This window comes from Hakea prostrata, chromosome 9 (genome assembly GCF_041222555.1).
Source record: "Hakea prostrata isolate BN-2017 chromosome 9, UWA_Hpros_2, whole genome shotgun sequence".
Classification (NCBI taxonomy): Eukaryota; Viridiplantae; Streptophyta; class Magnoliopsida; order Proteales; family Proteaceae; genus Hakea; species Hakea prostrata.
In genome coordinates, this window is record NC_142608.1 from 46,179,370 (window position 1) to 46,251,458 (window position 72,089).

Sequence of the window (72,089 nt, forward strand, 5' to 3'; positions counted from 1 at the left end):
AAACATTTGGGATTGCAAACGGAATTCATACACAATAATTCCTTCATCAACTTATGCATTTCCTTTCTAACCCGGCATGACATGGACAAAGACACAAAAAATTGGTTTTTTTTTTTTTACCCCATTTTTAGTATCACATGCTACTACAGTTGGATTGAAAGGAATTCTAAAGTACATAACAATAAGAACCCAAATCCCCTAAAGGTGCTAGCTAGTATCAATAAATAGATTGGTGAATTATAGATAAGCCCTCAAACCAGGATTAATAATGAAGAAGAAACACAACAAATCTCATCTTTTAAGTGCTTCAAAACATCATATAATTTTAATTACTCACCAACACTCATATGTGCAGGCTTATTTGATAGACTAGAAGGAGAAAGGTGGAGCATGGGAGTGCTATGGGAAGGAAAGATTCAAGAAATCATAAAAGAGACAGCACTCAAAGGACAACTACTGAAAGATCAACTACAAGCAATTTGGAAAGCAACACAATTAGCAAAACTGAAACAAATCCAAATACAACAGCTCTGGTGTTATGACGACATGATGGAACATATGTTACAAGGAAACATAGATCCAAATCTATCCCCCACTTTATTCCATATGTTGGCAAAAATTTTACCTATAACCACTAAACTAAAGGCATGTAATTTAAGTAGAAACTCTGCCAAACTATGGCTTCTCAGCTTAACTAGGCAACACATAGGACTATCTTATGTGGCAACTATGGACCATGATGGATGTAACTGCAACACCCTTAATGATAGTTTTCTTTTTGCACAAAAAAAAAAAAAAAAAAAAACTATGCACAATGAAAGGAGCAGAAACAATATGTACAAATGAAACGTGCTCAAGCACGCCGTTTACTTAAACGCCAAGAGTTGGGTTCATGATATCTATCGTAAAGTGGTTCAATACGCTCCTGTCGCTTGCGCTTGCTCATTTTTGTCGGATCTGCAACCTTGAAGAATCTTGGGGCCAATTCAACAAGCCATTTGGGATCAATGACGGTGATCTCTCGCATGTACTCCTTCGTTGTCATCACCAACTCATGGTAGATCACCCAGTCTGGTTGTCTCTGGAAGAGGGCACTGCTTGGGTGAATATAGACAGGCTGGTTTTCAACTAAGGTTCTATAACCTTCCTGAGGGTCCTTTCTAGCAGCATGGAAGAAAAATCCTGCTGCAATTGCCTTCCGTATCCTTGTGAAATTCTTCCCACCACTCACAACATCCAATTTGTACCTGAAAATACCATAAAATGATTTTGAGATCTTGCACCAATGCGTCACATTTAACTACTCACAAACTTTACCGCAACATACAGAATATGAAGTCTGCTAAGAATGTAAAAAGGCAAACAGAAAATCAACCTGAAAACACCTTATGTCATAACTTTGCCCACATAACCGTATCTCAAAAACCACAGAGAATACAAAGGATAAAGGGATATCTTAGCTATGTCAGAATAAGAGTACAAAAGGCAAGAGAAAGAAGTCAATACTCTTGGGATTAGCACTGAGAGGAGTGGGTCTGGGTTTTTTGGTCATTTTGTTTCTTGGTTGGTCTCTATATGGTGCGAAGTAGCTTTCCTATATATATATACTTGGCACTGAGAGGAGTGGGTCTCGGTTTTTTGGTCATTTTGTTTCTTGGCTGGTCTCCACATGGTGCGAAGTATCTTTCCTCTATATATATATATATATGTGTGTGTGTGTGGTGGGGGGGTTTGTGTGTATGATTGCTCTGATGAGACCTTCACAATCTAAACATGAAGCTTCTCTAATTCACAGAACTTTCTTCTATACTCCTCTTTTCTCCTCTTTTCTTTGTCTTTGCTTGCTATATGCAATAACTATTAGAAAGAAAATGTCGGAATAAAAGAAAGACTTCCAAACCTTTACCACTGGATGTCGATATAAAGTAATCACCATTTACTACCACCATCTAGTAAACAACAAAGATACATAGCTCGCCCTAAAACCTTCAATCAGAATTATTATTCACAAATCTAACAAAAATATGTCATTATCCCAGAAAGTACTTAATAATAGAACAACCTAGAATGAACAATTATTATAACCATGGAAGAAAATTCGATCGAAATGGTCGAAATTTCGACCGAAATGCCTGCAAAAATCTAAATCAAAACGAAATGTAGTAGTAGGCACGAAATGTATCCATATCGTTTTGTATCGACCGAAATTTCGGCCCGATACCATATCGGGCCGAAACGACACGTCCACAGGTTATAAAATACCCAAAATCGAGTCATTTTCGACATTTCGACGCTGTTTCGACATTTCGAGCGATATCGCCCTCGAGATTTAGACCTCCTTTTGAAGATTTTGCTGATTTCTCTTGCTTTCATCCTATTCTACACCTAATTTCTAGTATTCCATTTCTTTCAAACACTTGATTTGCTCCTCCATTTGTGCATTTTCTCAAATCTTGCAAGGTGAGTAACCAACTTCCTCATTTTTTTATTTTTGTTTCATTTATGCCTTAAATCATATTAGATTGCTTCCAAATTTATATATGTTTACTTTAGAGTGTTGATCTATGAATTTGTAGTGTCAAAATTATTTTTTGATTCTTCCTACAATTTTTTTATTTTTCTGTTATTAAAAATTATTTACTAAATTATGTATATTGCTAAAAATGTATATGTAGTACATGTATAAGCTTCAAATGAATGTATGTGAGAGTTGAGACACCATATTGCTGTGATGGTGTTGAATTAATTTTTTTTCTGTTAATTATGTAATTTTACTGTATTTAATATATATTTAAATAATTTTAAAAAATATTTAAATATTAAAAAAAACCAATTAATTTCTGTTTTTAATTTTAAAATAGTGGAGTATTAGTGGAAGCATGTATGCAATTTTTGGAGCATGTTGTGGATATTTTTAAGATAGTTTGTGTGTATTTTATATATTTTAAAATTATTTATATATTAAAAAATATTTATATAGTTATACATATATTTTTTTTATATTTAAAAATAGAAGGTTATTATTAGAAGCATGTATGTCATTTTTTAAGCATATTGTGGAGCTTTTCAAGATACTTAGTGTGTGTTTCTTGTATCAGGCACTCTATTTTAAAAATGTCAGACATAGCTTGGGATCATGGGAGGCCACTAACAACTGATAGGAGGAAGAGCGAGTGTAATTACTGCAAGAAACAAATAGGAGGAGGTGGGGCCACTAGATTGAAGGTGCATCTAGCTGGCGGCAACAGGGATGTAACAGGGTGCCCAAAGGTGCTTGTAGAGGTCAAGAGGGCAATGGCCTCATATATTAGTGGTGGAAAGCAAAAGAGGAAAGAGAAGAGAACACAGAGGGATGAGTTCGAGGATGCCTGCTTAGATGACCTTCCAGATCCTGAGGGTTATGGTAGGAATGAGCCAAGAGACAGTGACCCTGATCGAGAGGCCGATCAGCTGAGGAGGGCGATGATGATGAGTAGGGAGCAACAGAGGATTGATGACATGAGGAGGCAACAGAGGGGTCTGGGTTGTGGGTCCTCTAGAGAGCCAGTAGGTATGGGAGGCACAGGTGGCTCCCAAGTCCCTATGAGGAGGTCTCAGAGTATGAGGCAGGAGGCTCCTATCCCACGGGCCCCTACAAGGGGTCGAGCTTCCTCAGCACATCCTACAGATCCGGATCTTGAGATTCTTCGCAATGATCCGGCTCTATTTGCGAGGCCTGAGCATAAACAGAGAAAGTTGAAGCACTTATGGGGGAGTGTGAAAGAGAAAGTGGGGATGGCTTTCTCCAAATGGGCACATTACCATAGTGTTCTAGCACATACAACCCAGGGGCCCTATTACAGAGATATGATTGAGTAGATAGGCAGGGCTGGGAGTGGTGTACAGAGCCCCACTCCATATGAGATATATAATGTGTATTTGCCTAAGCATAAAGAGGACATAAATGAGTACATTAAGGGATTAAAGCCCATATGGAATCATTATGGAGTGACTCTGATGGCTGATGGTTGGACTGGTCCCACTAGACAGTCCATCATCAATTTCATGTTGAATTGTGATGGGAGGACAGTGTTCCTCAAGTCAGTAGATGCATCCGGTGAGAAGAAGGATGCAAAATACATTTACAAATTCATGAAGCAAGTGGTGAAGGAGGTTGGAGTGGAAAATGTAGTTCAAATTGTGACTGATAATGGCTCCAACTACAAGAAAGCTGGGTTGAAGATGCAGGAGAACTCTAGGTATCTAAAGTCTAAACATATAGAATTAATTTTCATTTGTAAATACATATATTTACATTACACATATACATGTACACTTTATAACTTTGTATTGATGGCTTGATGCCTTAATGGATGGACAGATATAGGCTCTTTTGGACTCTTGTGCTGCTCACTGCATTGACTTAATGTTGAAGGAGATTGGAAAGGTCAAGCTTGTGAAGAATACCGGGGACCAAGCTCGACATGTTAGCACCTTCATATATAACCACACCTATGCATTAAGGATGATGAGGGACAAGTGTCAGGGTGAGTTAGTGAGGCCAGGCATAACCAGATTTGCTACTAATTGGATAGCACTGCAGAGCTTTGAGAGTAGGAAGACTGGCCTTAGGAGTATGTTTGCATCAGAGGAGTGGTTTAACTGGGAGGGTTCTTCATCAGTGGGAGGAAGGAGAGCTCAGTTGACTATCCTTGATGAGACTTTCTGGCACAATGTGAGGATAGTGGTGAAGATGCTTGAACCTGTGGTGAATGTGTTGAGGATGGTAGATCAGCAAAGAAAACCTACTCTACCACACATATTTTCTGGCAGAGATAGGATGAAGCGAGCAAGTTGCTCAGGTCCACCCACGCGGCAACAAGAAAGTCCTTCAAATCATCAACAGTAGATGGGAGTCTATGTTGCAGCATCCACTACATAAGGCTGGTGAGTTGTTAAGTATAGTATTTAATTTAATTTTCATTATGTTATCACACTATTAAGCATTAACTATTCCCTTTTATGACATACTTTTTCTTACACAACATACTATTTAAATCCCAAGTACCATTACAAGGACAATCTTGGGATGAGGCAAGATTTGATGGATGCTGTCCAAACTGTAGTGGAGAAGTTCGAACTGGAAACAGCTAAACAAGCAATCATCCTTATGGAGGTGAGATAGTGATTTGAATCATTTGATATTCACAATTCGTAGTTTTATACTAAGTCATTAACCTAGTAACTAGTTATTGTTTTTTCTCTTTATATATTAGATAAAAGCTTTTAGGGATGCCACTGGGAGCTTCGGTCGTGCTATGGCCGTATCGGGACGGGAAACCGCCCCTTCGGGTAAGTTCATTAATTTATTTCATTATACATTTAATTATTATATTCTATCTTTAATTTAGTTATTTAAGTATTAAAATGACTTAGAGTCTATGTTTGTTGCAGCTGAGTGGTGGTTGCAATTTGGACGTGACTCACACAACTTAAGTGTGATTGCAAGCAAAGTGCTCTCCCAAACATGTTCTGCCACTGGTTGTGAGTGAAATTGGAGCACCTTCAGCCTCATTCACTTAAAGAGGCGCAACCGATTGGGTGTGAAGCGTCTAGAGGACCTTGTTTACCTACAATATAATAGACTAAGAGAGGATCATATTAGACAGGGGATGGATAGAGAGAGCACCAATAACGAGTTGGCTGACATATTTGAGATGGATGATGATAACCCAGTAGTTGACTGGATGAGGGATAGTGGAGATGGATTGCTGGATGAGGAGGGAGGTCTTCCTAATAGTCAGATTGCAGAGGAGATGAGGGCTGATGTGGGGGACTTCATGGCTCAGGAGGGGAGGCCACATGCAGAGCCCGCCCGTCCCTTCGTGCCACACCCTAGTGCATCCACCCAGAGTGAGGATTTGATTTTCTAGTCCGACACTGAGGATGAGGTGACTCGGGCCTCTGGCGACGACGACGATGGTGGTGATGATGACGGTGATGATGGAGGGGATGAGGAGGGTGTGGGACCTCGTGATCAGGATTCAGCTGATCCTAGGGACAGACCACCACCACCAGTAGTACGTGAGAGTCAAGGGGGGGGGGAGAACGACCACCGAGATTCACAGGAGAGAGTCGGTTCACCCACGCGACACAGGATTCAGACCATACTGGAGCTGCATCTCGAGGCAAAAATGTTTCTTCTACATATTCGAGGAAGGGGAAGGGGAGATAGCACGACTGGAGCACAAAGGACACGCCATCATATGGGTCCTACCATCCATCCGATGTCGAGAGCTTGGTGGGATCTATGAGATCGATGAGCATTGATGATGCTAGAGACTCCTCCACCTACAGAGGATCCGAATGGCATAGGCCTGTAGAGTCCTCATATGATACTGCTGTGGAGAGTATTGGTTCTACCGAATCGACTTATGGTTATGGTAAGGACCATATGGTGTCCCTCCTGGCTATCAGATTCAGGGTCAGGCCAGTCAGCCACGACTGGAGCCTTATGGTTATGGAGCGGCCTATGGAGCTTATGGTGTCCCTCCCACTGTTGATTATCGGAGTTAGCCACTGGGACCTTATCAGTATCCTTATCCTTCTCCTGAGAGCCAGGGGCAGGGTGCTCTTTCATTTTGATGCGTCCAAAATCTGCTCAGCCCTTAGATCTCCTCCTGATGACCTGCAAAACGAAAGCGTCAGACGTGGCCCGACCGTTGGGGTCAGGAGTCCACCTCCGAAGGCTAAGTCAATTGATGAACTTAATCACAAACGGCTCTGCTAGAAGCACAGAGCTAAGGAATGAAGAACTGGGAAAGGTGATCTAGATCGCAAGCCTCTGATAGTTTACGTCTACCAGTGTGTATGTAAATCTGAGTCCCTCACCTCGTAATCAAGTGAGGTTTATATAGAGTGTACCTTCGAATCTCCTTCGTTGGATGCACTCGAGCCTTCTTCGGGTAGTCGTTGGATCTTAACAGTTAGATCCGTTAAGCGATAGACTTCTACTAGTTTGGACTAGTAGAGGACTCCTGAGATAACCCTTAGGTTATGTGATGATTATCCCATTGATAATGATAAGCAACAGCTGTCAATTTGTGCCTGCCATCATTAGGGTAATTAACCTAATCCATAAGTTGGATTAGGGCGTGCTTGTAGCTGAATTAGTTTTCTTCCTCAAGCAAGCTATCTTCTGGATCCGGTTCGCTCGGGAGCGAGTCGATTCCCTCTGTCTCAACCGGGGTCGAGGGTCAAACCAAGTATGAACCCGGTTCGATCATATTTTCTACATATCACATTTGTTGAGCAAATCCTCCACACTATTCCACAGCCACAAAGGCCCACCACCACCAGTTCCTTTGGAGATTCACAACTTCCCACCTTTAGGGAATCTTATGCATGTGGATGAGGCCACATACAGAGGTGCTGTTCTTGACTATGTCCAAAACTATATGGGGCGGGGGCAAACATCATGGGAGTTATATTGTCATTTGTATGGGGTGCAGACGGAAGAGGGAGACTTTGAGGCTTGAATAGAATAGACTTGTAAGTAATAACATTCCAGTTTCTTCTCTGATTCATGTACTATATACTTGGAATGTTGGATGTTACATTTTCAGTAGTTTTTTAGTAAACTAGTAGTTTTATAGTGTTTATTATGCTTGAAATACCTACTATGCAAAAATCCAAATCAATTTGAGTGCATTTGAGGCTCGAAACTGAGTTTTCAAGAATCAGGAAAAAAGTATCCAGTTTCGGTAGAAATTTCGACCGAAATTTCGACCTTTTCCAAGGTCGAAATGTTCATATTGATCGAAATTTTTACCTTAACAAAACAATTTTTTGGCATTCCTTCTTTCTTATTCTGTTGAAAAACACTAACAGCTATACCAAAAGGTGGCAAGTGTGAATAGAGATTCATACCTGTCCATGATGGTAAGAAGTTGTTTTCTGACATCCTGAGCCCTCCTTAAAGATCTCGACTGAACAAAATTCTCAAAGCACCAGGGTCCAGAAAAATTCTTTGCCTTCCATGCCTCATACACCGCGAGTAAAGTTAGATGGTCCCCTTCAGGCTGAAAAAACTTGGCTCTCTTCTGATCTGCTTGTGCTTGTTTCTCCCTAGGCCTGTAAAAGATATTCCCTGTCTGAATCATGGCAATCATTGTTAAAATCTCATCACTGCATCCAAGGTCCACACTAGCAAGAAGCATTTTGGACAAGGGTGGCTCCAAGGGGAACTCCGCCATTTTTCTACCCAATTTCGTCAAAAGCCCCTCCTCATCTAGAGCCCCTAGACTGTAAAGTTGTTCCATGGCAGAGATGAGGGCTTGCGGTGAAGGAGGATCCATAAAATCAAAAGACAGAAGATCATTGATTCCCATGGATTTCATTGATAGTGTAATTGAACCAAGATTTATCCTTTGAATTTCAGGAACAGAAGTCGGTTTCATTTCATTACGATAAGCACTTTCAGTGTAGAGGCGATAACATTTCCCAGGTCCTGTCCGCCCGGCACGTCCAGCACGTTGCTTGGCTGATGCTTGTGAAATAGGTGTAATAATCAGTGAATCAAGGCCTTGCTTGGTATTATAAACATTCTGCTTAGCAAATCCAGGGTCAATGACATAAAATATTCCATCGATGGTCAAAGAAGCCTCAGCAATATTGGTTGCTACAACCACCTTCCTCTTCCCAGGAGGAGCAGGTTCAAAAATCCTTGACTGCATCTCACTAGGAAGGGCACTGTATACTGGCAATATTATCAGTTCTGGAACATTCTTACCTAGTCCCTTCATTCTCTCATAAAGAGACTGGCATGCATGATCAATCTCTTCTTGACCAGTTAAGAAGAGAAGAATGTCGCCTTCTGGTTCTGTCAAGTGAATCTGCATGACAGTGATCAGTGCTGCATCTACATAGTCGGTTTCTGGTTGTTTTGTGTACAAGATCTCAACTGGATATGTTCTTCCAGGTATTGTGAAGATATTAGAGTTAAAGAAATATCCAGAGAACTTCTCTGCATCCAAAGTGGCAGAAGTGACGATCAATCTAAGTTCAGGTCTCCGTTGAACAAGCTGCTTTAGTAGTCCAAACAGTACATCCGTATGGATTGTCCTCTCATGGGCTTCATCAAGCATGACAACAGAATACTGGGAGAGGTTTTCATCGATTAAAACCTCTCTGAGAAGCATACCATCAGTCATATACTTAATGACAGTATCTGGCCCAGTGCAATCCTCAAACCGAATAGCATAACCAACTTCCTCCCCTAGACGACAACCAAATTCTTCTGCCACCCTCTTGGCAACAGACATAGCAGCTACTCTACGGGGCTGTGTACATCCAATCTTGCCCCTCGTTGTGTAACCTGCTTCGGCAAGATACTGTGTCACCTGTGTGGTTTTGCCAGATCCAGTTTCACCAATTACAACCAGCACCTGGTTGTCATGAACAGCCTGAATAAGCTCTTTCTTCAACTTGTAGATGGGCAAGCTCTGTCTCTGTTCCTGCAAGGAGAGCTTTGATCTCTGCCCGAATGTCATGGACTTCCCATATGCATCCTTCTTCCACTCTGGCATGTCATAGGCTGATAAACCCACACCCCTCAATTCCTGTGCAAGATGTCGCTCACCGGTCTCTGGCATCGGATCCTCCCAAGGCCGGTTGAGATCCTTTGGGATAGAATCTAGCATGGTTCTCTGTTGCTGCTCACTTACCTCCCTTCGCTCCTTGATTAGAGCAGACTGAAGTGCTGCTGCACGACTCAAGGATCCTTCAGGGTTCTTGAAGATCTTCACAGGTGACATATCCATAGAGTATCGACTTTGCCCCTGCAAGAAGGCTGGCTCATCCTCATTCAGCTCAATTTCAAGCTCTTCTTCAGCTCCTTTTTCCAGGTAAAGCATCCCATCTCCTTCATCGTACATAGGATGCTCCCTAGCATCGAGAACACCAGCCGCCATAAGTTGTTTTGCTTCCCATATCTCTGGTGAGCTCATTCGCTTCAATGGTCGTCGTGATGGAATAACATCCTCCTCCACGACAATCTTAATCCCTGAAAGCCCTGTTCTAGTTCTAGGTCCCTGGCTTGAATCAGAAGGATTTGCCCTCAAGGCATCATCATCCAAACCCCTATTCAATGGCAGAAGATCTTTTCCAGTAGTCTGATCAACATCTCTCATTGACAAACTCAGTTTTTGTCCCGACATTGAAATCACTTTGACATACACCTCCTGGTCACGCTTCACAAACTCCTTAGCATTGGCAACCCTCTTACTAGAAATCTGAGAAACATGTACTAAACCTTCTTTACCTCTAAAATCATTCAGCTGGACAAAGCAACCCGTTTCCATCACTCTCGACACCCGACCAGTATAAACCTTGTACACTTCAGGCTCATCTCTTCTATGCTCTCCATCTCGACTGTCAACATTCTCATCATCCTCAGCCCTTCTATCCCTATCATGCCGGCTGTGTCTTGATCTACTCCTGGAGTCAGTTCTATTGTCCTCATCTCTGTACCTGCATCTTTCTCTTCTATCTTCCCTCTCGTCGTCATATCTACCTCTGTGTCTATCCCTTCTACTCCCTCTATCTCTATTTCCTTCTCTGTTCCTGTTCCTTTCTTCGTCCATTTGCCTCTCCCTGTCCCTATCCCTTTTCTCTATATCCTTCAGTTTAGCTTCCTCTTCAATTTCCTTCTCGATCTCCCTAGTCCTCTCCTTATCGTCTGCAATTGCAAGACTCGAAAAAATCGTAGCTTTACCACTTGAAACGTCTCTCTTATTATCTTTCTCAGATTTGGGTTTTGACGGGAGAATGGCGCGGATAATAGTGAAAAGAGTGCGAACAAAATAATCAGGCATCTCAGCTCCACTCGCCTTCAAACTGGAGTCAAATCCATCCAGACTTTCGCTTTTACTACCCATATCAGTGATGAACTCCGCCAGTACTTTGTCACCAAACCCTAGATGGGATTCGAGCTCAGTGCAGACCTTTGAGACAAGGGACAGGTACTCTAGCGCCTTCAAACCCTCATCTTGGATTTCAGTACCCATTATTGGAATTGCAGACAAGAAACGAGATGACAGCTAAAATTGAGGGAAATTAGGGTTAGAAACTGTTACTTTATTTGAACACGAAACGGAGATCGAATTGACGAATAGAAACTAGAAACCTTCCAAAATTTTCGAACCAGGCAACCGACTGATGGAGATGAGATAGAAATCAAACATATTACCAAAAAATCAGAAATCAGAAATAGAATTCGAAGGACGAAATTAAAATACAAGACCTTATCCAAAACCAGAATGATCTCACCAGATGATCCCAGGGGACATTTTGGAGAAGGGGATGTTCACGGGGATAAATTGTTTTTTTGGGTAATTTTCATCCGGACGTGAGGTGTGGTCCTGAGTGCTCTAGTTTAAATTGGGGTAAATATCACTTACCTCCCCTCTTAGATAAACAAATAGACTTACACTCTCCTCTTAGTTGGATAATATCACTTACTTCCCCTCTTCCCCTCTGTCAATTTTTTCGGTTAAATTTAACTTTTACTGTTAAATATTTTTCTAAAACTTCAAATTATCTTTGATTAAAAATATTTTTTATTTTAAACCTAAATTAGCGTAATCATCCTAATCGTTAAAATACTAAATTACCTTTATTATAAACCAAAACACCACTAAATTACTTTTATTATAAACCAAAACATCATAGTTAAAAATCAAATTATCTTTAATTATTAAAAGCCCAACATACCTTCTTCTTTTTTCTTTTCTTTTTTTTTGATGAAACAATTAAAAAAACACCTATTACTATTAAGTAAAATTAAAAATACAATTAAAAAGAAAAAGGGTAAAGGATATGTTGATAAAATTAAACAAGTACTACTATTTTGGGTTTATTTAATTGTTTGATAAAAAAAAATTTAAAAGGAAAAAGGTAAGAGGGGAGGTAAGTGACATTATCCAACTAAGAAGGGGTGTAAGTGTTATTTGTCCAGCTAAGAAGGGAGGTATTTACCCTTTAAATTTTGTTTTGCACATGGCTTCCTTGTGGTTTCAAGAAATGATTAAATAAGAATAAGGTTAACAGAAACTATTAGTTGAATAACTTTTGTGACGGAAATACTTCTTTTCTTTTTTCGATTTATTTGTGTTAGTTTTTTTTTCTCTTTTTTAATAAGTTCTTTCTTTTATTCATTCTACAAAAATAAAAATAATTAAAAAAAACCAAAAAACAAAATTTTAGCAAAATAATTCCCACTCACGGAAGTGAATATGCATGCAAGTTGAAGCTTCGAAGCCCCACCCTCGGTAACATCTCAAAACTAAGATGAAAGGCCAACAATCTACTTCATTTTTCAGTATTGACGTCTTGGTTTTCGATTCTCATAGGTTTTGAATCTCATCCTAAATCCTTTGTTCTATTTTAAAGCTTGATTTGGGAACAGTATCGCCACCCAGTGTTCCATTGCCATGAAAGAGAATCTGTTATGAGAAATGGTTAGGCTTAGATCATTATTGAAAATCTGTTCTAAGAATCTGGTCTTGAAAACCAATCTACATCGTGCGTTGGTCTGTCATGGCATTCCAATCTCTCTCACCTGGACACTCTTCTAGTCCATGCCGTTCCCAGCCTTCTTTGCGCCGCATCTCCTCCAGGTAAAAATGGCAATCTCAGTCGAGAAAAGAAGGTCGAAAATCCAAAGAAATATTTAATGTTGCCAAGGTACCAAAAGCCCTTATTTTATCTTCTTCGTTTTCTTTTGGGTTTTCCTGCTAATTAGGTTTGGTCGAGTTTTACCATCCAAATGGGAATTTTCTGTAATGATAATCCTGTAGTTCATTTCTTTGTTTTCCGAATAGTGTTATTAGAGAATTCACCAGGGAAAATGTCTTACTGACCGAGTGTTGGCGTGTTTATTCTTTTTTGAAACCTGTTTTATTATGGTAAGTTGAACTAGGATGATCTCGTTCATCCAGAAATTTTGTGCGATCACCAGAATGATAAGTAAAAGAAGATTTTGTTATTATTATTTTTCTAATTTCCAAAATCGGCATTGACCATATCTCAATTCATTTCATGTCTTCAATGGAAATCCCTTCTTATCATAGGCACTTGCTTTGTTGAAGGTGGGTTCTGGGGTGTGGGGTGGAGGGTGTTGAATATTTTATTTCGTCTGGTTTTCAATCTCTACTCAAGCTTTGAAGTTTTGGTTTCTAAACTAGTTTTTGTAGCAAAAGAAACTGTTAAAGATATACTTTTGTGCAACGTCTTTTTTTTTTTTTTAACGTCCCTTGGAAATTCTATGGGATCTCAATGGATGTATAGAACTTACCAGGGAATCATTATTGAGAATCTATTTTATTTATTTTATTTAATTGTTTTTTTGTTTTGGTAGATTGAATAAAAGAAATAAACTTATTAAAAAGAAAAGAAACTAAAACAAATAAATCGGAAAAAATGGTATTTTCATTCAAAAATTATTAAACTAATGATTTATGTTAACATTGTCCTTATTTAATCATTTCTTGAAACCATAGGGGAACATATACAAAAGAAAACTTAAACTGGATTAAAAGTTACCTGAACCAAACTTCAGGGGGTCCAAATGAAAATTACCCTTGTTTTTTTTTGTCAACACAGCTATAAATTGTTGAACCATAGTCGGGTTGAACTTGGACTCGTCTATCCCAAAATCAAGTGATTCAGTCTGGTCTCTTGTGTCGATTTGACTCAAACCCGATCAAAGTCGTTGTTTTATTTGTTTTTCTACTGCAATATTTATGTATAAGAAAATTCTGGGGAAAAAATAAAATAAAAGAACCACATGGCATTCTATTTTGAGTTCAATACCATTAAACAAGAGGGATATGGATTTCACCTCAAATTTAAAATAATGTGGATCTGAAGCGTTTAATTTCCGAAACAAAATTGATTAAACTCATTAGGTTTGTCATTACTCATGTGAAATTGTCAAGTTTCATTTGACTTGTGTTGCTACAAAAATCCTACTCGGTCACACGAACAAATAAACCTCCAAAAACATGCTCAACCGTGTTGGTCAAGTAATGCCTCCGACGGTCACTTTAGCAAGAAACAGTAAGGGAAAAAGTTCAATCTCACTTTCAACCCCAAAAAGATGATCTTAGAATACTTTTCTTTCTACCATGATCCTTTTGGTATTTGTAAAGTAGGAGGAGTTACCTTGAACGCTTAATCACCGAAGTTTGAACTGAACTCAAGTTTGGACTCTTTTTCTATGTCGTGGTTATGGAGTCCGATTTGTATTCTACAAGTGATTTGGATCTGATCCTTTCATCTCTAATTTTTAGGAGTTCAGTTTATGTACGTTATCTTTGTGAGTATTTGTTGCTTTGTGCATTGGGGTTTGAGCTAAGGCGCTCAAAGGCCATCTATATAAGCCCAATTCACCCCATTTAAGACCTTGAACCTTATAATTGATCTACTACTCCCCAAACACTCTCAAGCTAGAAAATATTTGTTTTGCCTTCACCCTTACTCCATCTTTGAAGAACATACCAAGGTGTTTAAGCAAGCTCATTGAGCAAAGCTTGAGATGATTGAAGGCTTTTTATTGGAAAGGTTATTGGTGGTGCAAATCATATCATTTGGGCATACAACTTTCATTGCATCACACTCACACAAGGGATAAAGTGTCACACCCCTTGTTAGATAATTTCTAATCATCTATTGTATTTACTTATCTTCAATTCTAGTCTAGGTAGATTAGAATTGATTTTGGGTGCTCTTGCCCGTGAACAAAGATTGGTTGGGTGCTCTGTCACATCCACCCAGCTGGTACCCTACCTGGCATACCCGAGTGTGTGATCCACAGCCCCGAAGACCAAGTATCAAGTAATCAACCTCCCACATAGACAATAACATAATCATGAACAATAATAATCAATGTGCAAAAGATAAACCAAAGATCCAAATAAGGAAAGAATACACCATGTATATAATCAGAGTACGAAAGATAATCAGAGTGTCTAAATCAATAAGTAAAGTGAGGCGGAATCCCACTCTACAACCAGCGGAATAATAGTTCTAAAAGAAAAGAAACAGAATGAAATCTAATCCCAATAGCAGGTACAATAGGTAACTAAATTGTTCTCAATCTTATAGACAACATCTCTATAAGTATAAATCTCAAAAAAGGCACAAGGGCGCTTCCACTCTATGGTCGGACTAAGCATCGTACGCAGCATAACCACCCGCGGAATCTTCAGTGTAATTGTCGTAACCGCAATCACCTTCCTGGAGATATGCCTCTTCTCCTAGTGCTTCTTCATACAAGCAGTCATGACACTCAGAACCTGTAGAGTAGTCTAACAAAACATTGTACAAAAGGAATGAGTTTCAATGAAACTCAGTAAGGCAGTTAATCTATATCAACATATATAGCAGGATTTCAAAGCAAAGTAAAATGCTATATGATATGAAACACATGATGCAATATGATTCTAACTCTATGTATGCTGGTCTCTATTGGCAGACATGCTTTAAGTCATAGCACCGTACTTCTTTAGGAAGGTCTCATCACACAACGCCTTTTGGTAGTGGGTCTGGCATCCCTCGGGACATTCCATGGCTGGGGGTATAGGTCACCACTCTCTCACATCACCATTAGTCTAAGTACCGGCGCATGTCAGGGTCAAAGCCTAGCCAAATGCAAGTCTCCTACTCAGTTACATCAAGTCAGATCCAGATACGTCCATTCCTCGCCCCTGGTGATCCTTTTTGGTATCCTTCACACTAGAGTCCTCATAGTCCCTGACTACGGACTCATCAACCCTATAGGTCATCCACATATGGTAAACGGGAAGCTCTCACGTCCTCTCACGGGTTGGTTACCGGTCTTAAGCGCCCGTGAGCCCAAGTCTAACCATATGCAATCCTACCGATAAATGGTCCCCACAATGTGATTCGTGTCCTCTCACGGATTGGTTACCGGTCTTGAGCGCCCATGAATCCCCATTGCTACCACGGGTCGTTTGGTCTCAATACCCCTCCTATTAGGGTCTGATATAACGGGGTATTCCTAGCCAAACATTGCTAGACAACCCTAAATATGTCATCCAGCAGTTTAGGAAGGTGTCCAAAGGGCATCTCCAGAAACGTCCCATAATATTCCCGTAGTTGTCCAAGGACAGAAGTGTCAAAAGGACACCTCCCCTTTCCAAACCATACTTAAGCATACACAAGCATCAATCCATAACATCACATATATGGTAACTTCATATATGGAAAGAAATCAATAATAACATTCAACTTGTATAAAACTGGTAAGTAAATCATACATGAGTCAATTTAATATAAACAAGTAATGCTACTGATATCAAGATAATACAACAGTAGTATAATATTGTAAGAATCTAATTAAAGAAATAAACTAACAAGATTCAAATATAGAAACTAAGATATACAATTTATGTTGTTAAGGAAGTAACCATCCTTACCTTATATAACTCGCAAAGGAATCTTAAGAATTCAAGTAAGATCTTGACAAACTTGAGAAGAAGGTCCTAAACAAGTGTATAAAACATATTAGGAAAGATCCCTAAAAGGAAAGATATCAAAACATCCAAAACAGACCAAATCTGGAGTTGCTGTACTCATTGGTCGATTGGATTGGTCTACTGTCTCAGTCGACCAATCAGTCGACCAACAGAGACAGTGGCCTTCAAAATCAGAGTTTTGAGAATAAAGAACCGAATTTGGTGGTTCAAAAGGGTACCAAACAAGGGATAAACTACAATGGTAGCATCGTAGTATATAGAGGACTTCAAAACACTAATCGAATCAAGTCTTCAAGTTACAAATTAGGAAACAAAAGTTACCATAATTAGATCAATCATATTCTTAAAGAATTCAAAGTACAAATCATAGACAAGAACAATAGGATGATGGATCATTGATTTTGATAAAGAAATCATGAAAGGCATGCATAGATCTTCAAGAAAATTGGTCTAAGACTGAAGAACATGGATCTAAATAAGGAAACAAAACTTATCATAGATGTATCAGTCATGATTCTTGAAGAAAGCATGGTATGATAAAGGAGAAACAACTAGAGATTGATAGATCATGGATCATGTAAAGAAAACACAGCGATTGACTACTAATATGATCAATAAAATAGATATGAGAAGATCAGAATTTAAATCAAAGATGAACGAAGACAAGATCATGATTTAGATCATGATTCCTTCAAAAGCTTGCAATGATCATGATTAAGATCATTGCTTTAGCCATTAATCCTTAGGAAGATCATGAGAGATAAGTATAGAGATGTTTGCAACAGAGAATGCAGCATCTTCTCTACTGTCTCAACCCAAAAAGGAAAGAAAACAAAGATAATGAAGAAGAAGAGAGTGTAGACATACCTTTTTATGTAAGAACACGAGTTTTAACGAAGATCCGTCAAGATAAACACCAAGGACGCAAGGGAGATGACTTGCAGAGGTCTTTGGTTCGTTCCAAAGAGTTTGGACGCAGAAAATAAGAAGTAGACTCGAGATTGGACTTAAATAGAGCAAGCAAGACCTAATTAGCAAAGACAAAACCCATTGGTCGATTGGATTGGTCGACTGGTCCAGTCGACCAATCAGTCGACCAATCAAAACAGCAAGTCCAAAACAGGGAATTGAGGGCTCAGATCAAATCCAAACATAAAGGGGTTTTGCACACACACCAAGTGACTTACCTAATAGGTAGAAATGCCTTCAAACCATGATAGAGAGCACTCCAAGTCCATCAACTAATCTGATCTTCGTCAGGATTCAGTTTCCATAAATAGAACATTGTCATCAACACTCATGGATTCAAAGCCAGCCACCAAGTCTTCCACTGGGATGGCCCATAGCTGACTTCTCGCTTTACTTCGAGTTGTCGGACCTACAAACAACAGGGTTTTCCGGGTCAAGGTTAGGGCTGGGTTTCACATGCTCTGCCCGTGAAAAAAAGATTGAACTTGCCCTAAGATAAACAAATATTGTAAATGGTGCTTTTTCCCCGTAACAAAGATTGTAAAGGGGTTGATCTCTACCCATTGTATTGAAAGAGAATCACTAGTAGAATACTCTCTTGAGGCCAAGAAAGTAGTGGACGTAGACTTGTAAAGTCGAACCACTATAAATTCTTGTGTTGTGGTTGTTTGCTATTGTTTAATTTCATTTACATTTTTAATTTATCTTGAAATTGCAATCAAACCGAAAAATTGGGACAATCCACTAGTTGTAACTGATTCACCCTCCCTCTCTAGGTTGCACCAACACTTATTAACTTTTAAAGATATTTGTCAAAATGAATATCAATTGAGACTATAAACAATGATAAAAGTGAATATCTTACAAAAATGTTAGATATTTTCTCCCGATTTGTACTATACAAATATTCGCACGTTGAAACACATGTTGTGGTAAATTCAAAGAATATCGATTTGATGGTTGTATTATTTGACATGACTGGTTGTACCATCCCGAATTAAATATGATATGAAAAATTATTGAAAATTCATATGATTAGTCATTAAAAAACCAAAAGATTCTTCAATTCAATGAATTTTATTACTTTGTTTATTCTCAAGGAAAATTCATTACTAGATCATCACCAGCTAAAATTGGGATTGAATAGCCAGTAATTTTGGGGATGTATGTAAGGTGAAATATATGGACCTATTTACCCATCATGTGGATCATGTAGACAATATATGATTTTAATAGATGCATCTATAAGATGGTCACATGTATATATATTAACTCGCATTTTGGTATTTGTGAAATTGTTTGCTCAAATAATTAGATTAGAGTACAATTTATGGATTATAAAATAAAGATAATTTGTCTTGATAATACTGGTGAGTTTACATCCCAGGCTCTAAATGATTACTGTATGACAACTGAAATCACAGTTGAATAGTTTGTTATTCGTGTTTATACCCACAATGGTTAGTAAATCATTTATTGAATGTTCCAATTAATGGCTAAATCATTACTTATGAGAACAAAATTCTTGTGTTGACATGGGGATATGCTCTTTTATATGCAGCATTACTTGTACGCATCAAGCCAATAAGTTGTCATAAATTCTCCTCATTATAATTAAGTTATGATCAAAAGCCAAATATTTCTCGTCTTAAAATTTTTGGATTTATGGTTTATGTTCCAATTGCTTCATCACAATGTAGAAAGATGAGTCTCCAAACAAAGTTGGGAATATATATTGGATTTGAATCTCCTTATATAATTCAATATCTTGCTAATGATTGGAGATTTATTTAAAGAAAGACTTGTTGATTACCATTTTGATTAATTAATTTTTCCAACATGAGGGGAGAGAATAAATAGTTGAAAAAAAAGATTGATTGGAATGCATTATCATTATCTCATTTAGATCATCGCCCCTGAGCAATGTGAACTTAAAATTCAAAAAGATAATACATTTACAAAGTAGTATGAATAAACTGCAAAATTTGCTCACCTGCCAATAGTTACTAAATCTCATATTCTAGCTACAAATGCTTTAATTGGGGTTAATGTCCCGACAAGACAATCTATCAATGCAAATGAAATTAATCCACATTTAAAACGTGAAATGCCACTTGGTTCCAATGATAAAATCCTAGAAAAAGAAAATAAACAAATGATCAAGATGATCATAATATGGAGACAATTGATTATGAAAATCCTGAAGATATAACTTTCTATAAAACCTCAGAAGAGGTTCAGGTATTTGAAAATAATGAAGGAATCTCGATTAATTATGTCACTGTAGGAAAAAGATGAAACCGAAAAGATAAAGTTTTCGACAACATTTTTGCATATTATGTTATTGTTGAAATAAGATGAGAATCTTGAACATTAATTTGTTGATGAATGTAAATGAAGAAATGATTGGCTAAAATGAAAAAAATGCAATTTAAGCAGAATTGAATAAAAACAAAGTTTTTAAACATGTAGTCCAAACATCTGAAGGTATAAACTCAGTGGGGGTACTGTTGCGTTTAGACCTTCTTTGAGAGCCGGATACTTGGATGAACCCTTGAAGACTTTTCCGGGCGAATACAAGTAGTTGAGATGCCTGCACCCACAAAGGAAATAAGAGCGGGCTGACCTAGTGTTGGTTGGGGAACCGCCTTTGACGCCCAAGTTAGTCTAGGCAACAATAGAAGGCCTTGAGAGGGTTCTCAAAGCGTAGAGACTAATAGTAAGTGGAATCTCGTACCTTTCTCATCTTAAGATGGAGGTTATATATGTCACATCCACCCAGCCAATACCCTATCTGGCATACCCGAAGATCAAGTATCGAGGAAATCATCTTCCCACATAAGCAATAACATAATCATGAACAGATAAAATCAATGTGTAATAATAATAATCAAGAGATCTAAATAAGGAAAGAACAAGATTATATAATATCAGAGTGCAAAAGATAACAGATAAGTAGTCAAGGCAAAGCCTTGGAACCGGGGTTGGCAACCAAAAAAAAAAAAGTATCTAATCAAAAGAAGTAGAGTGAGGTGGAATCTCACTCCATTAGTGCAGTGGAAAGTAGCTCAAAAGAAAGAAAAGAAAGTACAATTATTTCCAAAAAGAAAGTAAACAAAACTAAACTAAAGAGTTTTCAACTTTATAAAGAATATCTTTATAAGTGTAGACTTTTGAAATTAGGCACGAATGCTTTCACTCAACGGTCGGGCTAATCATAGTATGAAGCATGATCACACGAGGGATCTTCACTGTAATCGTCGTAACTGCTATTACCTTGCGTGAAGTAGACCTCTTCACCTTGTGCTTCCTCATATGGACCGTCATAATACTCAAAACCTGTAGAGAAGTCTAGCAAAAGATATTGTACAAAAGGAGTGAGTTTCAAAGAAACCCAATAAGGCAAGTTAAATCACAATAACATAAATAACATGATTACAGAACATAACATGATGCAATAAGATATGAAACAGACAATGTATGTATGAATCTAACTCTATGTATGCTAGTCTCTATTGGCAAACATGCTTTAAATCATAGCACCATACTTCTTTAGGAAGGTCTCATCACGCAACGCCGTTTGGTAGTGGGTCCGGCATCCCTCGGGGCAATCCATGGCTGGGGTTTAGGTCACCGCTCTCTCACATCACCATTGGTCTAAGTATTAGCGCATGTCAGGGTTAAGCTAGCCAAATGCAAGTCTTCTACTTAGTTATATGATTATATCAACTCAGTTCCAGATACGTCCATTCCTCGCCCCTGTCGATCCTTTCAGGTATCTTTCGCACTAGAGTCCTCATAGTCCTTGACTATGGACTCATCAACCCTATTGGTCATCCACAAATGGTAAACGGGAAGCTCTCACGTCCTCTCACGGTTTGGTTACCGGTCTTGAGCGCCCATGAATCCCCATTGCTACCACGGGTCGTTCGGTCTCAATACCCTTCGGATTTGGGTCTGATATAACGGGGACATCCTAGCCAAACACTACTAGACAACCCTAGGTATGACAATCAATAGTTCAGAAAGGTGTCAATGGGCAACCCCGGAAACATCCCATACTATTTCCATTGATGTCCAAGGACAGAAGTGTCAAAAGGACACCTCTCAATCCCAAACCATACCTAATCAGTCACATTCTCAAATCAGTCATATCATACACACTTCAATAACTCATCATATAGAAAGTATACAATGACATGATCAATCTCATATACAACTGACAATAAAAGATATCCATAAACAAAAGAATACATATGTGTAATGCTACTGTACTTGAAGTACTTGCATCAGTAGTATAACAACAAAAGAATACATTTATGGTAATGAATCCAAAAGAATCCAAATATAAAAACTAGATTCACGCAATCCATGTAATTATAGAAGTAACTGTCCTTACCTTATATAGCTTCGAAGATGATGCGTCCAAAATTTGCTCAGCCCTTAGATCGTTGATGAATGACTTGCAAAACAAAAGTTAGACGTGGCCTGACCCTGGGGTCAGGAGGCCACCTCCAAAGGCTAAGTCAGTAACACCATAGAGCTCTGGCGAGTTGCAAAGCTTAATTGAGAGATAGAATGGAAGATGAACGATTGAGTTACCTCTGTTGGGCATAAGGCTTTAGTTTATATAGGATTTACCTCCCTTCCTTGACCGTCGGATTAATTCATGATCCTTCTTGGTGGCTGTCCGATTGTAGGGTTTTTCCCCTTTTCTTGAGGTGGAAGCGGTTTCCATGATCAACACGATTGCCCACTCCTCAAGGTAGTTGTAACCGTATATAACTCAATCACGTATCCCGAATTTCTCGGGATTGTGCTTATCCTTGGAACCATAAGGTTCCTTCCTCATCACGCTACCATGATGGCCGATCCTGACCGTGATGGCCGAACCCGACTGTGGGGTCAGGCCGTCTTCGACCGGGGTTAAAGACTGAACCGAAGATGGACCCGGTTCAGCAATATTTTATCCACAACATAAAGCCCCCAAGCCGAGTGTTCGGGAGAAGCCCCCAGACCGAATGCTTGGCTTGCTTGATCAGACGGAAAGTCCTCTCATTCTTTGAAGAAATCATATTTATTGCCACTGCACCTCTGCTTCAGTGCTGTGCTACCAAGTGTTAGGAGGTCTTATTCAGGCATAGTTGATGCCTATATGGGGTCTTATTCGGGAAATCCGAAGCCTTGCTAGAAGATCATTAGTTGATCGGAACCGAAGCCTTTGCTTTGGAAGGTCTTAGTCGGTTGAAACCGAAGCCTTTGCTGGAAGGTCTTATTCGGTTGGAACCGAAGCCTTTGCTGGAAGGTCTTAGTCGGTCGAAACCGAAGCCTTGTAGAAGGTCTCACTCGGGTTTTAAACCGAAGCCTTGTAGAAGGTCTCACTCGGGTTTTAAACCGATGCCTTGTATAAGGTCTCACTCGGGTTTTAAACCGATACCTTGTAGAAGGACTCACTCGGGTTTTAAACCGATGCCTTGTTGAAGGACTCACTCGGGTTTTAAACCGATGCCTTGTTGAAGGACTCACTCGGGTTTTAAACCGATGCCTTGTAGAAGGTGTCACATCCACCCAGCCGGTACCCTATCTGGCATACCCGGGATGTGATCCACAGCCCCGCGGATCCATAGTTCAGGGACCACATAATCCACATCAACGATAATACAATCATGAACAGATAATAATCATAAACTAACAATGAATGATCATGGAATTCAAAAATAAGGTGTCAGACATAATCAGAGTGCGGAAATAAATATCAAATCAGATAACTTAAGAAGGCAGTGGGCGGAATCCACTCCTTCACCAAACGGAAGTGAGGTCAAAATTTAGTTAAGTACAAGTCTCAAGTTATGAAGATAAATTAAAGTTATTACAATTCTTCTAAGTTTAACTGTAACAAAAAGAAGTAGTAACTACTCATAAGTCTCCTCCACAATGGATATGTCCTCCTCAAAAGTGAGGACCATGGAGATCCAACATGACTGCTCCCATACAACTCTGTGGCTAACCCCGGTACGCCGGGTGATCTTCTTCGGTATGGTCACCGAAGTCTTCAGTGTAGCTAGCCTCCGGATAGTAGTATGAGGTATCCGGGTCCGTCTCGTGGAGGGTACCATCGGAGTAATCACCCGTAGAATAGCCTAACAAAATATTGCAACAGAAAGGAATGAGTTCAAAAGAACTCTCAGCAAGGAAGTTATCCCTCCACACATAAACCACAAGATAATCATAAAATGATGCAGATGATATGAGGCATATAATGCAATATGACTTTATTCTAAGTATGCTGGTCATCTATGGTAGACATGCTTTAAGTCATAGCACCATACTTCTTTAGGTAGTCTCAGTCACTCATCACCGGGGTGAATTGGGTCCCGTGCATCCCTCTCGGACAAATCCATGGTTGGGGGTTTCGGTCACCGCTCTCTCACATCACCGTTTGGTCTAAGTATTGGCGCATGTCGTGGTATAGCCTAGCCCAATGCAAGTCATCTACTTAATCATATCATGCCAGTTCCAGATACTTCCATTCCTCCCCTCTCGGGATCCTTTCCGGTATCCTTCACACTAGAGTCACGGATATTACTCACCGGACTCATCAACCCTATTGGTCATCCACAAATGGTAAACGGGAAGCTCTCACGTCCCTCTCACGGATCATTTCACCGGTCTTGAGTGCCCGTGAGCCCAAGTCTAGCCATTTGTAACCCTACCAATAAATGGCCCCTTTCGGGTAACCGTAATGCAATGTATGTCCTCTCACGGAGTGGATACCGGTCTTGAGCGCCCACAAATCCACACTACTACCACGGGTTGTTCGGTCTCAATGCCCTTCCGAATCGGGTCTGATATGATAGGGACATCCTAGCCATACATCTAGACAAATCCTATGCATGTCATTCAATAACCCGGGAAAGCGTCAATGGACACCTTCGGAGAACATCCCATACTATTCCCTCCGATGTCCAAGGACAGAAGCACCAGTAGGGTACCCCTCAATCCCAAGTTATACTTAAGCAATCACATGCCCAAGTTCATCATATTAGTTCACAAGATACAACGTCATAATAAACATTCGATTCATGACATTGACATAAGTCATCATATATTGAAATTGATAAACATGATACAACATTGAAGTAATATAATGTAAACACAAAGCTACTGTTAAAATACATATGTAGCAAGTCTAACATGATAAGGATATGAATTAGAAACTATATTTACTAGGATAGGAATACCAAGTCAAGATTTCCATATCCTAGGTAATTACATCGATAACTATCCTTACCTTGAATCGGAGAAGAGAATGGTCCAAGATCACAAGCAAGTGGCCCAAATAGTCTTAAAGTCCTAAACAAGCATATATGAAAGGTTAGAGAAGAAATCGGAACAATCGGAGATCAAACGAATCGGAATCGGGCAAAAGTTGTCGACAAGAACTCTATTGGTCGATACATTTGGTCGATAGTATCGACCAATAGTATCGACCAATTCAATTCCGAGACAGCAAGTCGGCTTTTCGGATTCTTGCCCAGATTTGGTCTTCCTGGTCTCGGATTGACATGAAACTTGGAGGATAGTCTAGGCACAACATGGGGACACTAATTATCAAGAAACTTTCATAATCCAAAGGTCCATTTGGAAATCCCCAAATTGACATATTAAGGTTAAGAGTTGTAGATCATAGCATTGGCTATAACTCAATGCAAATTAGGGGAAAACATGGGGGATTAGGTAGGGAATCGTTTAGAAGTAACATGGAGCACATATGCAAGGTATAGATTAAGTAAATCACGAGCTTCATCTCAGTTTTGGTAAATAAAGCAAGTTGGTAAGCAATAAATCATGGAAATGTGTAGTCAATGATCATGAGGTGAATCAATCATAGTCATATCGGTGAAAACATCATTGTATGGGGTTTAGAAGGTTCATGGCAAGGTGTATGCAAGGTTGCAGCACCTTGACCATGGTCCCAACAGTAAAATAGAGAAAAGATGAGTGAGAAAGTGATTAGGAGAGAGAGTCATACCTTTAAAGTGGAACAAGAAGGTAGGAATAAGTGGTTGGCAATGATTGATGAAGAAGATGGTTCACCACTACCAAGGAGGAGTTCTTGGGAGGCTCTCTCACGTTCCCAGGATGTTAAAGACGCGAGGATAGGGCTCCAGTCTCGAGGAATAAATAAATAGAAAAGAATATTCTAAGAATCTTTAAATCGGGCTCAGAGAGACTTGTTGGTCGATACATTTGGTCGATGGTATCGACCAATAGTATCGACCAAAACAAACTCTGCAGAATTTTACAGAATAGTACAGCAACTTTAGGTGCGGACTTGGAGGGCTATACAAGGTCAAATTGCATGGGGTTTTCTCCTACAGTTCACTCAAGAGGTCTAGTTTCAGGGAGTACCTTCGGATTATGCACAGGAGTCCGTTTGCTATTTCAACTGTCTCGCTCTTCATCAGTGCGCAGATTCTAACTTAACACTGGTAATGTGCTCAAGGAAGGAGCAGCATCATCAATGTCCATAAACTGGAATCCCGACATTACGTCATCAACCAGTAGGGCCCATAAGTCCCTCCTACCACCACTTCGGGTCTTTGGACCTACAAACATAACAATGACCGGGTCGGGTCAAGGTTAGGTAAAAGCTGGATTTTACAGAAGGTCTCACTCGGGTTTTAAACCGATGCCTTATAGAAGGTCTCACTCGGATTTTAAACCAATGCCTTGTTGAAGGACTCACTGGGGTTTAAACCGATGCCTTGTTGAAGGACTCACTCGGGTTTTAAACCGATGCCTTGTAGAAGGACTCACTCGGGTTTTAAACCGATGCCTTGTGGAAGGTCTCACTCGGGTTTTAAACCGATGCCTTGTGGAAGGTCTCACTCGGGTTTTAAACCGATGCCTTGTAGAAGGTCTCACTCGGGTTTTAAACCGATGCCTTGTGGAAGGTCTCACTCGGGTTTTAAACCGATGCCTTGTAGAAGGTCTCACTCGGGTTTTAAACCGATGCCTTGTTGAAGGACTCACTCGCGTTTTAAACTGATGCCTTGTAGAAGGTCTCACTCGGGTTTTAAACCGATGCCTTGTTGAAGGACTCACTTTGGTTTAAACCGCTGACTTGTTGAAGGACTCACTCGGGTTTTAAACCTATGCCTTGTAGAAGGTCTCACTCGGGTTTTAAACCGATGCCTTGTAGAAGGTCTCACTCGGGTTTTAAACCAATGCCTTGTTGAAGGACTCACTCGGGTTTTAAACCGATGCCTTGTAGAAGGTCTCACTCGGGTTTTAAACCTATGCCTTGTAGAAGGTCTCACTCGGGTTTTAAACCGATGCCTTGTGGAAGGACTCACTTGGGTTTGAAACCGCTGCCTTGTGGAAGGACTCACTTGGGTTTGAAACCGCTGCCTTGTAGAAGGACTCACTCGGATTTAAACCGATGCCTTGTAGAAGGTCTCACTCGGGTTTTAAACCGATGCCTTGTAGAAGGTCTCACTCGGGTTTTAAACCAATGCCTTGTAGAAGGACTCACTCGGGTTTTAAACCGATGCCTTGTGGAAGGTCTCACTCGGGTTTTAAACCGATGCCTTGTAGAAGGTCTCACTCGGGTTTTAAACCGATGCCTTGTGGAAGGTTTCACTCGGGTTTTAAACCGATGCCTTGTGGAAGGTCTCACTCGGGTTTTAAACCGATGCCTTGTAGAAGGTCTCACTCGGGTTTTAAACCGATGCCTTGTTGAAGGACTCACTCGCGTTTTAAACCGATGCCTTGTAGAAGGTCTCACTCGGGTTTTAAACCGATGCCTTGTTGAAGGACTCACTTGGGTTTTAAACCTATGCCTTGTAGAAGGTCTCACTCGGGTTTTAAACCGATGCCTTGTAGAAGGTCTCACTCGGGTTTTAAACCGATGCCTTGTAGAAGGTCTCACTCGGGTTTTAAACCGATGCCTTGTAGAAGGTCTCACTCGGGTTTTAAACCAATGCCTTGTTGAAGGACTCACTCGGGTTTTAAATCGATGCCTTGTAGAAGGTCTCACTCGGGTTTTAAACCTATGCCTTGTAGAAGGTCTCACTCGGGTTTTAAACCGATGCCTTGTGGAAGGACTCACTTGGGTTTGAAACTGATGCCTTGTAGACGGACTCACTCGGGTTTAAACCGATGCCTTGTAGATGGTCTCACTCGGGTTTTAAACCGATGCCTTGTAGAAGGTCTCACTCGGGTTTTAAACCAATGCCTTGTTGAAGGACTCACTTGGGTTTTAAACCGATGCCTTGTAGAAGGTCTCACTCGGGTTTTAAACCGATGCCTTGTAGAAGGTCTCACTTGGGTTTTAAACCGATGCCTTGTTGAAGGACTCACTCGGGTTTTAAACCGATGCCTTGTAGAAGGTCTCACTCGGGTTTTAAACCGATGCCTTGTAGAAGGTCTCACTCGGGTTTAAACCGATGCCTTGTTGAAGGACTCACTCGAGTTTTAAACCGATGCCTTGTAGAAGGTCTCACTCGGGTTTTAAACCGATGCCTTGTAGAGGGTCTCACTCAGGTTTTAAACCGATGCCTTTAACCCTTCGATCTTTGTTCAGGTATCTTTTGATCTTAATAAATTCTCGATCGTTGTATATTCTTGAAGGTTATAAATTCCCGATCCACTTCGATCATTGTAAATTCTCGATCCTCTCAATCATTGTAAATTCTTTATTCACTCGATCATTATAAATTATTGATTCACTCGATCATTGTAAATTCTTGATTCACTCGATCATTAATGTTCTTGGTCGTAATAACATTCACGTTCAACACGATCATGCAACCCACGATCTTAGTCTTTTTTCCGCTCCCGATGATGATCTTGATTACGATCACATTCACGAACATCGTGATCTCTGTTGTATCTTTCTTAATCTTTTAAGTTGTACAAATTCGCCAACGGGGACGTATCACCACCATTATAGAATATCTTCTGAAGCTTTAAGGTCTCTTAACCTCACTTGCTACTAGTTTGCTCGCATTCGAACTTTCAAACTTGGCTTTGATTGCTCTGATTTTTCTTGTCCTCTTCTTATGTTTGAGAGAACATGATATAGACGGGCTCATCGGAGGCCATAAGATTCAATTCCAGCAAACTAGTTGCAGAAATATTGAATGCACTGTAATTGTAGAGAAGCTCTTGCAGCAGAAACTTCTTGTTTGAGGTGTTGAGCATCCTCCAGAATTATCTCCTCAGTCTTGGCAAGCTTTTTCCGTTTGTGCTATGCACGCCCACCTGCACTAGAGAAGATGATGTAGTAACAGCAGCAACGTTTTCTCTGATTTATTGGTTTTACGCTCCTCAGAACGAGCTGCAACAGCTTTCTCTTTGCTCTTATTTGAAGCATCATCAATGTCCATGTCCACTGATGATTGCCCATTGTCGAAAAGACATACCATCCCCTTACCAGGGAATTTTTTAAAATAGAAATTAATCATGATTCATGAAATAGAATAATATCAGAATATATTCTGAAGCTGAGATCTTTATCAAAACCTGGTATTAGCGCTGCTCCCAGGAGTGGTGGAAGATGCGTTGATCAATTTCGATCTTACCTATGATGCTGCTACCCACCTTGAATGTAATTAGTTGGTCGAGATGAACATGGACCAAACACTAGTTTAAGGCCAAGTGTTTAGATGCCATCTTGACCTTGGATCTCTGTTCAATCTCATGTTCAATCCACGCTATCACTCATCAATGCTGTTGCTGAGAAGGGGAGTTCTAACACTGGCAGCAACACAACATGTATATTTGCATAAAAAGTAATGGGAATTATGAGCATTCCCTCAAGATATGGATTTACCTGATGCACTCAAAGTCCAGTGCAAGAAATCTGATATCCTCTATGATAGTGCTAACTTTCCATAGTATATCATATGGTTAACCCATAACAAGATAGATAACAACTTGCTGGTTGTCACTCTGTTTCAACATGTTTTAGTTGAAAGTCCTTTGATCAGTAAGTGCTTTTCTAACAGCCAAGGCATTGACTATAAGCACATCTTATACAGTGTTGCCCATTCCAAGATAGAACAACATGCTGCCCTCATGGTCTAGAACTAGACCTCCAGGATGCATCCATCTTGGTGGATTGATAGCAGCATTTTTCAGCTTTTCAAGACAGAGATAGTTGTAGCGGCAGGCAATGAAGTGGAGGACTCTTCACTTTTCATTATGAGTCTTTCGAAACATCACTCCCAAGACTCATGTTATCATTAGCACAAATAATTGAATATCAAGCATTTATGATCATTATATCTCTTAGTAACTCTTCATCAGGTTTTGATGTTGATCTAAGTGCTGTCCATTTAAGAATAACAAATATGCATGTTTGGAGTACTACTACCAAGTTGTTTTTAGTCACAACAATAACTGTAGGGTGTGCAACCAGACAGTTGGATCTTGAAGATGAATTAGAAATATCTAACCATTTCAACATTGAAAAATAAGTATGCCTCAAAGCTTAGGATGAGCAGACTTGATTGAATCTGTCTCGCCTTTCCATCTACTTGTGGGCCAGAGCAAATCGATTTTCTTGAAATTGCAATTATAAAAATTATGCACAGCTCCCCCTAGTTCAGTTCTGTACTAAAGATAATAAGAATATCAAACTTTGAAATTAGCTAGACTTACTCGTCTATGTTGTGCATGCCCACCTACACTATTGAGAAGATGATGCAGATGCAGCAGCAGCAGCAGCAGTGTTTTCTCTGACTTCTTGCTAAGAACAGATCTGAGAATCGAGCAGCTATTGATAAATTCAATGTTGTTCCGGCCTTGTTCCTGCTTCTCTGTTGCAGTGATCCATGGGCATGAGAACATGCTGTAAAGCTCTTTTGGATTTCTCTCTCCATGTTTCAGGCAGAAGAAATCAGAAATTTATGATGGCTTTTGTGACATTTTTCTTAATTATCCCAACACTTTTGAAAGAGAAAGGCATTAGAGCCAGAAGAACTTAGAGCAACTTATCAGATCTTCTCTTCTCCACTGTAATTGGGGCATTTTATAGTCTAACACTCCAAGTAATGTTGTTCTTCTTACAAGTTTCTTTGAACAACTGAGCTGGTAACCCAACTCACCACACTCTGGAATCGCAGCCAATTCGTCAAAAATAAAAATACCGTAAGGTTGGTTTAATATTCTTGATCTAATTTGCACGATGGCTTTTTGATCAAGATTCCCACAGACGGCGCCAAATGATGCGCCCAAAATTTGTTCAGCCCTTAGATCGTTGATGAATGACCTGCAAAAGAAAGTTAGACGTGGCCTGACCCTGGGGTCAGGAGGCCACCTCCAAAGGCTAAGTCAGTAGTTGGAACACCATAGAGCTTTGGCGAGAGGCGAGTTGCAAAGCTTAATTGAGAGATAGAATGGAAGAGGAACGATTGAGTTACCTTTGTTGGGCCTAAGGCTTTAGTTTATATAGGATTTACCTCCCTTCCTTGACCGTCAGATTAATTCATGATCCTTCTTGGTGGCCGTTTGATTGTAGGGTTTTTCCCCTTTTCTCGAGGGTGGAAGCGGTTTCCATGATCAACACGATTGCCCACTCCTCAAGGTAGTTGTAATCGTATATAACTCAATCACGTATCTCGAATTTCTCGGGATTGTGCTTATCCTTGGAACCATAAGGTTCCTTCCTCATCACGCTACCATGATGGCCGATCCTGACCGTGATGGCCGAACCCGACCGCGGGGTCAGGCCGTCTTCGACCGGGGTTAAAGATTGAACCGAAGATGGACCCGGTTCAGTAATATTTTATCCGCAACAGAAGAATATCCCAAGAATCAAGGAGAATGGTTCCAAACTTAGTAAGAAGATCCTAAACAATTATAGATACCTTATTAGAAAAGAGATCTAAAAGATAGAAGGTCAAACCATTCAAAACAGACCAAACACAGAGCTACTGACTTGCTTGGTCAATTGGTTGGTCTACTGACCCATTTGACCAAGCAGTCACCAACTGAGTCAGTAAGGGGCAGAATTAATGTTTCTAATCCGAAACTTGATTTCATGATCTGAAACATCACCAATCTTGGAGGAGATTACTACAATAGTATTCTAACACTAAAGCGTAAGTCTAAATACTAACATTGATCAAAACATAAAGGTACTAAATAGGAAACAAAACTTTCCATAAAAGTAACAATTAGGGTTTTCGATGAAAACATAGTATGATCATGAAAGGAGAACTAGAGATGAAGGGATTCTCATTCTAGTAAAGAAATAATAGAGATCATACACTAATCTTCCAAGGAAAATAGATCTAAGCAAGTTAAGAATTGAATCCAAGAATGAATCAAAGGATGGACATTGTTTCATGAAGATTCCACAATGATCATGGCGAAGATCAATATGAAATCATGAAACAAAAGAACACAAGGAGATTTTTAGAAGGAATGGTTGCAAGAATGCAGCATCCACTTCATAATCCCAAACATAAAGAGATAAAACAGTAGAAGTAGATGATGAAAGAATAAACAAACCTTAGATGCAAGTATAGAGCAACCAAGACCTAAACAGCCAAAACAAATCTGATTGGTCGATTGGCCCAATCGACCAAGCCGTCGACCAAGCAGGACAGCAAGGTCAAGACATGGATTTGAAAGTCCAAACCAAAACCAAACTTAAGGAGCTTCTCCACACACCTCATATGACTTACCTAGTATGTAGAAATGTCTTCGAACCAAGTCAAATAATACTCCAAGTCCATCAACTAAACACATCTTCAACTAGGTGCAGTTTCTTTTTCAGTTCTGAACAAGTTTCCATATATGGAACACCATCATCAACTTTCATGGATTCTAGGTCAAACACCAAGTCTTCCATTGAGATGGCCCATAGTTGACTTCTTCCTTTACTTCGGGTCATCGGACCTACAAACAACAAGGTTTCAAGGTCAAATATATATATATATATATATATATATATATATATATATATATATATATATATATATATATATATATATATATATATATATATATATATATATAGAGAGAGAGAGAGAGAGAGAGAGAGAGAGAGAGAGAGAGAGAGAGAGAGAGAGAGAGAGAGAGAGAGAGAGAGAGAGAGAGAGTGATCGAAGTCACTTTCTCACACGGCAGCGGAAAGTAGCAAAAATCAAGTTAAGTTTACAAATCCCATCAAAAGAGTATATCCAAGAAAGTTAAATTACAGATTCGGTTTTAAAAAGGGAATTCAAAATGTAACATTAAACAAATGTTTCTTCAGTCACATAAAACACATCCTCATAGGTGTAGATATCCGTAGTCCAGTACAGCTGCTCCAACACCAGTGTCGGGCTAATCCTGGTGTGCAGCATAGTCCTCTTCGGTACCCTCACAATAATCTTCATAGTAGCCACTACCCTGAGGGTAGTGTGGCTCATCATAGGGTGCTTCGAAGGACGTGCCATCGGACTCTTCAAAACCTATAGGATAGTCTAACAAAGCAAATGCACAGAAAGGAATGAGTTCAAAGGAACTCAGCAAGGCAGTTAATCCATAATACATAAACCATATGATTCTAGTCATAACATGATGCAAATGATATGAGACAGATGATGCAATTATGATTCTAACTCTACATATGCTAGTCTCTATGGTAGACATGCTTTAATTCATAGCACCATACTTCTTTGGGTAGGTCTCAAATCACTCTTCCCTCAACCATCCAGGTATCTTGGGCTCTCCGGTGTGAATTGGGTCCTGCATCCATCTCGGACAATTCCATGGTTGGGGTTTAGGTCACCACTCTCTCACATCACCATTGGTATAAGTATTGGCGCATGTCATGGTAAAGCCTAGCCCAATGCAAGTCATCTACTCAATCATACCATGTCAGATTCAGATATGTCCATTCCTCACCCCGGGCGATCCTTTTAGGTATCCTTCACACTAGAGTCACGGATATTACTCACCGGACTCATCAACCCCATTGGTCATCCACAAATAGTAGACAGGAAGCTCTCACGTCCCCTCACGGATATGACTCACCGATCTTCGAGCGCCCGCGAGCCCAAGTTTGACTATTTGCAACCCTACCAACAATGGCCCCTTTCAAGTATCTGTAATATGATCTATGTCCTCTCACGGGATGGTTACCAGTCTTGAGCGCCCATCAAACCATACTACTACCACGGGTCGTTTGGTCTCAATACCCTGCCGATTCGGGTCTAATATGACAAGGACATCCTAGCCATACACCTAGACCAATCCTATATATGTCATCCAATAATCCGAGAAAGCGTCGATGGACACCTTCGGAGAACATCCCATACTATTCCCTCCGATCTCCAAGGACACAAATGTCAATAGGACATTCCTCAATCCTGAATTATACTTATCCAATCACATTCTCAATTTATCATATCACACATACATGATACATCATCATATTGGAACTCATATCATAACATTGCATAATTCAAGTGTAATGTAAATAACAATAATTAAATAGACATGATATACGAGAGTACTTAAACATGTTATTGTTGTTAAAAGACAACTATAGTAGTCATATAATGTCTAAATAAAATTTATAAGAAAAGCATATCAAGTTGCCAATCATCATTGAATAAGCACATAGTCCATGTCATATGGGTATAACTGTTCTTACCTTAATCGAATCTAGAATAATAGCAAATACCACTTAGGATAGTCCCCAACTTAGTGCTTGACCCCTAGATAACATATAAGTAACATTAGAGAAGGAAACAATCAAATCAGAGATCAAACGAAGCGAAACGAGCAAGAGTTGAGTTGCTGTTTTCCTTTGGTCGACCAAGAGGATCAGTAACGGGCAGCATAGGGAAATTGGGCCCAAAACTGATCTTTTGGGTCTTGGATCGATCTGAAATTTGGAGGGAATGATCATAGCAATATAGGGACACTACAGAATGAAAATTATCAAGATCCAACGGTCCAATTAGGAATACCCAAATTGAAACCCTATGTTCTATATGCTAACATCAAGAATTGAAATGGGGTTTGTTGCAATGGCAAGGAATGATGGGGAATTAGCTAAGGAAATGATAAGAACTATACTACAATCATAAGCCAATAGTAAATCTAACCTAGCATACATCTATACATCAGTTTAGCTGAATAAGACAAGTTGGAATGACAAGAATCATGGAAATGCAATGCTATTGATTGTATTGAATGCATAGCATAGCAAGAATGAGAAGAAATTAATGGAGATGAAAGGGAAACACATGGCTAAGTGTTTGCAAGGTTGCAGCACTTCAGCCATGGTCTCTGTAATATCCAGCCCTATTCTGACCTTGACCCTAGCCCGGACCCACTGTTGTATTTAGGTTCGAAGACCCGAAGCGGTGGTAGAAGAGACTTATGGACCATTCTGATTGATGATCATGATTCGGAGACCGAGCCCATGGACATTGACGATGATACCCCTTGCTTAATTGCTTTGTCAGTGTTTAAGGAAAGTTTGCGCATCGGAGAAGATTAATCTAGTTGAAGTACCTAATGACCTCCTGTGCACAATCCGAATGTATTCCCCGAAACTAGACTTCTTGATTGAATTGTAGAAGAAAACCTCACTCAAATTGACCTTGTATAGCCTTTCAAAACACTACTTGAAGTTGCTGAACTAAACCTGTTTTTCTGATGAGAAACATTTTGGTCGATCCTTTTGGTCGATACCATCGACCAAGGACCATCGACCAAAGTTTCCCAGTCTGCCAAGTTAATGATTCCATGGAATATTCCCATTCTATTTATTATAACCTCGAGCCTTGAGCCCTATTGCAATCATTTTCTCACCTGAAAACGTGGGGGGAGCTTCCCAAAGCAACTCCTTGGCTAATGTGAAGGGCACTTCACCAAAAACTCATTGTTTATCATCGATTCTTGTCTACATCTTCCACACCAAGGTATGAATCACTATTCCACTCTCTATCCTACCATTTTCTATTCTTTTCTATTCCTATCTTGCTGATGAGACATTGGAGATGGTGCTACAACCTTGCAACCACCACTCCAAGTGTCTACACATGATTAACCTATGATCTTCTTAGCCATCCATTGATGCTATGCCTCCATCTCATGCCTAGCATATGTATTCCTTAATTTTTCTATTAACATCATGCCATTTTGTACCAAACTGAGTTGTAGGGTATGCTATGTTCATGTTTATCACTACTATATGATTCCAATCGAATTTTTATTAGTTCCCCCTAGCTATTACATGCCATTTCCATGTCAATGCAATCAATTCCAACTCATGCCATGATGTTTGTCACTTGAACTTGTTAGCTCAATTTGGGGCTTTTTATTTGGACCATTGGATTGAGTAAATTTTTTTGACTTATAATGTCCTACTACTATTGTTAAGCATTCCTCCAAGTTTCAGATTGATCAGAACACCGGAAAACCAATTTCGGATGAAAACCCCCAAAATCCACTATTCTGTCCTGAAGAGAAATTTGGTCGATCCTTTTGGTCGATACCATCGACCAAGGACCATCGACCAAAGTTGTTGCTGACAGCAACCTTGGCCAGTTTTGATCCAATTAGCATCCGATCTTCCCAATTTCTTCTCTAACTTATTATTGATGCTTGTTTAGGGTCTTAACAATTCTTCTGGACTATTTCTTGGTATTCTCAATTCATCATCAATTCAACCCAAGGTAAGGATGGTTATCTCCATAAACATATAGATCATCAACTTATGATTTATGTTCTTATTTATGAATAGAATCTCTTGATTACTTTTAATTTTTATAAGACTGTCATATATGTGTTAGAACAGTAGTATTGAAATCTTTATACTCTTGTCATGTTACATTACTATTCTTGTTTAATTATGTCTATGATGATTCATTTCAATATCATGATTTAACTTTTATGATAAGATGTATTGGATGCATGAAAGATGACGAACTTGAATATGTGATTGCCTACGTATAACTTGGGATTGGGGAGTGTCCTATTGACACTTCTGTCCTTAGGCATCGGAGGGAATAGTATGGGATGTTCTCCGATGGTGCCTATCGACACTCTCCCGGGTTATTGGATGACATACATAGGACTGCCTAGTTGGGTGGCTAGGTTTATCCTTGTCGTGTAGTGTATGGTTGGATGGGCGCTCTAGGCCGGTAGCCAATCCGGTAGGGGACATAAACCATGCTACGGATACCTGAAAGGGGCCATTTATTGGTAGAGTTGCATATGGATAGACTTGGGCTCACGGGCGCTCAAGACCGGTAACCAATCCGTGAGAGGACGTGAGAGCTTCCTGTTTACTATATGTGGATGACCAATAGGGTTGATGAGTCTAAAATCCGGGATTTCGCTGACTCTAGTGTGAAGGATACCGGAAAGGATCGCCGGGGGCGAGGAATGGACGTATCTGAATCTGACTTGACCGACTGAGTAGATGACTTGTATTGGGCTAGGCTTTACTATGACATGCGCCAGTACTTGACCAAATGGTGATGTGAGAGAGCGGTGATCGATTCCCCTTACCATGGTTTTTGATGACTTTACCGATCTTCCCCGGGCATTCCCAAGATATGGAAATGGGAGAGTGACTGACGACCCAGAGAAGTACGGTGCTATGACTTAAAGCATGTCTAATTTAGAGACCAACATTCATAGAGTTAGGCTCATATCTGCATCATATGTTCCATATCACATTGCATTATTATATGTTCTGAATGTGTATGATTTCTAATTATGGAATAACTTCCTTCTTTGAGTTCTTCGAACTCATTCCTTTTGTGCAAATGTTTTAGATTACATTCCAGGTACCGAAGATTACGATGGCACCTCCTATGAGGCGGACTATGATTCCACATACTACCCTCCGGGTAGTGGCGTCGGTGAGGATTCGTATATTGGAGCCGAGGAGGATTATTATTCGCACCAGGGTTAGCCCCACAGTTGTGCGGGAGCGGCAGCGCTGGGTTTACTTCATCCGTACTGTTGAGGAGACTACCATTAGTATAGAAGAAACCCTAGCATAGTGCCCCATTCCCCTGGTGTATTTGTGGAACCATTGGTCTTGTAACTAACTTATCTTTGAGATTATCTTTTGACACATAGACATGTATTTGACGTTATCACACTTCTTTTCCGCTGTTCTGAGAGAGTGGTTATCATACCTTCTCTCACCCTTATGATTATGCTTTAATGTTATTGCCTTCCGCACTCTGATTTAGTTAATCTTGTCTTATTCATGATACTTGATATTAGTTGTTTTTACCATTGATTATTACTATTCATGATTGTGTTACCGTGTATGTGGGAGGCATGGACCTCAGATCATTGATCCTTGGACTGTGGATCACATCCCGGGTATTCCAAATGGGGTACCGGCTGGGTGGATGTGACAACATATCCACAACAGAGCCCCTCATTCCATGCGATCAGCTTCTCGAACGTAGGGTATGCTTCATCATTTCTCATCCAAGCTTTTATCCAGAGACCCTCGAGTAAATGTTACCCAAGAGACCCAAAAGTCCTTTCTCCAAAAGCTATCTTCAAATGTTACGATTCTTAATCCGTAACCGTTACGTCCATTCATTGTAACGTTTCTTCGTTACGACTTGTGGTAGCCCAAAGTTTGCTTGATCTCAATCGTCGCATCCCTTGACACTTAGTTGTTAGATCACGACCTCTCTTCTTCATGCCTCCACTATAGAGGTGTTAGTGTCTGCCATTTTCATTTGAAACATTTGTTGCTCTGAGTCTCTTCAACTAGCTCGCCAATCAATAAATCTTCTTTCCTTCCTTGTTTCGCTTAAATTTGTTTGAATTCCAATTGTCTCTAGACTGTCTCGTTGAGTCAAGAAGATCCCAGCCAGGTTCTCTGAGAGATGCTATTGCCTCTATTAAGGGTGTCATGCTCTTCAAGCCGTTTCACCCACTTGACCCTTGACTGTACCAAGCCTCTTGAAGAAGAAGAAACTAGAGATGGCTTCGAGAAGAAGACTTCAATATTTCTAGAGACTCCAAAAATTGAGTGAGAAGCAAACACGGTTGAGGCGATCCTTCGTCTTCCCGAGAAACAAGATCGATCTCTTTTGTTGATCTCTTGAAGGAAAACTTGTTTTGCTTCCTTGCTTTCTTTTTGTAATTTTGGTCATCATGCCCAAATGTTTTGAAGTAAATGAAAAAATTGATGACGTTACCCTTCAACATTGTGTGATAAATGGCTAATCACTGAGGCATTATGGTTCTTTCTCTTTTATTGAGGACGCCTTCCTGAGTTTCTCCCCGAGCATAATGCCTTAGTTTTTTCACGTTAAAATGCTTCGCCTTATTGGCCTTAGTTTTTTCACGTTAAAATGCTTCGCCTTATTGGAGAGTTTGATACTTATACTCATCGTCCCTTTGAGGAGGTAGTTAAGAAGTACGCTCTTGGGCTCTTCTATTTCTTGAAGAACTTTCTTGAGTTGAAGAACTACTTGGATCTTCTTCACTCGAAGAACTCTCTTGGGTTCTTCTTTACTTGAGAAACACTCTCGGGTTCAAGAACTTATCTTAAGTTCAAGAACTCTCTTGGGTTCTTCCTCACTTGAAAAACACTCTCGGGTTCAAGAACTTATTTTAAATTCAAGAACTCTCTTGGGTTCTTCTTCACTTGAAAAAGCTCTCGAGTTCAAGAACTTATCCTAAGTTCAAGAACTCTCTTGGGTCTTCTCCCTTCAAAGAACACTCTCGAGTTCAAGAACTTATCTTAAGTTCAAGAACTCTCTTGGGTTCTTCTTCACTTGAAGAAAGCTCTCGAGTTCAAGAACTTATCCTAAGTTCAAGAACTCTCTTGGGTTCTTATTCACTTGAAGAAAGCTCTCGGGTTCAAGAACTTATCTTAAGTTCAAGAACTCTCTTGGGTTCTTCTTCATTTGGAGAACTCGCTTGGGTCTTCTCCACTTGGTGAACTCTCTTGGGTCTTCTACTCTTCTCCCTTCAAAGAACACTCTCGGGTTCAAGAACTTATCTTAAGTTCAAGAACTCTCTTGGGTTCTTCTTCACTTGAAGAAGGCTCTCGAGTTCAAGAACTTATCCTAAGTTCAAGAACTCTCTTGGGTCTTCTCCCTTCAAAGAACACTCTCGGGTTTAAGAACTTATCTTAAGTTCAAGAACTCTCTTGGGTTCTTCTTCACTTGAAAAACACTCTCGGGTTCAAGAACTTATCTTAAGTTCAAGAACTCTCTTGGGTTCTTCTTCACTTGAAGAAAGCTCTCGAGTTCAAGAACTTATCCTAAGTTCAAGAACTCTCTTGGGTTCTTCTTCACTTGAAGAACGCTCTCGGGTTCAAGAACTTATTTTAAGTTCAAGAACTCTCTTGGGTCCTTCTTCACTTGAGGAAAGCTCTCGGGTTCAAGAACTTATTTTAAGTTCAAGAACTCTCTAGGGACCTTCATCACTTGAGGAACGCTCTCGGGTTCAAGAACTTATTTTAAGTTCAAGAACTCTCTTGGGTCCTTCTTCACTTGAGGAACACTCTCGGGTTCAAGAACTTATCCTAAGTTCAAGAACTCTCTTGGGTTCTTCTTCACTTGAAGAACGCTCTCAAGTTCGAGAACTATCTTAAGTTCAAGAACTCTCTTGGGTCCTTCTTCACTTGAGGAAAGCTCTCGGGTTCAAGAACTTATTTTAAGTTCAAGAACTCTCTAGGGACCTTCTTCACTTGAGGAACGCTCTCGGGTTCAAGAACTTATTTTAAGTTCAAGAACTCTCTTGGGTCCTTTTTCACTTGAGGAACGCTCTCGGGTTCAAGAACTTATCCTAAGTTCAAGAACTCTCTTGGGTTCTTCTTCACTTGAAGAACGCTCTCGAGTTCGAGAACTATCTTAAGTTCAAGAACTCTCTTGGGTCCTTCCTCCCTTGGAGAAGTGCTTATCCATTCTCTATGTGAATACTTCACAATAAATTTCTTTATGGGAAAGTGAATGTTGGAGATGGAAACGCAGACTTTATTGAAAATCAAATGGTTGCACGATTTGCAAAGCAAGAACTACATGTCTTGATTAATTCTACTAATAGAATTTTTGAAGATTCGTGGAATTCCAAGATCGGTCTATTCATTCGTCTGTGGCTGAACTCTTGAGCTTGTAAGTCCCCTGTTTTGCCTCCTTCTCGATAACATATGGCCCTTCCCAAGTGGCTGAGAGCTTTCCTTGGTTTCTTGGATCAGAGGCTGCCACTTTGCGAAGCACTAAGTCACCTGGACCGTTACCTCTTGTTCTTCACCCGAGTATTGAAGTACCCGACTACTCGACTTTGGTATCTTTGCATAGCTTCTTCCCCACGAATATTCGAGGTTTGACCTCGTTCTCCATAATTCTTCTCCTCCTTCTCTCCTTCTGTGGATTCTTCTCGGGCTTCAATGACCTCTGCAACCTTTGCTTGTTTTTGAAATTTCTTGAGAAGGGCCACATAAGTCTTGGGCTTATCTTGAAGTAAAACCTCTAGCAGACGTCGTTGGGTTATCCCACTCCATAACGCATTGTAAGCCACTGTATCATCCAACTCTTCGATCTCAATAGCCACTTTGTCAAATCTCAAGAGATAGTCTTGTACAGACTCATTCCGCCTTTGTCTAATATCGAAGAGGCTATCCATCGTTTTCTTACTCCCAATGCAACTTCAGAACCGGGCAATGAACTTCCTCCCAAGTTCTCTAAAGTTTCGGATAGATCTTGGCCTTAGGCTAGAAAACCACTTTATTGATGGGCCCTTGAGAGAAGCCTGAAAAGTTCAGCATACTAACTCATCTTCTCGGCCAATCACAGCCATGACAGACTTGAAATAGCTAATATGCTGATCGTGTCGCTAACCAATCAAAAATAAAATCCTATACTAATTTAGCAAGCAGAAAGTACGGGGTCGAACTATGGGGAACTAAAAGGCTAAGTTACTAAGATTGAATTCAACAAAACTAAATTTAAACTAAATCTATTAATCAATGCAAAAACTTAAACTATGAATATGTGAAGATCTTTGGGATTTCGAATCCCTAATGCTTTTCTTTAACCGATATAACTCTACACTTCAAAGCAAATTAGGGATGGTCTTCCTAGGTATGCCCTATCTTCGCAAGACTATCATCCTTCGCGGAAGCTTGGCACGCTTAGTTTGCTAAGCTATAGAACATCTTTGGCCAAACTCAAACACAATCAACTAGAAGAGATAGAACAATCAAATTAATGAAATAAGCATGGTTCATCTACATCCCAAAGAAAAGAACTAGCTACTCATTATCACAAAGTTCATAAGAAAAATAAAGATGAAACATAGGGGGAGGTAGAGAGAGAGAGAGAGAGAGAGAGAGAGAGAGAGAGAGAGAGAGAGAGAGAGAGAGAGAGAGAGAGAGAGAGAGAGAGACAGAGAGAGACGAGAGAGATGTGGTCTTCTTCTTCAGCAATGAGAGATGAGAGCCGCATTCGCCATCTTCCTTTCTTCTCTGTGGCTGGCTTCTCCTTTATGTCTCCCGCACACAATGAATCCCTTCTCTTTACCCGTTGATTTGACCTTTATTCTTTCGAATTTTGGAAAAACTCAAAACTGGAAAGTTGTAGATATTTTCAATATCGTTCCATAGCATCTTGAATCATCGACATAAAATCTCATAGGAGAGAGATATTCCCAAAATACTGAAGGTAGGTTTGTTTACCCGATTTTCAGATTTATTACCAATTTTGTTCCTTAGACCTCCACCTGTTTCCAATTTGGCTAAGATCTCACTTTTTATGATTTCTTGGGCAGCAAGATTGAATGCCATGATTTAAAATCCACCAATATCTAATATATTTACCAACTTTACTCCATATTATCTCTAAGATCCAAAATCACCTTATTCTTGAAAAATACACAAAAATACTCAATTAGCTCTCTTTAATTAAATAAGTATGGGGAATTAAATCAAATAAATAATGGTAAATGCATGCTTATCAAATACCCCCACACTTGAGTGTTTCCTTGAGCAAAACAAAACAATAAAAGTAATACAGAAAATAAAGAAAGAAAAACCTAACTCACTTTCGTAGGAATCACTGTTGCACTTAGCATGTGCAACAAGCCTTTAAACCCCTAGGTTACCCTAGTGGACGAGTTGTGTCTCGTGAGTGTTTGCAGAGAATATACACACAAAATTCTTAAGTGCTCTTCTAATAATTCTGGCAGTAGTAAGAGTAGAAAGATAGATTTTAAGACAAAGACACTCCACTAAAGATTAAAGGGAATATAGGCACCCTCACACTTAAGCTCTTACACCCTCTCTTGAGTCTAGCTCTAGGCAAACAATTCAATCGAGAAGTCTCTTCTTATCTTCAGTCTACCAGCTCACCCTCAGATAAGACTAAACTAGGTACCAAATAATACCAAGAACTCAAGATCTAAGCAATATTGACCTTCTTAGACATTTCACCTTTATAAGCACATTAATTCACTTCTTTCTTTAATGATCACAGTTCTAGTCCGTGCAATGTCTTGCCTCTTAAGCTTTCTAGATGGCCTATGTAACGAGTGTTGGGTCAGCCGCTCTCAAGCCAAATGGCCTTAAGGGACTAGGTGTAGAATACCCCTCGAACTTACTTACTCAAGCCAACTAGGCTACAGGCCAAGATTGGACCAAAGACACCCCAACTGTTTGACGCGAGGCACGATGTTGGTGACACCGAGACCAGGTTACTAAGAAGGAGGTCTAACCTTTAAACTTCAGCATTCTTTTTCTTTTTCTTTTTCTTTTTTTCACATTATACTTCAATTTACTTCACCTTTAAATAGTCTAAAATGGGTCTCAACTTGTCACCATAAGCACAAGGCAATACAAGATAACTATAGATGGTCAAACCTTTTGGACTACCTGGAATTCCTATTTTTCGATTCAACCTCGGTCTCAAAATGTAAAACCTATTACTATTCTCTCAAGAGGGTGTTCATTACATCAGATGGGATTTCTAAAACACTTAAACTCTCATTTTGTATCTAAGCAAGGAATTAAAACATTTATCTTACCAAAGCCAGAAAAAATTGGGCACTTTTTATCTTTATGACAATGCTCTACAAGCTATCAACAAGTCTTACTCGAGTTGACACCCCCCCCCCCCACACTTAAATTATGCAATGACCTCAGTGCATGCAAAAAAAATAATAGAAGCAAATAGAGGAAAGAGTGTACCCGATGTTTGAACTCATGATAGAGCACGCAACAGTAAAACCTAACAACAAACAAAGAAAATAAAAGAAAAAGAACAAGAAATAATATCTAAACATATGGGTTGCCTCCAATAAAGCGCTAAGTTTAGTGTCTTCAGCCAGACTCAGTAAGAAGCAACCAATGGAGGTGGAAGCTCAAATCTAAATGTGAATGGTGACTGCTCCAAAGAAGTGGAAGAGTCCAACAATGTGTTGACTTCCTCAATATTTAGGTTATATTCCCCAAATGGCAAGCAATGTTGTAGGGGATCATCAATAAGCATTTTTGGAATATAATCAACCACTACCTCATCAATAAAGTTAATTGCAAAGTACTCTTCACCCTTATTTGGGCTTAAAGATACATTCTTTATAGAATCTGGAATTGAGGACTCAAGAGCTTCAGGGAAGGGGGCTTTGGGAGTGTAAGATTCAGGAGTAGGACCCTCTACAATCGGAATGTGCAACCCCTTACAAGGAAATTGATGGTAAATACTCACAGGTGGTGTTTCTTTACTAGGCTTGTGTGCATCATTGCCAATCTCATGGGTCAAATCAACCTCTTCTCGACTCTCAAGATCAATGGGCAATGACTTAGGAGTAGGCAAAGGTGCATAATATTCCTTCCCATTGCGTGTCACAACCGAGACTGCTTGGACTTGTTCTTTCCTAGACCCAATTTGATGATTAAGGTTACCTATTGGTTGACTAGGTAACTAACCAACCTCCCTCCTACTGATGGCATCAGCTAGTTGACCAAGTTGACTTTCCAATTTGTTAATGGACTGAGAATGGGAATGCGACAATTGAGTGTTTTGCTCTAATCCACTAAGTGCTTTTAGTACCTTATCCTCAAATAATGAATTATGTGAGGGTTGTGAAGATGATGGTTGCTCATTCCTATTGGCATTTTGGTGCATATTAAATGGAGGTGGCCTATAAGGTATTTGATTAGAGGGATTGGGCATTGAGTTTCGCCATAAAAAATTGGGGTGGTTTCGCCATCCTGGGTTATAGGTATTGGAATATGGATCATTGCCAAATTTAGAGACTCCTTGGGCCAAATGTGTATGCTCCTTAACAAACTCTAAGGTATTGTGTAGCCAAATAGCAATCAATGACATGATGGGATAGGCTAGAACATAAAGCACATGCTTCAATCTGATTAGGTGGAGAGAAACTTGTAGGAAGTGGAGATGGGGTTTGTTATCCTAATGACAAGAGATGGTCCAATTTCTTTGATTGCAAGTCAACATTGGTGCTCATCTCAATGGTAGGATTTATCTCATAGAGACCGCTCCTCTTTGGTTGCCCAATGGATGGAATCTCAGTCCTAGCTGCTGAAGCATGGTGTTGGGAGTTTTCACTAAGGGTCTCAAAAAGTTCCCATGCCTCATTCTCATTCTTGTGCATGAAAGTTCCACCACAGGAAGAATCAACCATTTGCCTATGTCGGTCTTTAAGGCCATCATAAAAGCATTGAACCAATTGCCATTTAGGAGTAGCATGGTGGGGGCACTTTCTAAGTAATTCTTTTAGTCTTTCCCAGGCCTCATGAAATTGTTCTCCTTCTTGTTGGGAGAAACTCGTTATCGCTCTCCTAATGCTATTGGTACGGCCAATGGGGAAGAACTTTTTAAGGAACTCCTGTTGCATTTCTGCCCAAGTAGAAATTTTAACATTGTCCAAAAAATGAAGCCAATGCTTAGCTTTATCTTTAAGGGAGAATGGGAAAAGAAGTAACCTTAAAGCATCAACTGAGAGGTTTTGAATTTTAACTGTGGAGGACACCTCTAAAAACTCATCTAAGTGCTTATAAGGCTCTTCATTGGCAAGTCCGTAAAAAAATTGTAGCATTTGAATCACACTAGATTTGATCTCATATTGAGCCACCTCTATGTTAGGCAACTTAATACAAGAAACCGGAGTATATATCGTAGGAATGAAATGCTCACTCAAGGGCCTCATTGGAGGCTCATAGTTTGCCATGGTTCTTTGCCTTCTAAGGTTGGCCAAAGTCTCTTCTAACTCTAAGTCAAGTGGAGTCAACTCAGGGTTTAGGGACCGACGACCATGCATACACACAGAAGAATAAAAAAAAAGAATAAGCTAAATAAGTAAAATTAAAAGAAAATAACTATTGCAGAAGGGAGAGTTTAGGACGTACCTGAAGCGCAATCCACGTGATCTTTCGAACAAAAGTTACACATGTGGGATCTGAGGGATGGGGATTTTTAAAAATTAACCTAAACAACCCAATCTAATGCAAATATTACAATTGAAAAGTCCTAAATATAATTATATCTAAGAAAGAAAAGATAACAACCTAAACTAATTTTCGAATCGCTACTCTTGCAGTTACCTACAAAACAAAAGAAAAAGAGATTAGTTAAATAAGCAAAGAAAAATTAAAAATTAAAAACGCTAAAATTACTCTAAAAATTATGCCTAATTGACAAAAATCAATCCTAGCAATCGTGCTTTGGTTCCCAGGCAACGGCGCCAAAATTTGATCGTGTCGCTAACCAATCAAAAATAAAATCCTATACTAATCTAGAAAGCAGAAAGTACGGGGTCGAACTATGGGGAACTAAAAGGCTAAGTTACTAAGATTGAATTCAACAAAATTAAATTTAAACTTAATCTATTAATCAATGCAAAAACTTAAACTATGAATATGTGAAGATCTTTGGGATTTCGAATCCCCAATGCTTTTCTTTAACCGATATAACTCTACACTTCAAAGCAAATTAGGGATGGTCTTCCTAGGTATGCCCTTTCTTCGCAAGACTATCGTCCTTCGCGGAAGCTTGGCACGCTTAGTTGGCTGAGCTATAGAACATCTTTGGCCAAACTCAAACACAATCAACTAGAAGAGATAGAACAATCAAATTAATGAAATAAGCATGGTTCATCTACATCCCAAAGAAAAGAACTAGCTACTCATTATCACAAAGTTCATAAGAAAAATAAAGATGAAACATAGGGAGAGAGAGAGAGAGAGAGATGTGGTCTTCTTCTTCAGCAATGAGAGATGAGAGCCGCATTCGCCGTCTTCCTTTCTTCTCTGTGGCTGGCTTCTCTTTTATGTCTCCCGCACACAATGAATACCTTCTCTTTACCCGTCGATTTGACCTTTATTATTTCAGATTTTGGAAAAACTCAAAACTGGAAAGTTGTAGATATTTTCAATATCGTTCCATAGAATCTTGAATCACCGAAATCAAAGCTCATAGGAGAGAGATATACCCAAATTACTGAAGGTAGGTCTGTTTACCCGATTTTTAGATTTATTACCAATTTTGTTCTTAGACCTCCACCTGTTTCCAATTTGGCTAAGATCTCACTTTTCATGATTTCTTGGGCAGCAAGATTGAATGCCATGATTTAAAATCCACCAATATCTAATATATTTACCAACTTTACTCCAAATTATCTCTAAGATCCAAAATCACCTTATTCTTGAAAAATACACAAAAATACTCAATTAGCTCTCTTTAATTAAATAAGTATGGAGAATTAAATCAAATAAATAATGGTAAATGCATGCTTATCATATGCTCATGAGGATTAGACTTACCTTCAAAAGGAGTGAACGTTGGCATAATGAAATTGGGTGGAAGAGGTGCTCTCATGATTTCCTTAGAGAAGGGCTCTCTATCAACCACATCATAGTCATCATCTTGGTCTTGATCGTCAAGCTTTTTGTCCAAGTCTTATAATCTTCTTCCAGGACCATGTGCATCTTGACACCATTGTGGAGATCGAATACTTCCAAGATCTAAATATTGGGAAGTAGGCCAATGAGAAGATCTTGTTTGGCTGGTTAACCCTCTCGGGTTATCTGACCTTACATCCCTTCTTCCTTGGCTTTCACCCTCTTGCTCAAGAACACTTTCATCTGGACGTCTCCTTGGTAAATCTTGAGTCTACCTGACCCTGGCCAAACGATTGAACACACTTCCCTGAGTTTGATTTTCTTGGGGAGGTGGTTCTTCAATATGAACTCCTTGAGTTCTTTCTTCAACACGCTCGTTCAAATGCCTGGGCCTCCTTCAATTATGCCCTTCTCGAACCTCATTCTCTGGTCATTGTCTAACCCGAGTATGTCGAGTGGCTTCACGCCTTCTTCCTTCTTGAAAATTTCGAGAGGGTCTTGGTGTCACCCCGACTTGATGAACTAAGCCTTGATTTGGAGTTCCAACATTTGTTGCTGCACTTCCCTTTGCATATTTATCGACTACTATTGCTAGAATTGGGGTTGATTTGAACCTCCTCCTCCAAAAGGAGTTGGTATGGTTCTTGGAGGAATCTCTGGAATTCCTTCTTGACCTTCCTCTTGAATTGGAATTTGTTGATTAGGGAAAGGAGAACCTGCTCTTGAACACGTTCTTCCCACTTGTTCTCCATCTCCCTTTCTCTTCTATGAGTGGTAACTTGATTGGAACTCGACACATGGTTGGTGGTGCGTCTCACCATGACTTTTCGTGACGATTCCCATAGACGGCGCCAATTTTTTGCGTCTAGACCTTCTTCGAGAGCCGGATACTTGGATGAACCCTTGAAGACTTCTCTGGGCGAATACAAGTAGTTGAGATGCCTACACGCACAAAGGAAATAAGAGCTAGCCGACCTGGTGTTGGTCGGGGAACCGCCTTCGATGCCCAAGTTAGTTTAGGCAACAATAGAAGGCCTTGAGAGGGTTCTCAAAGAGTAGAGACTAATAGTAAGTTGAATCTCGTACCTTTCTCATCTTAGGATGGAGGTTATATAGAGGTTACCTGGAGGTGGTGTATCCGTTAATCTCGCCCATTTAGTTGAAGAGTGGGTGAGTTACCTTAGGAAGCACGTTCCCTTCCTTAGCGGGCTAATAGAGCCGTTATTCCATTATCCATCTCCCCACGTTTCGGAGTGGATACGATGGGTGGTTATCTCTAACTGACCCTTTTGACTTGGTCGTCTCCAACGTTATTTTTGGACTTAGCATTGAACGTCTTCTTACTTCACGAGCCTATCTCAAGTATGGATAGATCCTTTAGGGAGGGTTTTATCCAACTATCCGAATGGGTGAGTGTTTTCTCCTGAGGAGGCTCTTCAACTTCTCCCGAGGGGCTTCTTCAACTCCTCCCGAGGGGGTGATACACACTTACCCGAGTGGGTGTGTGTTTCGTCTCGAGGGGGTGATACACACTTACCCGAGTGGGTGTGTGTTTCGTCCCGAGGGGGCTCTTCAAGTCTTCCCGAGTGGGTGAGTATTTTGTCCCGAGGGGGCTCTTCAAGTCTTCCCGAGTGGGTGTGTATTTTGTCCCGAGGGGGCTCTTCAAGTCTTCCCGAGGGGCTCTTCAAGTCCTCCCGAGGGGGTGATATTCACCTATTCGAGTGGGCGTGTGTTTCCTCCTGAGGGGGGTTCTCAGGCTACATATCCAAAACAGGTACAAATGAGTTTTTGTTGCAAAAAATGAAATGGAAAAAAGAATGAAATCGTGATATATAAAACATGAATTATGGCACAAGAATTTTTGCAAAGGTCTGGCATTGATTATATAGAAACATATTCTCTTGTGGTGGATGTTATCACCTTCAGATATTTTATTAATTTGGTAGTACATGAGAAATTTGATATGCGTCTAATGAATATTATTACAACCTATTTATATGAAATTTTCATAAAGGTCTGGCATTTATTATATAGAAATATGTTCTCTTGTGGTAGATGCAATCACCTTCAGATATTTTATTAATCTAGCAGTACATGAGAAATTTGATATGCATCTAATGGGTATTATTACAACCTATTTATATGAAAATTCTTAAAAAATTCAAAATACCTGAAGCACATAAAAATTCATAGGATGTTTGTTCAATAAGGTTTCAGAGATTATGACATATATGGTATAATATCCTTAGTGAATATTTACTAAATGAAGGGTATAAAAATGATCCAATTTATTATTGTACATTTATTAAAAGATATGTATCCAATTTTGTTATAATAAGTATATATATTGATGACTTAAATATCATTAAAACTACTGAAGAGCTTCCAAAAACAATAAATTATTTGAATAAAGTTGATGTGAAAGATGTTGGAAAGACAATTTTTTCAAGCTTGCAAATTGATCATTTGACGAATAAAATATTCGTTCATCAATCAACTTCTATAGAGAAAGTTTTGAAGTGATTTTATATAAATAAAACACATCCATTGAGTATTCCAATGGTTGTGAGGCTTGACATACAAAAATATTCATTTTGACCCCAAAAAAATAATAAAGAATTTCTTCGTCCTGAAGTACCATACCTCAATATAATCAAGGCATTAATATATATTCCTAATAATACATAATCGAATATGACATTTTTTATAAGTGTATTAGCAATATTTATCTCTTTTCCAATAAGAAGACACTAGAATGTTGTTAAACATGTATTTCAGTACCTTCAAGAAATTATTGACATAATGTTATTTTATGAATGTGGACATCAACTTACTTGTTATGCAAATGATTGATATTTTTTTGATCTACATAAAACTATAACTCAAACAAGCTATTTATTCATAAGTGAATGTTGACTATTTTATGGCGTTCAACAAAATAAACTATAACTGTCACTTCTTCAATCATGCAGAAAATAATAATGATTCATGAAATAAATCGATAACATATTTGGTTAAGATTAATGATACAATACATTCAAGAAGCATGTGGTCTTTTACTAGAAAAAGGGGTTTCAACAATATTATATGAAGATAATGCTGCAGGCATAGCTCAATTGAAGGGAAGATGCATCAAAAGAGATATTACGAAACATATTTCACCAAAATTCTTTTTCACTCATGATCTTCAACAAAATGGTGAATCGATATTCAACAAATTTGTTCAAGTGATAATTTAACAGATATATCTATTGAGAAATTGCCTACTTTAAATTTTGAGAAAGCTAGTACATGAGATTGAGATTTATAGACTTAAAGATATTCAATGATGTTGTCATCAAGGGGAGTAAAATAGGTGCTACACTTTTTTTCCCATTCACCAAGGTTTTGTCTCATTAGGTTTTCATAGTAAGGTTTTTAATGAGGTAGCTACCAATACATATTATTTATATATGAATTTTTTTTTCACAGGGTGTTTTTAACAAGGTACATTATCTATTGATGGACATCTAAGGGGGAGTGTTATAAATAATATTTATTTATAGATGTCCATCACCCCTAAAGAGATCATACCAAAAGATGTAACTTCCAAATGAAGATTTCAACTATCTAAGCGTGCGACCTTGGCGATCTGCATCCCCATATTAACTGAAGATCTTAGCAATCTATTATTCCATAAAAAGACTATCTTATTGTGTGTGAGAATTATATATTTTATTTATTTGTAGACTCTGATATTTCTTTTTTTTTTTTTGGTCAACAACTTTTTAATTGAAAGGTGGGCAAGAAAAACCCAAGATGTCTTGATTACAAGCTTCAAGAAGCCAAGGAACGGAAACAGGCCAAACAGTCCTACTTGCCACGGACCGGGCCTTCCTAGCTAGGGAATCGGCTGTAGAGTTAGCCCACCTAGAAACAAAGTGAACCGACCACAAAGGTTCAGCAGACAACAACTTCCTAATGTCCTCAATCACACGCACAGCTTCCAGCTCAAACGGGAAGAAAGGATCAGCAACAGCTTGACATAAGGTGCTAGAATCACACTCAAAAACCAAACACTTAAGACCAACCGGCGCAGCCCAAAGCAAAGCTTCCCGAAGAGCTAAAGATTCGCCAGTAAGAATTGAAGAAACCGAACTAGGAATCGAGCACGCGTGCAGACAAAGGCCGCGGCTGTCTCTCACAATGAACCCAAGACCAGCAGCCTCTTCGGTAGGAGAGCAAGAGAAGTCAGAATTGACCTTAAAATAAGGGGCCGAAGGAGGAGACCAGGTCCTAGTAATCACAGATCCACCATCAACAGCAGGAGCACGAGCGCAGCCAAACTCATAGTAAGCTTTCCATGATCTTTGCACAATCTGCTCTGGAGTCCAACATTTCCCATTGAAAATTAGATCATTACGAGCCAACCAAATGAACCAGCAGGTAAAGAAGAAAATGCTGAGAGCCTCTTTACTTGCCCTTGGATCAGGAAATTGCCAATGCCCCCAATTATTAATGATATGGATTAAAGAGGTCTGAGTCTGCTCTTCAATCATGCCCGAAAGTCCCATGCCAAACCATAATGCTCGAGAGAAATCACAACTAAACAAGATGTGGTCAATAGATTCCAACTCAAGGCCGCATCTCCGACAAGTAGGGTCACCTCTTATCTGTCTAACTTGTAAGTTCTCTCCTGTGGCCAAGGCTTGATTTGCAGCTTTCCATAAAAAAGTCTGAATTTTAGGATAACATTGTGCTGTCCAGATTCTTTTCCAAGACTCAGGTACTACTTCCTCCCATAAATGTCGACGAGAGGATGAAGGAGCAAAAGAAGCCTGTGAATCCCTGTGGTTACACTGAACATGATATGCTGACTTAACAGAGAAGATTCCGTTAGAAGCACCACCCCAGATAACTGAATCCTCCACTGGTACTTGGCCAAGCTGAATCTTTAGAATTGCCTTCACTTCGTGATCTGTAAATAATTGTTGTAAAAGAGGTCTATTCCAACACCTTGAAGCTGGTTCTATGAGATCTGAGACCATTTGAAGAAGGCACCCTCTAGGCTTAGAAGAAGAGATCCGAAAGTTTGATAAACCTGGAATCCAATTTGAATCCCAGATATGGGTACTTTCACCATTTCCAACCAAGTTAATGAGACCCAATTTGAGGATGTCTCTCCCTATCAGAATACTCTGCCATGCCCATGAGGAACCTGTGCCTTTCCTTGCCTCCAGAAAGTCACAATGAGGAAAGTACACAGCCTTGATAAATGTTGCCCAGGAAGAGTCTGGCTGAGCCCATAAGCGCCATGCTACTTTCGCAAGAAGAGCTCTATTATGAAGAATTGGATCACGAAAACCAAGCCCCCCCTTATCTTTAGACCTGCACAATCTAGACCAAGACATCCAATGTACTTTATGCTTCTCCTCTTTCTGACCCCAATAGAAGTTAGATATGGACTTTCGCACAGCATTATGAAGAGTCGTCGGAAGAAGGAAGTGAGACCCAGCATAAGATGGAATGGTAGATGCTACTGATTTGATGAGGACTTCCCGTCCAGCCTGGGAAAGTACCTTGGCTTTCCAACCTTGTGTTCTTTTGAAGACTTTTTCCCCCACCTCTTTGAAGATATCCTATTTCTTGACCCCAAAGTCGGAAGGAAGGCCGAGATATTTGGATGGACCATCACCATACTTGATTTTTAATACTCGAGCAAACCATCTTCTAAACCGAAAAGGAGTGTTGGGACTGAAAGTAAAGGATGACTTACTTTCATTAATAGCTTGACCGCTTGCTTGACAATATAGATCCATACAGGCTTTGAATATCATAGAAATATGCTAGTTCTATTTAAATATGTAATGAATAACTCAATAGAAGAGTTGAATTCATCTTATTCTCATGTAATAACTACTCACCTTCCCTTGTACCAAAAAAAAAAAAAAAACATTACTCGCCTTACTAACTTATAAACTTCTTTCTCTCCTTTTTTTTAATGCTAAGTAATACAAATTTGTTGTTTAAATATTAATCACTATTGAAACATTTCAATAAATCTATTCAATGCACTCTCTTCTCCCATTTAAATTTCTCATTTCCAATGCATAAACTTTTTATTGTATTTCACATGTAATAACTACTCGCCATCCCTTGTACCCCCAAAAAAACTTGTCTATCTTATTTTAATAATTTCTTATATTTCATAGAGAGAGAAAAAATAAAATTACTTTCAACACTCAAGAAACTCTTTTCAATGACCTTCATCTTTCAAGGTCTTCATAAAATTTTCCTTGTTTAGTATTTTATTTCATTTCACCTTCAGCAATTCTCTTCACTGCAGATTTGTTCAATGCAGAACTGCATTGGGCCATGGTCCCCCAAGATTTTTTTAAAATTTGAAATACTTCTATAGTTTTCCCTTATTTCTCACTTCACATGTGAAATACCACTATTTGGCCCCCAAGAAAAAATTAAAAATAAAATGTTAAAATAAAGAATTATATATGTCATTAAACCCCAATGGTTACCAGTAAACCCCTAGTTTGAAAGAAAAAATAATTAAAAACTAACTCATGATACATAAATTTCTCCCTATTTATTCTCTCATATTTTCATTCCTATTTATTTATTTATTTATTTTTTCTTTCTTTCTTTCTTTCTCACACGTCTCACAAAATATTGGAGTAGTTAGCAAACATTGGAGTTTTCTTAAATCTTCTCCACAATTATCAGGTATTCACTCTCTTTTTCTCAAATTATTCCTCCCTGTCTCTCTCACTCACTCAAGATTTTGCTAGTATTCTTTTTAGAAAGCATAATTAATTTTTATTTTTTTTTAATTTTTTATATTTCATTGCTCTTTCTTCCTCCTAAAATTTCAATTCTACTAGTAGTAATTTAAATCTCGTTAGAATTTATCCATTGATTTTATCAAATCATAATCCATTGTTTAGAATTTCAGCCATCAATTTTATCAGATCTAATCGTAATCATTTAATTCTATTTTTGAATCGCTAAACGTTCTCCTAAAATTTATATTCCTACTAATAGAAATTTAAATTTTAAGTTTTATTAGTTGGATGTCTAGAATTTTAGCCATTAATATTATTATATCTAATTATAATCATTGAATTTATCTTTATAACTTAATTTATGGAAATTGACTGTTTTCCTCATATTTAGTTAATAGACTTCAAATCTAACTTTTTTCCTACAATTTCTCCCACATTTTTCTTTCATGATTTTTAAAGTTTTTTTCCCACAATTTTAGCCCTTATGCTTTATTTCAATATATATTTTTTATAATTTACTTATAATTGTGTTATCTATATTTTAGTCCTCCTATTCATTTACCTAAATTTTTAATGTGGACCTCACGTCAGAAGGTAATAAAATAATTTAGAGGTGGGAGATAGTGGTCATGCATTGGCCCACATAATATGTATGGTGAAAAGACATTAGTGCTCAGTCTGACTGAGAGGTAATCCAGACTCATTATTCGCCCCCCATGTTCAATCTTGGCTCCGCCCCTAGATTTATTATGATCTGCAATTTTCATTTACTAAAGTTGGCTTTGTTTTTTCACAAAAAAGAAAGTTGGCTTTATTTTTTCTAAATGTACTCTAATTATACATCTCTTATGTTGACTCTATGGTTTATGAACGTCTTTGAGCATTGCAATCATCATCGTCATCATCAAAGATACTCAACACATCCACCTCCTTATCCATCGTGAAGGAATGCTACACCGAAAATACAATTGCCATCTCTACTTCAAATTTAATTTTATCTGTCTTGTTTGTTTTGGTTTCGATCCATTTAGATAAAATGCAAAGTGAGTTCAGTCTATGAAGCTCTTATGTAGAGGAAAAAGTAGGATTCTCATTGTTATTTGTTTTGACATCAACATTCATGTACGATCTCTTGTGGAAAGATCATTGAGAAATCTTGTAATTGGAGTTTTGAATTGGATGAACAAGGGCTCCAAAGACAGGAAAAGCAAAACCTCATAAAACAAAAATAGAAAGGCAAAAGAAGGAAGAGAAGTGTAAAGTGATTAACGAAGAAACTCATCACAAATTCATCTCTTCATTTTGGCAAGTCTTTCATTTTTGCCTGGTTCAAATCAAGTGGCTAATTGAACATATTGTCACATCCACCCAGCCGGTACCCTACTTGGCATACCTGAGTGTGTGATCCACAGCCCCGAAGATCAAGTATCGAGGTAATCAACCTCCCACATAGACAATAACATAATCATGAACATAAATAATCAATGTGCAAAGTATAAATGAGAGATCCAAATAAGGAAGGAATAAATCATATATCATTAGAGTATGAAAGACAATCAAAATGTCTAAATCATAAAGTAAAGTGAGGCAGCAATCTCACTCTACTACAGCGGAAAAGTAGTACCAAAAGAAAAGGAAAAGAATGTAAACTAATCCCAATGGCAAGTAAAATGAGTAACTAAATTGTTCTTAATCTTATAGACGACATCTCTATAAGTATAAATCTCAAAAATGGCGCAAGGGAGCTTCCACTCTATGGTCGGACTAAGTATCGTACGCAGCATAAACACCCACGGAATCTTCAGTGTAATTGTCGTAACTGCAATCACCTTCCTGGAGATATGTCTCTTCTCCTTGTGCTTCTTCATATGAGCAGTCATGATACTTAGAACCTGTAGAGAAATCTAACAATACATAGCACAAAAGGAATGAGTATCAAAAGAAACCCAGTAAGGCATTAATCCATAATAACATAAATAGCAGGATTTCAAAACAAAGTAAGATACAATATGATATGAAACATATGATGCATTATGAAACTAACTCTATGTATGCTGATCTCTATTGGCAGACATGCTTTAAGTCATAGTACCGTACTTCTTTAGGAAGGTCTCATCACACAACGCCTTTTGGTAGTGGTTCCGGCATCCCTCGGGACATTCCATGGCTGGGGTTTGGGTCACCTCTCTCTCACATCACCATTGGTCTAAGTACTGGCGCATGTCAAGGTCAAAGCCTAGCCAAATGCAAGTCTCCAACTTAGTTACATCATCTCAGATCCAGATATGTCCATTCCTCGCCCCTGACGATCCTTTCCAGTATCCTTCACACTAGAGTCCTCATAGTCCCTAACTACGGACTCATCAACTCTATTGGTTATCCACATATGGTAAACGGGAAGCTTTCACGTCCCCTCACGGGTTGGTTACCGGTCTTGAGCGCCCATGAGCCCAAGTCTATCCATATGCAACCCTACCAATAAATGGCCCCCACAATGTGATTCCTGTCCTCTCACGGGTTGGTTACCGGTCTTGAGCGCTCATGAATCCTCATTGCTACCACGGGTCGTTTGGTCTTAATACCCCTCCGATTAGGGTCTGACATAACGGGACATCCTAGCCAAACACTACTAGACAACCCTAGGTATGTCAACCAACAGTTTAGGAAGGTGTCCAAAAGGCATCTCCGGAAACATCCCATAATATTCCCGTAGGTGTCCAAGGACAAAAGTGTCAAAAGGACACCTCCCCTTTCCAAACCATACCTAATCGTTCACAACCATAAATCCATTATATCACATATATGGTAACTTCTTATATGGAAAGAAATCAATAACAACATCTAACTTGTATATAATTGGTAAGTAGATCATACATGAATTAACTATCATAAACAAGTAATGCTACTGTAATCAAAGTAGTTGCATCAGTATTCAGCCAATATAAGAATCTATTTATAGAAGTAAATCAAAGAGATTCAAATATGGAAACTAATCATGCAATCTATGTGATTAAGGAAATAACTATCCTTACCTTAATTACTTCGCAAAGGATCTTGGGGATCAAGTAAGATCTTGTCTAAACTTGGAAAGAAAGTCCTAAACAAGTATATATAACATATTAGGAAAGATACCTAAAAGGAAAGAGATTAAATCATTCAAAATTAACCAAATATAAGGTTGCTGTCCTCATTGGTTGATTGATTGGTCTACTGCCTCAGTCGACCAAGCAGTCGACCAACAGAGACAGTGACTGATAAAAATCAGAGATTCCTGATTACAAATCCGAATTTGGTGATTCAAAAGGGCACCAAACAAGAGGGAATATGCAAGGATAGTATGTTGGTATATAGAGGACTTCAAAACTCTAATAATATCAAGTCTTCAAGTTACAATTTAGGAAACAAAAACTTACCATAATTAGATCAATCATGGTTCTTGAAAAAATCGTAGCAAAATCATGGACAAGAAACTATAGGATGATGATTACTAATCTGATAAAGAATTCATGAAAAGCATGCATAGATCTTCTAGAAAAATAGATCTAAGACTAAAGAACATCAATCTAAAAAGGAAAGAAAATGAATACATGGTTTCCTTCAAAAGCGAGTGATGATCTTGATGAAGATCATCCACCAAGCTTTAGATCCTTAGGAAAAGAGAGGGAATGAGTAGAGTGATGGTTGCAACAAAGATGCAACATCATCTCTATTGTCCTCAAACAGAAAAGGAAAGAAAAACAATGGAGAATCAAAGACGAAGCATAGAAGAGGATGATCACATACCATTTTGTGTAAATGCAAGAGATTTGACGAAGATCCGTCAAGAAAATCACCAAGGATGCAAAGGAGATGACTTGAAGAGAGCTCTGGTTCATTCCAAAGAGTTTGGAGGCACAAAAGACGAATTAGATTCGAAGTTGGGCTTAAATAGAGAAGCCAAGACCTAATTCAACAAAACAGGACCCATTGGTTGATTGCCCAGTCGACCAAGCCAGGACAACAATTCCAAAATAGGGAATTGAAGGCTTAGATTAAATCCAAACTTGAAAGGGTTTTTCACACACACCAAATGGCTTACCTAGTAGGTAGAAATGCCTTCGAACCAAGTCAGAGAGTACTCCAAGTCCATCAACTAATTCCTTCATCATCAGGGTGCAGTTTCCATAAATGGAACACTGTCATCAACACTCATGGATTCTAAGCCAAACACCAAGTCTTCCACCGAGATGGCCCATAGTTGACTTCTTGCCTTACTTCGGGTTGTTGGATCTACAAACAACAGGGTTTCCGGGTCAAGGTTAGGGCTGGGTTTCACATTCTCCCCACCTTAAAAGAAATTTCGTCCTCGAAATTGAAAGTGTACTTGAGCTTCCAAAAAGGTGAGGAAACTTCTCCTTCATGTTTTCTTCCTTCTCCCAAGAAGCTTCTTCAGGGTTATGGTTCTTCTACCAAATCTTCACCAAAGGAACAATGCGATTCCGTAGTTGCTTGTCCTTCTTATCCAGGATTTTTACTGGCTCTTCATCATAGGTAAGATCAACACTAAGTCCTTCAGGTGGTTGCTGTAAAATGTGTTATGGGTTCTCTATGTACTTCTGAAGCATTGAAATATGAAACACATTATGAACTCCAGCAAGAGGCGGAGGTAATGCCAATTGATATGCAACAGGTCCAACATTCTCCAGGATCTCAAAGGGTCCAATGAAACGAGGGCTAAGCTTACCCTTAACATTGAATCTCATCACACCCTTCATTGGTGAAACCTTCAAGAAAACTTTCTCCCCAACTTGAAATTCTATATCAGTCCTTCTCTTGTCAGCATAAGATTTCTGTCTTGACTGGGCAGACTTAATCCTTTCTCTAATCATATCCACCATTGCACTCGTAGCTTCGATCATTTCAGGACCTAAGACCTTTCTTTCACCCGTCTCAGTCCAGTACAACGGTGTCCTACAAGTATTTCCATACAAAGCCTTGAATGGAGCCATGCCTATTGTTGATTGATAACTGTTATTATAGGCAAACTCTACCAAAGCTAAGTGTTCATCCCAATTACCACCCATATCCACAACACAGGATCTGAGCATGTCTTCCAAGGTCTGAATTGTTCGCTCAGATTGTCCATTCGACTGTGGGTGATGAGCTGTACTCAAATTCAATTAGGTTCCCAAGGCTTTTTGCAAACTATTCCAAAACCTTGAGGTGAACCTAGGATCACGATCAGAAACAATACTCGTTGGCACTCCATGCAGACGAACCACATTATCCACATAAAGCCTAGCTAGCTTATCCAAAGTATTAGTGATCTTCAGAGGAATGATGTGGGCTGATTTGATCAACTTATCAACAATCATCCACACAGTGTCATTGCCTTTACTTGTCCGAGGCAAGCTAGTCACGAAGTCCATAAAGATATCCTCCCACTTCCAATTAGGAATAGGAAGGGGTTGAAGTAATCCAGATGTAGGTTGATGAACGGCTTTCACACACTGGCAAGTCTCACACTTGGCAACAAAATCATCAACATCAGCCTTCACCCAATCCACCAAAAATGTTCCTTCAAGTCCTTGTACATCTTGGTGCTTTCAGGGTGTATTGTAAAGATTGACTGGTGTGCTTCCTTCAATATTTCTTTCTTAATCTCTTCATTCATTGGCACACAAAGTCTACCTCTAAACAATAAAGCACCATCCATGGATATACTGAAGTCGGGGTCCGACTCAGGATTCGAAGAAATCTTCTCAACTTTGTCCTTGAATTCTTGATCAGAACTCTGCAAGGCAACAATCCTATCTTTGAGGGTAGATCTTGCTGTCATGGCAGAAAGAACAAAATCTGAATTCTCAAGGACAACTTCCAAATCAAAACTTGTGATTGAAGACAACAAGGGTTAACTTAGCGCATTCAAATCCAAAGCCTTCTTCTGACTCTTCCTATTAAGAGCATCAGCAACAACGTTTGCCTTACCAGGGTGATCCTGAATATCACAATCATAATCAGAGACTAGTTCCAACCATCTTCTTTGCCTCATGTTCCTCCTTTTGGGTAAAGAAGTATTTCAAACTTTTATGATCTGTGAATATGGCAATCTTCTCACCGTAGAGGTAATGTCTCCAAATCTTCAAAGCGAAGACAATAGCGGCAAGTTCTAGATCGTGAGTGGGGTAATTTTGCTCATAATCTTTCAATTGCCGAGAAGCATAGGCTACGACCTTACCATGTTGCATCAACATGCAACCTAAACCAATCTTTGACGCATCAATATAGACTATCATACCGCCGGAACTATCAGGTATTGTCAGGACCGGGGCACTCGTCAATCTATCTTTCAACTCTTGGAAATTTTCTCACAAGCGTCAGACAAAACAAACTTCTCTTCTTTCCTGGTTAGCTTAGTCATAGGAGCAGCCAACCGAGAAAAGTTCTCAATAAACCTTCTGTAGTAACCCGCCAATCCAAGGAAACTTCTTATTTCCATAACCATCTTCGGTCTTTCCCAATCAGCCACTGCTCGAAAGGGTAGTATTCCTCGACCATATGGTTTCAGCTGAAGGTATTCGTGTTGATCTCGAGAAAGTTCAAAAAATCACACTTGCTGAACTTGGCGTAAAGCTTCTTTTCTTGAAGTCTTTGCAAAGTGAAAGTTAGATGTCTAGCATGCTCTTCTTCATTCTTCGAATAGATCAAGATGTCGTCGATGAAGACAATCACAAATTTATCAAGCACATCATGAAATACTCGGTTCATGAGGTCCATGAACACTGCAGGAGCATTAGTCAATCCGAAAGGCATGACTCGAAATTCATAATGATCGTACCTTGTTCTGAAAGCTGTCTTGAAGATATCACTTGGCTTCACTTTCAATTGGTGATATCCAGATCTCAAGTCAATCTTCGAGAACACTGCTGCACCCTTCAACTGATCGAAGAGATCATCAATTATGGGCAGCGGGTATCTATTCTTGATGGTCAACTTATTCAACTCACGGTAGTCGATGCACAAATGCATACTACCATCCTTCTTCCTGACAAACAAAACCGGAGCTCCCCAAGGTGATACACTAGGTTGTACAAAACCTCTATCTATGAGCTCATTCAACTGGTTTTGTAGTTCCTTCAGTTTCGTAGGAGCCATTCTATACAGAGCCTTAGATATCAGGGCGGCACCAGGGATAAGATCAATAGAAAACTCAACATCCCTATCTGGAGGCACTCCCGATAGATCATCAGGGAAGACATCAACAAAGTCACAGACAATCTTGACTTCGTCAACTCTCTTCTCTACTTTACTCTTTCCTTCAGATGAAGCATCATCCACTAGGGCGTAGACTTGCATCAGTGCAGATAGGATCTTCTTACCAATCCTTCTTCTCTCACCTTGAAATTCAAAGACCAGACTTCTACAGATTTGGAACTGAATTTTCCTTGAGGAACAAAGAAATACAGCTTTGTGGGATGTCAATCAATCGATTCCCAAAATGACATCAAAGTCCTTCATATCAAGAAGTACCAAATTGGCTTCCAAGTTCTTCTCACCAATCAAAACAGGAAATTTAACTAACCCTTTATTTAGTTTCACAATAGGACCAGTAGGTGTACTAATCAGTAAACAACTAGATAATTTCTTAGGCATTAGGTCAGTCTTCTTGATGAATGCAGATGATATGAACGAATGAGATGCACCTGTATCAAATAATACAAATGTAGGAATAAAAGCGACTAACAATGTACCTGTAATCACATCATGGCTTACATCCTGTTCAATACTGGAAATACGGAACACTCTATCAGAGGGAGGAGCAGGAGCATTCTTCACTAGAGGAGCAGGCTGCTGGACAGGCCTCTTCGGACAGGCATGAGCAAAATGACCAGCTTGCTTACAGAAAAAGCAAACAGGATTGCTAGATCCCACTGGAGTAGCTGCAACAGGGGGCTTCTGAACCAAGGGCCTAGGATTTGCATTCACAAGCCTAACATTCGCATTCAATGGTGGTCGATTCCCGCCATACTGTCTAAACTGGCCGGGCTGCTGAAAACCAGGGGCTCGACCTACACTCCTAGGCTGAAAAGTAGGAGTGGGGTAGGGTGTAGGTATCACAAAGTGCTGATCATTACGATCCACCAAACCAGGGTTCTTGAGCTGCCAGGGCCTTTGCACACATGCACTTTCCTTCTCAGTTTCTTCCAACTTCTTCAAGTTCTGCACCACTTGAGCATAGCTTACTATAGGTCGGACAGTGAGGTAAGCTTTAATGGCAAGGCGCAGTCCTTTAAAGAATTTCTTTGCATTAGCAACGTCAAGCTCAAAGAGTCTGGAGCAAAGAAATGAAGCTCCTCAAACTTCTGTTGGTACTCCAACACAGACAAGGATCCCTGCGTAAGAGCCATAAATTGAGCTTCTTTCGCATCTTTCACTGCCTCAGGGAAGTAGTTCATGCAGAAAGCTTCTTTGAACAAATCCCACGTTACAACACCCACATGCAAACCTTCCAAAATAGGCCGAGTGGAGGTCCACCAAGCGTCAGCTTCATGTTGCAACTTCTGTTCAACAGACAGAATCTTTTGGGCTTCGGAACATTGCAGATGTCGAAAAGCCATCTCTAACTCACGAAGACACTTGTTAGGAAACAAGGGGTCCTTGGTCACTCCAGTGAAGGTGGGCACTTGTAGTTTCAGGAAACTCTCCATCAGACGAGTATGAGGAGTTCCAGCTAATCCTCCCGCATTCGGGACTGCAGTATGAAGATTTCCGTTAACACCAGCACGAGTCTCATTATGTAGAGTCATGAAACCCGTCAACATTTGATTAAACTAGGCTGCTTGCTGCTGCATCATATTGCCCATGATGTTGGCAATATCACGGAAATTACCGACGTTCGGGGCATTGGGTATGTCATAGGTACCCTATTCGCCAGTATTGGTCTGTTGATCATGACCATCATCAGGTATCTCACCATGACCACTCCTTAAGGTAACCATTCTGCAAAAACCAAAAACATAAAAAACACCGAATTTCGAAGTTTCATCATAATCCACAAGTCCAAATGATTTGAAAATTTAAATCATGCTTAAATACATCCATTTAGTCATCAAACAATAATCCATAGGACAAAAATCACATTTTTCAAAAATGCAACAGAAATTGGAGCTACTGTCTCCTTTGGTCGAGTGGTCCAGACGACCAATCAGTTGACCAAGGCTTACAACACGCGAATTTTAGGGTTTTAAGTGACAAAATCCCATTCAAACTCATTCCAAACTTTGCCAACTTGAGACGGAGATCTGGGGAAGAGGTGCTAAAGCATTCCTAAGTGTTTTCCAAGTAGTTTGGTGCTTCATCAACAACACTACAACACTCATTCATCTTCACACAAGGTAAATCTCCATATTCACCTTCAATTTCATCTTCTCATGCTTGCATTTCAACAAAATCCGTGTTTTACTTGTGTCTATTGTTAGAAATCATGCTTAAGAACACTTAGAAACATGTTCCCTAGGTTTTTATCACAACTCCATGCTTAAAAAACAAGTTCTAACACAATCTTGCACTTTCACATTGCTTTCGTACCGAAATCGTTAACTTTTAGAAAAAAATCGTTTTCTCACAAACCACTTGGATTTTTCGCACGAAATTAAATGCTACATGCTCAGAATGATATTGCGGACGTGAACATGTAATTTGATTTTACAAATTTCAAAATTTTCAAAAATCCAATTTGATCTTGAATGCAAAATCCCCAAATTCTTTCTTGTTGAATTTTCAACTTTAGACTGAGATTTCGATCGATTTTCTTCAAATAAACTTCATAGACATGCAATTCCAAGTATTGAGAACATGCTTGTATGTTCAATTCACATTTCCCCAAAATTTCCAATTTTGATGAAAATTACGAAAATGCCCTTCTATCTGAATTTTGAAACAATACTAACATGTAATGTCTTTTTGTCTTTTCCACAGACATCACACCATGCAGAGAGGTGGACGAGGTCGAGGCAGGATAGTTGGAGCTAGGTGAGGCAGAGGTAGAGTGCCAGCTCAGCCGAGGGAGGAGGTCATACGACTCGATTGCTTCGATACACCATAGGCAGAGTTCCTGTATGAGGCATACTTCGAGTACTACCCCATAGAGTATGGGCGACTTCTTCACTTGCAAGAGCTGAGAGTGTTCAGGATCCGATAGAGATTCGACACTCAGGCATGGACTCATCTCTTCACTGCAGATTTGCCCATCTATCATGAGCTTATGAGGTTGTTTTTCAGCAACCTTACTTCTATCGAGGAGGCTAGAGGACCAAGTCGTCCTTTCAGACTCATTCTAGAGAGCAGGGCCAGAGAGACACAGATCCGCTTTTCTACTAGGGCACTGGCACATATTCTCCATGTGCCACACTATCCATGACAGTGCTTATGGATACCCGTCGGGGCTGAGGTAGACCGATTCTTGATGCCCTACGAGCTTCATGAGATATGCGCCACTCTTTGGGATGACTCAGGGTGTTACCTTCCGCGAGACAGTGGACAGATGACAGATTTGGCTAGGATCATCGGTTGCATTGTCAGCCGAAACATTATGCCGAAGGTCGGACATCACAACCGGGTTTCCGTGATGGAGGCCGTAGTCATCTACCGCATCTACATGGGCTTTCAGATAGACTTGTCCTACATCTTCCAGCAGGTCATGATAGATCTGGTAGCACGTCCGAGCATGAGGAACCTTTGCTTCAGGAGACTACTGACATTGATCTTCCGACACTTCGGGGTTAGTTTTGAGGACACTGAGGTGCTTACTGGTACACTGGGGTATGCTATTGGGACTAGGACTATCAGACAGATGAGGCTCACTCAGACTGTGAGATCTCTAGGTCCAGATGGTGAGGAGGATACAGATGAGGATGAGGATGAGGAGGAGGCTCCAACAAATGAGGGTGATGCTGAACCAGATTCTGATGATCAAGCAAAGGACACAAAGATGCATGAGGCTGATCCTGAGTATCCTGAGATTCCTAGATCACCACACTTCGAGACAGGAGGCCCTTCACATTCAGTCCCAGAGACTTCGATTTAGGTGCCCCAGATGAGATTGCTTACTTCTCACACTTGAGAGGATGGAGGTCAGACAGGAGCATATGTATGAGAGGATGGAGTCACTGCAGGATAGGATAGAGTCACAGATTGCATAGATGGCTGAGGACTTCAGAGCATTTAGAGATCAGAGGAGATCACCTAGATGGATTGTACTTAGGATTTCCATTTATGCATTATCAGATGTAATCGTTGTAAAAACTATTGAAATTAATGAAGTTCACTTTGTTTCACTTATTATTGTGTATTATGCACTTTTCTATTTATTGTATTAAGTGACATTTGTTTAAGCATAATTATGGCATGTTATTCCAAAACTCTAGTTATGCTTTATTAATTAAATCTCTAATCCAAGTGTTCTATTATTCACTTCTAAGAGTAGATGAGTCATCTCAGATCTATGACTCAGGAATGTTCCATTATTGTTTTATGTGGTTAGGATTTCCTTGAACTTTGGGCTCTGATACCACTCTGTCACATCCACCCAGCCGGTACCCTACCTGGCATACCTGAGTGTGTGATCCACAGCCCCGAATATCAAGTATCGAGGTAATCAACCTCCCATATAGACAATAACATAATCATGAACATAAATAATCAATGTGCAAAGTATAAATGAGAGATCAAAATAAGGAAGGAATAAATCATATATCATCAGAGTACAAAAGACAATCAAAATGTCTAAATCATAAAGCAAAGTGAGGCGGAAATCTCACTCTACTACAGCGGAAAAGTAGTACCAAAAGAAAAGGAAAAGAATGTAAACTAATCCCAGTAGCAAGTACAATGAGTAACTAAATTGTTCTCAATCTTATAGAAGATATCTCTATAAGTATAAATCTAAAAAATGGCGCAAGGGCGCTTCCACTCTATGGTCGGACTAAGCATCGTACGCAGTATAATCACCCGCGGAATCTTCAATGTAATTGTTGTAACCGCAATCACCTTCCTGGAGATATGTCTCTTCTCCTTGCGCTTCTTCATACGAGCAGTCATGATACTCAGAACCTGTAGAGAAATCTAACAATACATAGCACAAAAGAAATGAGTTTCAAAAGAAACCCAGTAAGGCAGTTAATCCATAATAACATAAATAGCAGGATTTCAAAACAAAGTAAGATACAATATGATATGAAACATATGATGCATTATGAATCTAACTCTATGTATGCTGGTCTCTATTGGCAGACATGCTTTAAGTCATAGCACTGTACTTCTTTAGGAAGGTCTCATCACACAACGCCTTTTGGTAGTGGTTCCAGCATCCCTCGGGACATTCCATGGTTGGGGTTTAGGTCACCGCTCTCTCACATCACCATTAGTCTAAGTACTGGCGCATGTCAGGGTCAAAGCCTAGCCAAATGCAAGTCTCCTACTTAGTTAAATCATCTCAGATCCAGATACGTTCATTCCTCACCCCTGTTGATCCTTTTCGGTATCCTTCACACTAGAGTCCTCATAGTCCCTGACTACAGACTCATCAACCTTATTGGTTATCCACATATGGTAAACGGAAAGCTCTCATGTCCCCTCACGGGTTGGTTATTGGTCTTGAGCGCCCGTGAGCCCAAGTCTATCCATATGCAACCCTACCAATAAATGGCCCCCACAATGTGATTCATGTCCTCTCACGGGTTGGTTACCGGTCTTGAGCGCCCATGAATCCTCATTGCTACAACGAGTCGTTTGGTCTTAATACCCCTCCGATTAGGGTCTGACATAACGGGACATCCTAGCCAAACACTACTAGACAACCCTAGGTATGTCAACCAACAGTTTAGGAAGGTGTCCAAAAGGCATCTCCGGAAACATCCCATAATATTCCCGTAGGTGTCCAAGGACAAAAGTGTCAAAAGGACACCTCCCCTTTCCAAACCATACCTAATCATTCACAACCATAAATCCATCATATCACATATATGGTAACTTCTTATATGGAAAGAAATCAATAACAACATCTAACTTGTGGTAAGTAAATCATACATGAATTAACTATCATAAACAAGTAATGCTACTGTAATCAAAGTAGTTGCATCAGAATTCAGCCAATATAAGAATCTATTTATAGAAGTAAATCAAAGAGATTCAAATATGGAAACTAATCATGCAATCTATGTGATTAAGGAAATAACTATCCTTACCTTAATTACTTCGCAAAGGATCTTGGGGATCAAGTAAGATCTTGTCTAAACTTGGAAAGAAAGTCCTAAACTAGTATATATAACATATTAGGAAAGTTACCTAGAAGGAAAGAGATCAAATTATTCAAAACAGACCAAATATGAGGTTGTTGTCCTCATTGGTCGATTGATTGGTCTCTTGCCTCGATCGACCTTGCGATCAACAACGAGACAAAGTGATGATCGATAAAAATCAGAGATTCCTGATTACAAATCCGAATTTGGTGATTCAAAAGGGCACCAAACAAGAGGGAATATGCAAGGATAGTATGTTGGTATATAGAGGACTTCAAAACTCTAATAATATCAAGTCTTCAAGTTACAATTTAGGAAACAAAAACTTACCATAATTAGATCAATCATGGTTCTTGAAGAAATCGTAGCAAAATCATGGACAAGAAACTATAGGATGATGATTACTAATCTGATAAAGAATTCATGAAAAGCATGCATAGATCTTCTAGAAAAATAGATCTACGACTGAAGAACATCAATCTAAAAAGGAAAGAAAATGAATACATGGTTTCCTTCAAAAGCGAGTGATGATCTTGATGAAGATCATCCACCAAGCTTTAGATCCTTAGGAAAAGAGAGGGAATGTGTAGAGTGATGTTTGCAACAGACATGCAACATCATCTCTACTATCCTCAAACAGAAAAGGAAAGACAAACAATGGAGAATCAAAGACGAAGCATAGAAGAGGATGATCACATACCTTTTTGTGTAAATGCAAGAGATTTGACGAAGATCTGTCAAGAAAATCACCAAGGATGCAGAGGAGATGACTTGAAGAGAGCTCTGGTTTGTTCCAAAGAGTTTGGAGGCACAAAAGACGAATTAGATTCGAAGTTGGGCTTAAATAGAGAAGCCAATACCTAATTCAACAAAACAGGACCCCTTGGTTGATTGGTTGTTCGACTGGCCCAGTCGACCAAGCAGGACAACAATTCCAAAATAGGGATTTGAAGGCTCAGATCAAATCCAAACTTGAAAGGGTTTTGCACACACACCAAGTGGCTTACCTAGTAGGTAGAAATGCCTTCGAACCAAGTTAGAGAGTACTCCAAGTCCATCAACTAATTCCTTCATCATTAGGGTGTAGTTTCCATAAATGGAACACTATCATCAACACTCATGGATTCTAAGCCAAACACCAAGCCTTCCACTGAGATGGCCCATAGTTGACTTTTTGCCTTACTTCGGGTTGTCGGATCTACAAACAACAGGGTTTCTGGGTCAAGGTTAGGGCTGGGTTTCACAATATTAGTTTATAAGAAAATAATGATTTGTTTATTAATACTTGCTGATAAGGAAATTATAATCTAGACCGGAACATCATGGTTGGACCATGTTGTCGATCATACGGTGGTCGGTCCACAAAGAAGATTCGAGATAACACGTTTGTGATAGTTATCTAAATTAGATTTCTGATCAAGGAAGAGTTTGTATTGAGTTAACTCAGTCCGAGATAAACTCAACTAATAGAGTCCAAGAGGGAATCTAAGTAAGGTTTTAAGTTCCAGATTAATTCGAAGACCTAGAGATCTAAAAGATTATATAGAAGGACGAACATGATTTTGAAGGGGGTACGTTCAGAAGAGCTACTACTCTTACTGCTTATTGTTAGTTGCATTCTAGCAAATTCTCATTCAAGAGATCTCGTCTAACTTGATCGTCGGAGGTGATACTCGACCATCCCGGTCGAGCACATTCTTGCAGGTACATTAGGCTGATTGGACGAGCAGGATTACGCAACAACAATTGGCGCTATCTCTTGGAAACTGATCAAGAAGTCATAATGCATACCAGATCAGGTTTGTTAGTCAAGAGCAAATCAAGTGGAGAAAGGGAGATCAATAAAGGGGAAACGTCGAAAGGAATTGAAAAAATTCTCGAACATAAAACCCTACTAGACCCACTATCCAACCAGTTCATAACTATGGGGCAATTCAACGATTTATAGAAACAACTCCTAAGCTTGAACAAACTGGTTTCGAATGAGTATCCGTCAACAGGTTGCTCGAGGAGTGGGACAACGGGTTGATTTAATCAACCCAGATGAAATCAGAGAAGGCCACCAAAGGCAAAAAGAAGTTCTTGGATCGTTGCCCAACCACGCAGCAAGACCGACCTCCAAAAACCCGAACAAGGGTAAGGAGAAGATTGGAGGAAGAGCACAAGCACCGAGAGAGGTAGAATCTAAGGGCCCTCCTCCCAAGTATGAGCAAGAGGATCGACACAACAATACTCATCATGTTGTTGACGATCAACACGAAGAAGTCAATAAAGGAGTTCATACTGAACACACTGATTATATTAATAAGCGATTCGAAGAACTCGATGAAAAGCTGAAGAAGTTGAAAGACTCAGGCAAAGATGCCCTCTATTCTGTTTTGAAAGAAGATCCTTTCATTCGAGCTATTTCAGAAGCAAAGATGCCGAAGAATTTCAAGTGTCTGACCTTCACTATGTTCGACGGAACTAGATGTGCATGGCCTCACATTATGCACTATAAGTGGCGATATTCTCATTCAGACATAGTGAGGTGGCCATATGCAGAATTTTTCTAGCCTCATTGATCGGATCAGCATTAGAATGGTTTTTGGGACTCTAAAACATATCAATCAAGAATTTTGATCATCTTGGTCGAGTTTTCTTATCACATTTCTAGAGTGGAGTGAGCACAAAGAAAAGGGAGGATACTTTGTTCTCCATCAAACAACGTCGAGTGGAATCTGTAAGGAACTATCTTCGAAGGTTCAACAACCTAACAATCCAAATTGAAAATCTAAATGAAAAGATAGCTTTTCACGCATTGTATCAAGGGCTCACACACGAAGGATTACTCAAACGTCTCTTGCTGGATATGCTAGAAACGTGTGCAGAAATCCTTGAATGATGCCACAAGCAAGCATAAATTTCCGAAACAATAGAGTCCCGAAAAAAGGAGCATCCAACCATAGAAGCAAAGGTGAATAAAGGTCAATCCCAACTAAGCAGGAATCCGATAGTACTGATCAAAGGTGGTTGACCAGACCATGCAAGATTAACAAAAACACACACTCCATTAAACATCAGGAGGTTGGGAATCTTGATGCAGGTTAAAGATCAAGGAATACTCAAGTGGCCAAGCAAGCTCTACTCCCTACCAAAAGAGTGCGATAAAAGCAAATACTATGAATTTCGCAAGGATCACGGACATTGGACAGATGATTGTCTGCAATTGAAGGGAGAAATTGAGAAGTTGATTTCTCAGGGACAACTAAAGAAATATGTTCGAATAGGCCAAAGAAATCAACCACAAATAGAAGGAAGTAGAAAAAGATTGAGGTTGGATAGTAGGTAAATCTGAAATCCAGCCCAAACCCTAACCTAGACACCCTATTTGTTTTGGATGAAGTAGAACTTGTTTGATGTTGGACCTTGAAGTTGGACCTTCAGTACAGCATTGTTATCCTTGGAAGGTCCTAGGAAGTCAAGTCAGACCTCTCCCTTAGTGTAGATCCAAAATCCTGAAGTGAAGGAAGAAGCCTTTGTGGGCCATCTCAGTAGAAGACATGGTGTTTGACTCAAAACCCATAGAGATTGACGATGGAGTTCTTTTTTGGAAACCTTTTCTGTTTTGGAGTTGAACTACACCTTGGTGTTGAAGAGCTTGGTTGATGGACTTGAGGCCTAGTTGGACATGTTTTAGAAGGTCCCTCAATGCTATGTAAGTTGCTTGTTGAGTTGGGAAAAGCCCCATTGAAAATATTTGAGGTTTAGAGCTTGAAATCCCTAAGTTTGGGCAAGCTGCCCAGTGACAGGGGCATTTTTGTAAAACTCTATTTTTTAGGGTTTTTGAAGCTCTATTTATTATAATTTCGCAGTGATCAGCCCCATTATGTTCCTAAGCCTTTGGAGAACGTGGGAAGGACCTTAGAACCTCGTCTTTGAAGCCAAGGAAGATCCCTAAGCATCCGTTAGAGTTTCTCCATCGAATCTTCTTCTGCAAGGTTAGTAATCGATCGTTTCTTCTCTGATCTATTCTCTCTACTATTTCTTCTAGTGCCTTCTATTCCCTTTGATAGGAGGGTGATATTAAGTCATTCCCATGATTGATCCTTCTATCCCTGCTATTCTAGAGTGGATCTCCATACACTCTATAACCTTGTGAATTCTCCACTTGATGATTTCGAAGGGAAATCAAGTGTGATCTTCTTGATTTGTTAACCCTTCTAATTGTTTCTGATTTCAAACCATGTTAGATTTAATCATTTGTTTATTCCTACAAAAGACATTGTTATTTGTTCCCCATAATTTTGGGTGAATCTCTTTTCCCTTTTCTCTTTGTGAATCTGCTATTGGTTGATTTTGAAGGGAAATTTTAGGGTAACCTTCAAGAAGGGGTATCCTTTTGAAGACCTTGTTTTCTTTGTTAGGCCCTTCCCAATGCCATTTCTTGATTTTGAATTACTATTATTTCTTTCCTAGAGTGAAACCCCATTCTCTCTAGTCTTTTCGTGAGATACACAGACTCTCTTCGGTAAAACCCTAATTGTTACGGTTCGATTATAATTCTTTTCCTTTGATTTTATTTGATGCTTAGACCTTCCTAGATAGTCTTAGTATGTTTTTGGGGAACTCCCCTTCAAATTTTGGAGAAATCGGACTTCAAACAAAGAAGTTATGACCGATT

General features: G+C 39.5%; 1 protein-coding gene and 1 non-coding gene across 2 annotated transcripts; one reads left to right on the forward strand and one right to left on the reverse strand.

Moving 5' to 3' along the window:
- Window positions 1-201: 201 nt before the first annotated feature.
- On the reverse strand, window positions 202-11,373 carry LOC149005337 (putative pre-mRNA-splicing factor ATP-dependent RNA helicase DEAH5). Its single transcript, XM_089168218.1, has 2 exons — window positions 7,909-11,373; window positions 202-1,247 (listed from the first exon to the last, which is right to left on the reverse strand). The coding sequence occupies exons 1-2, from the start codon at window positions 11,043-11,045 to the stop codon at window positions 854-856; spliced, it is 3,531 nt and encodes a 1,176-aa protein (XP_089024344.1). The 5' UTR covers window positions 11,046-11,373; the 3' UTR covers window positions 202-853.
- Window positions 11,374-45,216: 33,843 nt separating this feature from the next.
- LOC149005338 (small nucleolar RNA R71) lies at window positions 45,217-45,323 on the forward strand. The gene has a single exon (XR_016170004.1). It is a non-coding gene; the product is annotated as a small nucleolar RNA R71 (small nucleolar RNA).
- Window positions 45,324-72,089: the final 26,766 nt, after the last annotated feature.

Excerpts from the sequence above, each read along its gene's own strand:
- LOC149005337 (XM_089168218.1), bottom strand. The coding sequence starts at position 11,045 with ATGGGTACTGAAATCCAAGATGAGGGTTTGAAGGCGCTAGAGTACCTG. Across the intron at positions 1,248-7,908 it reads CTTCTTACCATCATGGACAG|GTACAAATTGGATGTTGTGA; the intron begins GTATGAATCTCT and ends TGGTATTTTCAG.